The sequence below is a fragment of the Lygodium microphyllum genome, chromosome 1 (assembly GCF_053477565.2).
Source record: "Lygodium microphyllum isolate KBCC chromosome 1, Lygodium_microphyllum_v1.1.10, whole genome shotgun sequence".
Classification (NCBI taxonomy): Eukaryota; Viridiplantae; Streptophyta; class Polypodiopsida; order Schizaeales; family Lygodiaceae; genus Lygodium; species Lygodium microphyllum.
The window spans coordinates 129,918,444-129,990,532 of record NC_141135.1 but is presented as its reverse complement, the minus strand read 5'-3'; the positions used below and the strand labels follow the sequence as shown (position 1 = coordinate 129,990,532).

At 39.6% G+C, this 72,089-nt stretch overlaps 1 long non-coding RNA gene across 1 annotated transcript; it reads left to right on the top strand.

The window, feature by feature from the left end:
- The first annotated feature begins 49,649 nt into the window (after positions 1-49,649).
- Positions 49,650-50,131, top strand: LOC148041680 (uncharacterized). The gene is made up of 3 exons (XR_015692464.1): positions 49,650-49,722; positions 49,819-49,920; positions 50,013-50,131. It is a non-coding gene; the product is annotated as an uncharacterized LOC148041680 (long non-coding RNA).
- Positions 50,132-72,089: the final 21,958 nt, after the last annotated feature.

The window sequence follows — 72,089 nt, the reverse complement described above, 5'->3', positions numbered from 1 at the left end:
TACGCCCCTTAAAGATCAATCTACCAATTTTGAGGTGGTAACACTTAAAAGAACCAGTGAAACTTTCAACATTTTGCCACTCACAACAATCCGAAGGGTATAATTTTGTAAATACAAGACAAGTTGTTACATAGGTATCATGAATTTCTCATTCTCAATGAGTTGTAAATACTTACTGTTTGCAATGTTTCGTTGAAAGGGTACAGTGGGCACAATATGTATTTGTTTTTTCATGAATACATGTTGTACAAACTCCTCTGTTACAAGGTGAGAATCAAAATTCCCTTGTCTGAGTGCTAAAATTTTGCCCTTCCAGTGCTTTGATACATCTGCAATTGCAGATGCTTTCACCCTTGAAAGCTCCCTTCATACTTGGATGCATATGTACCCAAGGCAAGCAATGATACGTATCAGTGATCCAATTCCCTTCTTCATCTTTTTTGTTACATACTTCTATCGAGAGAATGTTTTTTCTTCTCTCAGGCATTATAACCTATGCATTAGATGTAAAGAAGTATGTATTAACCCCTAAATAATAAGCATTTTAAGTCTATCCAGTAATCACCAATATGCCATACAAATCAACATGGCATTAAGAGATGTTTACACTTTTGTAAACATACATAAACATCAATATCAAAACACATGTGGATATATACATCAACACAAAGTATAGATTTAATTTCAAGGCATCACTTTAATCATACCATTTACATGAAATATAATGAAAATAATAGCACAAGAATACTCAGAGAATTTCACAAAAATAAATTTTATTAAAATGAAGAGGAGTTTGATTTGACTCAATACATTGTATGAAATGTTGGTATTATAGAGTAGTTATTACAAGCATAGCAGCCGCATGGCATGCAAATCTTAATAAGCACATTGGATTGACACCTGAGATATTCTAAGACTCAACACATTGTGTGTTATATGGATGATATGATACAAGAGTTTCATGGATCATTGCCAATTGGCATGGAGATCCAAATGGACACATAGGACCAATAAAGCAAAGGATTTTTGAACCATCGACTTCTAGCAGATCCATATCATCCAATACAAAGGAATCACTCACCATATCAAAATAGTTGATCAAGATTTATATGCTTCACCTAAACTTTGTACAATACCTACATGTAAAAAAAACACCTCCATGAATCCCTTTTAACAAAAATACTTGAATGAATCTCTTTTAGCAAAAAATATCTAGATAACTGCATGAATAGAAGCAATATAAAACAATGCCAATTTACCTATAAGTTAATCTGCTGAAGATAAGATTGAATCATTGCTAATCAAAACCCATTGCAAATGATGGACATAAGAAAACATCAATCACATCAAACATAAAAGTCACTAATTAAATGAATAAATTTTGGCACCACTAAATATGATAGATTTACTTGTAAATTGAGCTACAGAATCTCTGCGCTCTACCTTGTGTTAAGTACTGCAACAACAATTGATTCTTAAGTTAGAACTAACATTACACCCTATTGTAAAGATAGTAGAAAAGGGATAATATAGAGAGGAAGAAAGAGAGTGTGTGTAAGTACGCGAGAGAGAGAAAGAAATGAACACCTATCCAATCTTGCCAAAATTGATCTCTGCAAAAGACAATTTTGCAAGAGTTAGTATTTACAACAAGGTGTACTGAAAAAATAGTAGAAAAGAGGAAACATAGAGAGAGAAAGAGAGAGGGAGAGAGAGATAAGCACTTATGCAATGTCACCCAAAATTATCTTTGCAATAAAACAACAAGGGTTAGAACTAGCATTGTGTTGTATTGAAAATATATCAAAAAAAAAAAAACAGAGAGAGATATTAACACCTTTGCCTCTTGCTCCAAATAAACTCTACAAGAAAATAAAAATTAGAACCAACATCAAATTCTATTGAAAATACAACATAAAAGAGAAACAACACATAGAGAGAGGGGGGAAAGAAAGGAGAGAGAGATGAGCACCTTTGCCTCTTGCCCCAAACAACCCTTGCAATAAAACAACAACAGTAAGAAACGACATCAAATCCTATTAAAAAAATAGCAAACAAAAGAAAATGCAAAGAGGGATGGGCACTTGTGTTTTTGCCCAAAATCTGGAGCTGCATGGAGAAGAAAGTGGAGAGGTAAGCAAAATGCTCAAAACCCTAATTACTCTCAGCAGGGAGCTTCAATGGAGATGAAAATTCACGAGTATAGATAAGAGAGGGAAAGTGGTATGTTGCTCAACTTTTTGGTCAAACTGATTTTGTGAGAGGAAAAAAAACTGAAATTGAAAATTTTCCAAAAAAAGGGAGAAATACACGGTGGGATAAACTCAAATTTTGTGTACTATTCATTCTCCCTTTTTTTAATCCCCCACTACCCCTTTTTTTAATAGAAAACCCAAGATTTGGAGAGAGAAGGTTCACCCTCCATGGATGTCAACATCTAGCCTTCCTATTGGACAATCCAAAAGGCCCACATCTTAAACTATATTATTTTTAAGGGCCCATTTGTGAGTTCATTTTTTTCCTAATGTAATCGATTTTAATTAAGCTAATAACCTTTGATAATCTTTTTCGACTTTTGCAGATCCACAAATATACTTAGGAGGATGGAAATTCACATGCTCACTGAAAGATGTCCATGCACATATCAACCATTTGCACACATTTTTCTATTAAGATAGTTAGGAGAATGAATATGTTACATTCTCTTACCCTTAGAGGATAGGGGTTGCAATCCATCTCTATGCTTTACCATGGAATACATCTGACAGTCACTACGTGATTCCACATAATGCTCGACATCTTTATACATGTTTTGCCACCAATACTTCTCTTTGATCTTGGCAAATGTGCCCCAAACTCTTTTCATGAAACTCTTATATCACATGTTGTTGAGAAGTCTTATCTCCCAATACATGTACTAGAGCTCCTCTCTTTTTCTTTGATGGCTATAACTTGAGCCAAAAGACTTTTATTTCCAAAATTTTTAATTTGAAATGGAGCCAATACTACCCTCTTTATAAGATGAGCTATAGCACATCATAACAAGTTTAGGAGAGAAAATTTTGCAACTTAATCTTTGAGGCTGAACTGTCTAGGCTTACATCCTGTTTTAGCTTGTAAGTACCTTGTTTCCAACTATGAGAGCAAACGATAATACTTAAGGGCTTCCAAACCCTATGAGGAGATGGATATGACATGTGGGCAACCTAGAGTACCTACATCTATATGTTGAGCCAAACACACCAACAATCAGGACTTTGGATGGACTTCTATTGTTTCAGAAGCTGCAACTCACTTCCACAACAATATCTTACCTTGTCTCTAAACACTCCACTCTAACTAACCAAGCATCCTCCTCTCCAATCCAAGAAAGAAAGAACACAAGACTAGCTCAAGTTGTAGTGAGCTCACCTAACTTACCTTCTTGCATTTGATGACTTGAAGACTCGAAGATGGTTCCACAACCATGATAAGCACAATCCGATGCCGTCACTCCTTCGCATCCACAACTAAGCATAGAAACAAGTCGAAGAGCTAATAGAGAAGACAAGAAAAGAAATACGATGGTGAAGCGCTTCACCTTTCCTCAGTTACTCACTCAACACACATCTCATTCTCTCCCTGTTTTAAGTTACTCTCAACATAATGGAAGCAAGATGATTGAATTGAAAGATAGAATATAAAGCTTGAGTAATCATAGTGATAGAGCTTCTGTAGCATGGATGTGCCAAAAAGGGTTCATACAACTAAGACCTCCAACCCTTATATAGACTAAGAGTTAGGGTTAGGGTTAGGGTTTGTGCCCTTTTAACATTTTGCATTTAGGGTTTGCGTCCCTTTTGCATTTATGGTTTGCATTCTCTCTTGGGCATCCTACCCACTTTGTGGACTCTAGGATGGTCAACCATCATTGCATGCTTCAACATTAGCCTAATTAGATCAAGCCTAAGATATTCTAATCACAAATACATGTATATACCCCATGTAGTACTTGGGAGTGCAATAAACACAATTACGAGTATAGATATAATCTGCACGAGAGTGATCCCGGCTCTCACAAAGTAATACATCCATGATAATGTAGTGATGTCTATGAAGTACAAATATAATCCAAGTGCCCAAAAAATAAGGCATTGAAGCTCCACAAAAATAACATCCACAAAAAAATAGTAGCAAACACTTTCACTTTTGCAATCTTCTCAAAACACCATCAACATTAGTGCCAGTCCCATGGCACTCATGTTATAGGTAGCATGCTAGAACTGGCACCGAAGACGTGAAATGTTGGGAATAGTCTTGATGAAGAAGTAGGAGTCTTGCACTAATGTTGGATATGATTTCCAAAAGATTTAGCTCAATTGAGGAAAAGGATGGTAGCATTAACAATCAAGGGTGGCTCTGTTGAAGAAGAAATCATGGAACGATGATGATGTTGAGGCCATCGATGTGGATGATTGTTGAGTTCTTCAAGTAGTCCTTCACAAAAAGCCTACAAGCCAACTTGTGCTCTCCCTAAGGGGTGTGTCAAACTTACATGTGCAATGATTTGTGCATGTGCAAGTGCAACTGGGAGATGGGTCAAACTCCAAGAAAGCCTGAAGTGGTGTCCCACACTTGAGGACCTAATTGGTGAATTGTTATGGTGCGGAGCAAAACTCAGGGTGATAGGTCATCTGAGGAAGCCCAAGATGTCTTGCCCTTGAGGTGCCCTGAGATTATAAATTGAGGAAAGGGCTAGGGGGTTAGAGAGAGAGCCAATCAATCAAAGTCACTAGACTCATCAAACTTGAGGACCCCTAGGTGTAGTGAAAGGTGAGTGTACCTAACTAATCATGGAGCTTTTGTTCTCTTTTCTTTTCCCTCTCTCTCTCTCTTATTCTTTTTGTGTTTTTGTGTTTTTTTCTTTTTAAAAAAAACTTAAAATTCCATTTTTCATGTGAATATACAAGTGATTCACTCCAAAGGGAGGGGCAACAAGATAAGGGAAAGACACCCTTTGCTCAAAAGATATGGCTTAAGAATGGTGCGGTTATCAATGGGTGATTCCGGGTAGAAAGGGTGTGTACACTAGGAAAATTTGCTATCCACCATATCCACGAGTAAGGCTATATAGTAAGATGGGAAGAGTACAACTCAAAGAAGAAGACTTGGCATAGCAATGTGGTCAATCCCTATGTTGATGTCAAAGAATAAGGGCGGCAAGCCATCCTCATAGGGAGTCAGAGGGTATTGTAAAAGCTTGACTATGAGAAAGAGATAATTGCAAGTAACTATGAATGCTAGATCTGGGCAATTTGTGTACATTTTAAGGAAATTGTTGAAAGAGGGTAGCAGATCACGCAATTAGAAGTGATAGATTTTACTCTCATTTATAGCATTGATATTTGGGATTTTGGGAAAGTTATGTCTACCATGCTTCTCAGCATCATAGTTTCTTCCATACCTTCTTGGGTAAGGGCAATGGGGCACATCTGTCTTTTGATTTGAGTAGCAAAAGGTAGAATGGGCCATTTTATATGCTTTGATGATAGGATAACTCCATTGTGGTTGAAGCTTGCACACCTCTTATGGCTTCTTTGAGAGATACTCCCTCATGGAATCTTACAAGTTGCTTTCAAAGCTTCTTCAACCACTTTGTGGAAATTTTCTCTCCCACTTGGATGAGCCTTTGCACTGTACTAATTAGCAAGGGTGTTTTGAATTTGGTATCTTCATAGATGTTGAAATAAAAGATGATGGGCTCCCCCTTTTTCTTCTCATGATATAGAACTTAATGGGTGCATCTAGATCCTCTTTGTGTGCCTTGATACCTTGCATGGAAATGGGATACCTAAGGGGTGGCCCAAAGGACCTAAAACATCCTATCAAAGTGCTCATGGACCTTAGATGCCATGGCAAGTAGTACCGGTGGTGGCTCTTGAGTTTTCTCTGTGACTTCCTTTTCCTATCCAACAAAATCCTGGGGGTTGATGTAATCAAAAGGAGGAACCATGTCTTCAAGAGGCTCTTTAGCAATGGGGTCTTCAATGAAAAGTGACTCATGCTGTGTGTCAAATGGCTCAGTGGAGGTTAATTACACCTTTTCCACATCTCTCAACTGTTGATCATTATACCCCATATCATGCACTTGATCAATCATCAGGCTTCTAGTTGGTTTTGAGGCTAATAATACATGGAGTGAAACATTAGAATGATATGTAGGATCAGCCTGAAGGGTGACATGTCATTGCTCAATAGTTGTCATAAGGAGACTCCCAACATGAGCAATCTCTAGCCAATGGTCATACTAGTGGCATAAGAGAGGACTAGAAGTGGTTTGTTTGGCCATAAGGTCTACAATCTCAACATCATCATCACATTTGGTCATGGGGGCATAAGTCTAGATGAAGTAGGAAGGCTGGAGACACATCTGAGAAAGAATCTTGGCATAGTCAGCTTGCACTAACAGACTTTTGTGGAAGAGATGTTCATTCTCCTTCCAGATGGTATTCCAACGAGTAGCAAGTTCAAGTGCCTCATCATTGCTAAGGCTGAGATCAATCATCACAAATAATTTTGCAAAAGTGGTAAACATGGAGTCTAATTGGAGTAACCAACTAGCTTCAGAGGAGTTGTCCTTTGTAGCCAAGTCTACTGCCATGCTGTTGAGAGAGCAACATATATGAACAAAGGTTTGAAACCAGAAGGTGGAGTAGGAGCGGTGGAACTAATTTCAAGATGAAGTGAAATCGAGTCCTCACGTTTATGTTGGATTTTATCTTGGGCTACCTGATCCAACTAGTGGCAGTGAGAGAGTGCTCAAGAAAAATGCCTTAGATGAGTCAAATATGGTCGCGGGGGCATGGTGAAATAGGATCAGGAGGGGATCCGAAGCAAAAGGTGGAGATTGAGAGTTAGAGGGAGGCAGGATAAGTGACTCCTTAGGAAGTGGCTGGATAAGGGGGGCGGAAGGGGATGTAGAATCTAACTATACATGAGATGGCGCGAATGGGGGTGAAGATGAGCTAGAAGCTCATAGAGAGGAAGGTTGGCACTTAGATCACTATGAAGTCAATACCCTACAATGACAGTTGGCCAATGTTAGCATGAAACTCACTCAAGTGCTAAGAAACACTGGTACCTTTCTTCATACAAAGGTCTGTAAGTTGTTTTAGCCAATATATCTGAGAAGCAAGGCTCTACTTATCATTGAGATTACAAATTTTCTCCCAAAGATCCTATGAAAACTCCCCATCTATGATAACATTGTAATAAACATGCTTGTTGAGGGATAGGATAATTGTGGACCTACAAAGCTTATCTAAGTCATCCCATACATCTTGATCTTGACCTTCAGGATTTGATCAGCCAAGATCTTGACATTTCTACACCAAAAATTGAAAAATTTGAATATTTCAATAGCGACAATTGTTGCCATTCAACTTTCCAATGTTGAAGATGGCAATGTCATTTGAATGACTAGCTATACTACACGAAAAAGAAGAACAATATATACCAAACAAGCTATTGTAATGCCTACGAATAGCCCCAAAACCACTACCAAAACAAGTTCACCACAAGAGGTACATACTAAAAAATGAGTTTTCCACAAGCAAGCGAAAGAAAGAGAGGTGTGAGCTATGCTGCCAGATGGAGTAAGAGAGCAAGAGAGAGAGAGAGTCTCAAGATGTAGGAACTCCAATGGTCACAATGTGACCAGCCTTCCCTTTATTCAAATGTCAAGCAGAGCATATGACACCTCCTCATCCCATCCCTTTGCGATCTAGTAGATCCTTGATTCATCAATTTCTCCAAGCCTTCCATCACCATGGTCCTCCTGTTAGTCTCGCCTGCAAGCCCGCACCACCTCTGAAGTTTCCTACCTTCTAGTGGTGGCGACCTCACCTCCCATCACCCGTTCCATCTCCACCTTCACAATCCTCACATCCATTGCATAGGAAGCCATTTCAATGTTGCTAGACTCCTCCAAGGCCACCAATTTATTGGTGTTGGGTGGCATGTTTTATCTTGGAGGCACAGGACTATTACAAGGGCAACACCTCCATTTGGATTCCCAAATGATCTAAATTTTTCTATGTCACTTTTCCTCGGGCTTCGTCCACGAATGTTCACCTTTGTTCTTGTTGGCCACACTACCTAAGTCTTACGACACATTTCGTATTGTTACGTATGAAATTATGCCCAAGAATGGGCTGAAATTATCTAATGTAGAGGGTGCACTCCTGATAGAAGAGATAAATAAGAAGAATGTGGATGCTTTGACTATTTGGGGTCACCTCAATGGTAAGAGCGGGAATGATCACTGTGGTAGAGACTCGAAGTAGTCTCATTGTAAGTCCCATGGATAGTCTCATAGTTAGTCTCGTGGACATAAGTCCCATTTGACATGCCATTAGTGTGGGAAAGTAGGACATATAATCAAGCTACACTGCCATATAATATGTGATGACAAGCACAAGGAAAAGTGCATGATAATTCTGATGATTGCAGTATTGTCCTTGTTAAGTGTAGCATTAATATCAAAGAGATCAATGTATTGTAGAAACTCGACTTTGATGATGATTACATACTTGTAGGTTATTCATTAGACAAGTCACATCTGACGATACCTTGCCTGGTTTTACTCAGTGTTGGGTTGATAGATTTAGAGGCTTCCTTTCATGTGACCTCTCATAGAGAGCGGTTCCACTCCTATCGCAATATGATTAGATTTGTCTATTTGGGCAATAACTTGGAATTACAAATAGTTGGTATTGCTGATATTCGACTTGGTTCATGTATTTTGTTTACTTTGCATGATATGTATCGGCTCTCACAATGACTCTTGTATCTACTAGCACACTAGATGATGAGGGTTACTTTTTTTCCTTTGGGAATTCTTCTTGAAAGATCACTCATGGTAACCTTGTTCTAGCACATGGTGCCAAGTCTGCCACTTTATATCCCTTAGTTGTATCTAGATTTGTAGATCATGTTTTATCTATGGCTGCAATTCCACATATACCTCTTTGGCATCATCACCTTGGGCACATATCCTTAAAGGGAATGAAAATTTTTACTCATTTGTAGTATCTTTTTCCCCTTGAATATAAGTGTTTTGGGTCATGTTATAATTGTTTGTACGGTAGGCAGATACATAATATACATAAGAAGTCTACCACTTTGTGTATCATTGAGCCTTTGGCTCTTTTTTATTCTAGTGTCTATGGATCTATGCCTTGTCAGGAAAAGTACTTTATCACATTCATTAAAGATTACTCACATGAGGTTTGGGCATATCCCATAAAGCTTAAATATGATGTTTTGGCTATGTTTCAACATTGGTTGAGAACCAATCTAGGTACAGGCTAAAATGCCTATGGTGAGATAATGGGAATGAGTATGTCTCTAAAGCCTTTGAGCAATTTTTTGATGAGAGGGGTATTAAGTGTCAGTTGACCACCCCATACATGCCACCTTAGAATGGTATGGTTGAGCACATATATAGGACAAATACAAGAAAGGGTTTGTAGTATGCTTAGCTAGACATGCTTGCTCAAGGATAGAGTCAAGCTTCTGCCAAAAGAAGAGATAGTGTGACTACTACTATATACTTGATCAAGCGATCTCCTTGTAGTACTATTAGCTTTTAGGTCGTAGAGGAGGTGTGGTTTGGAAAACCTTCCTTGTATGCTCATTTACATGTCTTTGGTTGTGAAGCTCTCTACCAATTACCCAAGGATAAGTGCATAAAGCTAGATTCTAAGTTTGTGATTTGCATCTTTCTTAGTTATGGGGATGCAGGTGAGATGGGATATTTCCTATGGGATCCACATGCACATAAAGTTATCTAGAATCATGATGTAGTTTTCCATGAGAAAAGATGTATAAGTAGCCTAAGTGAATAGTCGAGATACATAGGGTTATATTTCAAAAGGAGCCTCCTGCGCCCATATAGCTAGCTAGACAACGTGTAGTAGCAGCTAATGCTTTAGTGGCCCATGAGCAAGATGTTAGCCAAAATGTGCAAGCTCATCAGCTTGGCCTTGACACACTCTCCTACATCCATCATGTGATGGTGACAAATGCAAATGAGTCTCTCACTTATTGATGAGGCCATGTGCTATGGTGATAGTCACTCTTGGGAGAGGGCCATACAATCATAGTTTAACTCTTTATAGAAAAATCATACATGGGAGTTGGATCCTTTGCCTAGTGGAAAGCATGTATTTCCATGCAAGTGGGCATACAAGTCGAAGAGCATCCATGGACACCCCAAGCCTTCTTATAAGGACATATTGGTTGATAAGGGTTTTAAATATGAGCATGGTGTTGATTTCAAGGAATTGTTTTCTCACGTAATTAAGATGACTATGCTACGCCTCTGGTACTAGCATTTATTGCTCACTTAGATCTGGACCTTTATCAGATGGATGTTAAGATGGCTTTCTTACATGGGGACTTGCATGAGAAGATTTATATGTAGTATCCTAAGGGCTTTCAGGGAAAAGGCAGGGAACACCTAGTGCACAGATTGAGAAAGAGTCTTTATGGCCTTAAGCAAGCACCTAGGTAATGGTACCACAAGTTTGATGCTTTTATGTATTCACATAGCTATACATGCAATGATATGGATCTATGTTTATACATGATGAAAGATCATAATGGTAGCCTTTAGATTTTGGCACTCTATGTGGATGACATGTTAATTGTTGGGAGAGCTCTTAATGAGCTGGATGCTCTGAAAATTCAACTCAAGAAGAGACTTGAGATGAAAAACATGGATAGGCCTCACATATTCTTGGGATGCACATTATGTGTGACCGCTCTCAATGGCTCCTTTACTTGTCACAGAAGGAATATATCCAGAAGGTCCTTGAACAATTTCATATGTAGGATCTTAAGCCTCTTTGGTTATCCTTTGCCTTCTCATGTGAAGGTGAGCTAGGCCAATTGTTCATAGTTTGATAAGCAGAAGGCCAAGATCCCTTATACATTCACAATGGGCAGTTTGATATATGCTATGATAGCCACTCATCATGACATAGATTTTGCAGTGGCAGTGTAATAAACCAATTCTCATAGCAAATCGATTAATTGGAAATTCATGAAATATACCATTCTTTCAAGAAATACAAGAAATACACCATGTTTGCAAAATAGCCATAGCCAAGGTAGCTAAGCTTGAAGTAATATTGCCAAGGAAGGCTAGAATCAGAGATGTAAGTTACAACATGAATATTCACCTCATGTCAAGGTGGGACATGGTATGCACCCCAAATCTTGGTGGCTAAGAGCATGCACCCTCTTCATTGATGGTGGGAGGAAGGAGCCTCAAAACATGTATTGTTGAAAATGGAAAAAAAGATACCTCACAAGTTTCATCTCCCCCTTTTATACTTAACCCTAGCCTCTGCTAGACTAAAGTGACTTATGCTTTATTACAAGCCATCCCGGCCTAGAAGAGCTTTGTTCTCAAAGCTGAATTGGGAACAAATCACAAGGATGATTACAAAGATAGCTTGAAACATTTGGAATTCATGCTGAAATAAAGCTCCATGTTGATGAAGATCATAGAAGATGATGAAGATGGACCACATAAATGGAACAAGCTGTTGTAAACTATCCAAAACAGGATGTAGTACAAAAATGGATCATATCTTGAGCCAGAAGTGGCCAATTTTCATGTTTGAGATATAGAAATGTAGAGGATGACATGTAGTACCCAGCCATGCCTTCAAAATTGGAGTTTGAAGCCAAGAAGACAATTTATTTTGTCACAGAAATTTAATACATCAAGCTATTTACTACTCTGTTTATGGATTGTACTCTTGCTAAAGCCATGGAAATTGTTCCAAATATGATGTTTGTCACCATGAAGACTCTTCGATAGGCAAACCCTTCCATTTGATAAGGTATTCAACAATAATATGGTTCCTTAAAACCTTCTCCCACTTGCCAATAATCTTCTCGGGCTCATAGATGATTAAACCATCATCATCCAAGGGAGGTGATTCCTCAAGAATTTGAATTTGAGGTCCCACATACTTTTTAAGTTGAGACACATGAAAGACATTATGGATTCTTGTGTTGGAAGGTAAGTCTAGTTGATAAGAAAGATCCCCAACTCGCTTGATAGTACGATAAGGGCCATAAAACCAATGAGCAAGTTTGTTGTGTCCTCCTTTAAGAGAAGTATAACGTGACTTGGGAACCTTCAAAAATACCCATTCATCTTCCTCAAACTCCACATTTCTTCTTTTCTCATCCGCATAGGCCTTCACTGTCTCTTGAGCTCTACGAATGTTGTCCTTGCATTGCTTCATAAGGGCCTCCATCTTTTCCAACTCCTCACGGGCTTGTGGACTTACATCTTCATGGAACAATGCAGAAGGTACCTATACTTTTTATCCTTATAAATATTCAAAAGGAGACATGCCAATGCTCATACAGTAAGTATTGTTGTAACAAAACTTTGCAAGATGGAGCCATTGGTCCCATGCATTTTGTGTCTCATGGCAAAAGTGCCTCAAATAAACTTCTAACCGTTTATTAACTCTTTCAGTTTGCCCATCCATTTGCGGGTGATATACAGTACTAGAAGTCAAAAGAGTCTCCATTGAAGAGAACAAACTTTTCCAAAAGCTACCCATAAACCTAGTGTCGGAATCAGACATAATATTCATTGGCAAACCATGAAGCTTGAAAATACATTCCATAAATTGTTGAGCCACTTGCTTTATTGTAAATTGAGCCTTGTAGGGATGAAATGGGATTATTTAGTCAACCGATCAACTACTACATAAATGCTATTCCACCCATGTTTAGTTGTAGGCAATCCCACAATGAAATCCATAGAGATATCAGTCCACTTGCATTGAGGAATAAGAAGTGACTGAAGTAAGCTGCTAGGTAGAAGAGATGAGTCTTTATTTTGTTGACATGGAAGACATTGCATCACATAATCCTTTACATCTTGCCAAATGCCCTTTCAATAGAAGCTCTTATGGATGTTGTCAAACGTTTTGAACAGCTCATGATGACCCGCTAAAGGTGAAGAATGCATCTCATGTAAAATACGGTCTTTGAAAGAGGATTGTGGTGTCAAGTAGACTCTACCATGATACCATAAAAGACTGTTGTGCCAATTAAAATTGGGATAATGTTCTCATTTTCCATGCTGAAATTTATTCATCATCTTTGATACTTGCTCATCAAGAAAATATTATTCTTGGATGTCATGAATCCAATCCTTATGTATGGTTGAAATTGAGGATAAAGAACATGTCCACATACGTGATAAAGCATCCACCACAACATTATCTTTTCCAACCATGTAAGATATTTCAACATTATAGCTTTGAAGAGTAGCTAACCACCTTTTTTGTTTAGGGGATAAATTTGGTTGGGAAAGGAAGTATTTTAGCACACGATGATTGCTTTTCACCTTGAAATGGCTACCATATATATAGTGATGCCACTTTTTGATAGCATGCATAATTGCTTACATTTATTGTTCATAGACATGTAGTTGACATTCCTTGTCATCAAGCTTGTGACTTTCATAGGCTATAACTCCATGGTATTGATACAAAACAGTCCCAACTCCCTGTCCACTAGCATCTACATATATAATGAATTCCCTAGAGAAATCCAAGCATACAAGAATAGGTGTTGAAACTAATAGAGATTTTAGCTCATTGAAACTCTTATCGGCTATGGAGTCCCAAAAGAAAGCTTCTTTCTTCAGTCTATCGGTCAAAGGAGCTACCACATGAGCATAGTTTTTTATAAACCTTCTATAGAAGGAAGATAATCCAAGAAAACCCCTTAAGAAAGTAGAAATCATAGGAGTAGGCCACTCTTTTACAGACTTCACCTTGTTAGGATCCACATAAATGCATTGCTCTCCAACAATGTGACCCAAGTATTCCACTTCATCTTCCATGAAAGAACACTTTGAAATTTTGGCAAAGAGTGTATGTCTTCTTAATGTGTCAAAGAGCTCTCAAACATGCATAAAATGCTCAACCTTGGATTTACTATAGATGAGTATATCATCAAAGAATACAATGACTATTTTAAACAAGAAAGACTATAATATCGTATTCATGAGTGCTTGAAAAGTAGCGGGTGCATTTGAAAGCCCAAATAGCATAACCAGGAAGTGATATAACCATCTTTTAGTCCGAAATGCTATTTTATGTTCATCCCCTTTCTTCATTCAAATTTTATGATAACCCAAACAAAGATCAACGTTGGTGAAGACCTTTGCATCTTTGAGCTCATCCAAAAGGTCATCAATGCAAGAAATCGGGTATCTATTCTTCATAAGCTCCCTATAATCAATGCACATATGAAAAGATCCATCTTTTTTCTTTACCAAAAGCATAAGAGAGGCAAACAGAGATTGACTTGGCTGAATTGAACCCATTTGTAGCAATTCTTTAACTTGTTTTTCCACTTCTTACCTTTCAAACTTCGATAGGTGATAGGGAGGTTTATTGATGGGTTTTGTGTTGGGTAGCAAGTCAATAGGGTGGTCTACCTCTCTATTTGGAGACAAAGATGATGGTTGCTGAAATAAATCTTTGTATTCTTCCAATAGCTTTTCCATTCTTGGATCCTTTTGTTTTAAAGAAGATGATGGATTATTTGGTGATTGCTCTTCATCCACTTTCGCAAGAAAAAGAGTGAATATGCATGACCATGCATTGATTTCTTTACGCATCTTCTTCCTAGAGATGAGTTCCATTTTCTTTTGACCCATGCCCTTCAATATCATAGGCTGTCCATTCCATTGGAATTCCATCAACATGTTTTATAAATCCAAAGAAAACTTTCCAATGGCTTTCAACCAATCACAGCCAATGAAAATATCTATAGGACCCATTTCCAAGGTAATCAAGTCCACTTCCATAACACATGAAGGAGATAGGGTAATAGGAGTGTGTAGGCACACTTCATTATGTAATGTGTCCACTAGTATCATCCAGGACACGTCTTAGCAGTCCATCAGAAAGGATGTCTAGAAAGCTCCGCCCGACACTCCCATGGAATGTTATGGGATTTGCGATCTAGGTCTTCCCGCATCTGCCATGTAGCGGAAGTATCCTGGCCGTTCCCACTTAGGATTGACCGGAATTAGGGTTTTCCTGATTGGTCATTAACTAACAGCAACTAGCGTTAGACCCGAGCGAACTACTTTCCGTAGAAACGCCAGGTCCGAAGCGGGTTCATGCTGCACTTGGTTCAAGGAGAATGGGAAACGAGAGGGATGCAAAGCTCAACCTCTTTGCCATAAGGCATAGTCCCATTCCGTTCCCCTAAAATAGCTTAAATCGGTTAAGACATAACTCTAGGTCATCGCTTTCATTATTCGTTTTCTTTGATGATCATCCCGCTGTTCCTTGAGAAAAGTTCCCGGCTAACCGGGACCACCCAACTGTAGGACGGACCTATGGCCCATCCTCCGCACTTTCCTCGGTTTGTTTTAGTTATGTAATTATCTAACACATTAGTTTGACATGTAACAACCAGCTTCTTTAATTAATCCGTTAAACACTGGTTCCTTCACATAATCTTATCACATGACATAGAAAAAAAACAATATCAAACAAGTTCTTTATTAACATATCATCATTTTTATATTTGAAATACAAGGAGTTCCGCCCATAGGCTTGTCCATAATCTGCCCGAAGGCTATCCAGTAATCCATAGTGATCACTATTCCAAGCTTCTACCCGTAGACTAGTATGCGGGCCTCGAGATCCAATCCCGAGTCACGTTAGCCTCTTGTGCATGACCCGGAAGGCGAGGGATTTAGGGCCAGAGCCCCCCCTGGCACCCAAGCATCCTCCTACTCCAAGTAGAGCTCAATGGAGAGACCTCTCGTGGCGGGTTCAGTCCACGTTCCCGGCGCGGTGAACAACCCCCTTGGTTAGGGTTAGGCAGGTAGTCAGGGGTAACTGGAACTACCTCTTCTTTCAGGCCTTTAACCTGAAGTATAAGTACTTATTTAATTTGTAATTCATAATTCAAACAGAGCCCTAAAATCTCTAGCAAGCACAAACATTTCCATTAATCAACTGTGTTGTTTGGCAAACTGCTAAGGAAGTGTTCTTTCCTTTTGAGTATATCAGCACTCGTTCCCAAGGTATCTTGTAAATTGGCAAGATCCTTTACATTCCGGTGTAGGGCATACCTTATTAACCCAACTTGGTCAACCCTAAAGTTCCTTAGATAAGCTAGTTTCTGGTTTACAACTTTCCTTATTTAGAAGGATATCCAAAAATACGTCCTTTTTCAAGATAACTTGCATAGGGATCTGCCATCCTTGTTGACAGTTTTTACCCCTTCTCCTTGTGAATCAATCACAAAACTAAATGATTTCGTACTTGCTGCGCAAGTCCTGCGATGGAATAATCCATTTTAGATCCTTTAAGCTGACGGCCTAGGGTTTCTTTTTAAGAATCTCGGGGACAACCCTAGTTCTTTATCTTTACGATTTTTTTTTTGACCCTACAATAAAGAAAGTAGTCAAGTGCTTAGGGTATGAATATTTCTATGTTTAGATTGGTTTGGTTATCTTTTTGGAAGGTAATATTAATCGCCTTGTCACGGTTTTGCTATCCTTGTGACAATTTACTTTTTAGTCAATACAGTTCAATTTAAACTTCCTTTTTCCTTACAGATGAACTCATGCCAAATAACAAACATTTCCCTTGCTAAGATGTGAAATTAGCAATGATAACTTCCCAGCAATTTGAGCAACGAAAGAAACCTTTCATGAATTTAATCATTTACAATGATTCGTTGCGGAAAGGAATAAGACTAATGGTGCAAGATATAATTTCTATACCTTTATGATTTAACTGAAATATACTACTATAGTAAATAGATAATCTTGCTCGTAATTTATAATGCTTGATGCTATTCGAAGGAAACTAAGTTCTATACATTATCATTCATTCAAATCCTTCTTTACAAATAATTCAGACAAATATATCCTATCCCTAACAATTTCCCTTTTTCATGATTGACTTAAAACTTAATTAAAGCCAAGAAGAAAAACCTGGTTTTGGGGTGAGATATCCGCATGGATACCAGGAGATGCACCTCTAGTAGCTACTCCTTGGACTTTCTTAAGAGGCATCACAGTTGTAGTCCTTCGAACGTGGAAGCAGCTTTACACTCTTTTTTCAAAATTCCACCGTCGCTTCCTTGCACCGTCCGTCGAAAGTAGTTTTTGGAAGGCTCCCTCCTTGAAGTCGGGAATTCGAAAGGGTGTTCAGAATCTTTTACGACTAAGACCTATTGAAGCCATGGGGGAGGCTTAATGTCCTTTTAATGACTCGTTCAAACGAGGAATGAAAAGGGATAGAAAAGACACAAGGTGCGGGAGAGAACTCTAAGGGAATATAGTAACCATAAAAGTTATAAGTAAGATCAAAGGACTCTTAGGTCAACTTGGAGAAAAGGGTTCTCAATACGCCACAAGGGAAGGGTTAGAGAAGGTTTAATCAAAGGGGGGGGGGGGGAAGGGTGATTCCAATATCCACGCAAAAAGGGGGTCTAAGGGTTTATAGAACACGAAGGGGGATGGGGTTCCAAGGCTCAAGAGGAAGGGGGCTTATAGGGGTTACCACCAGGGAGAAAAAATAAGGTTTTTTAAGGCCTACGGGAAAGGCTTCATGGGTAAAACATAGGGGTTCTAATACCCATCAAAAAGGGGGATTTAGACACACGGGGGGAAAAGGTTTCAAAGCCCATAACAAAGGGCTTAAAGGTTAAATCATGGGGGGGTATGGAAGGGTTTTTGGAAAGGCATGAGAAGGGGGATGAAAGGGCCTTAGGAGGATTAAAAACGGGGGGGGGGGGGGGGGGGGGGGGGGCGTAATGAAGCTAGGGGAAAAGGGGGCTTAAAAAGCTCCTTTATAGAATCTTCTAGGATCTTCCACGTGGGGGGGGGGGGGGCGATTAACAGATGGCTGCGGCAGCTCCGTCCTCACGATAGTAGCGCAGGGTAGCACTCCCTCCCATCGACTGCACCCACCATAGTCTCTCCCAGCTCACAGCGTCCTCCCCTTGCACTCACGGACGATTTGGGCAACGTCACCATTTGTTATCGCCGTCCTCCTTCTTCCCTAGCGGCAGCAACACATGGTTTAAATAGGGGAGGGGAGGGGGGATCCTCCCTCTCCTTCGTGTCAGCATGCATGGCACTACTCCCTGCGAGCTCCCACCGAGGAGCTTCTGGCTTCTTTCTATTCCCCTCCCCTTCCAGCACAACAGTCGGCTGGGGAGGGGAATAAATTAAAAAAAATTGCATTTATCCATTTGATATTTTACACATTACTTGATTCATAAGCTCCATTAGCAACTTGAATCTTCAATGGCGCTTGCATTCGTTGAGGAAGCAATCTCAACCCATGCAAATATTTGGTATTAATGAAGCTATGGGTGCTACCCGTATCAATCAAAAGATGAACTTTTCTGTTATTGATCATCCCTTCAAGTCTAAGGGTATTTTCTTCTTTACAACTGGTCCAAGCATCATAAAAATTTACACATAAAGAACCACCTGGATCAAAAGGAAAATTATCCACAATATCATAAAATTCATCATTATTTCCTTCCACTTCATCATGTATTTCTTCAACCATAGGTTTTGCTTCTACCTGAAATGCATTCCCCTCTTCACTTTCATCCTCATCCGTCTCATCAATGATGACAAAGTTGAGCTTGCTGTTTTTAGATTTGCATTTCAGCCTATGGTCTTGTGAACACTTTTCTCCACATTTGAAGTATAACCCTTTTTCCCTCATGTCTCTAATTTATTCATTTGAAATAACTTTGCTGTAAGTGCTATTTTGAAATCCCTTTTATTCATTTTCAGCCCTTGCAAAGCTATGTTTTGCTTTAGCCATTGGTCTATAACCATTTCCTCCACTTGGTTTTGATCCATAGACCGTTGGATCTATAGGCAACTTGCTGTAATTATTGTTGTAGTTACTATTTCCCTTGGTTTCTTGCCTATAAACATCCCTTTGCTGGCTGAAATGCATTTCAATCTTTGACGGCTGATTAGATAGTGAATACCCTACACGTTTTGGCTGAACTCCCATTGAATCTCTTCTATATTTTTGCCCATATCTTTCAACATATAACATGACTTCATAAATTGTCTTGGGCTGCATTGTGCCTACTTCCAAAGAGAGGGCTGAATCTAAACCAAAGATATAATTGTTTAATTTTGCCAAATCATCAATCCCTTCAATGTACATAGAAAGGTTAAGGAACATGTTAGAGTAATCACGAACGGACATGCCCCTTTGTTGAAGACCATACCATCTTCTTTGCAATCTTTCTTTTTCCATTGGAGAGACAAAAAATTCCAACATTGCCTTCTTAAAATCCTCCTAGGAAGCAAAATTGTGACCAACTCTTTGCATATATCTCCATCATGTATGCACGTAGCCTTCAAGATGGAGTGCTATAAAATAGACCTTGGCTTTATCATGGTGAAGAAAAAGTATGAATTACATCTCCAATTTGTTTACCCATTCTTCCCACTCTGTTGGAGATGCATTATCCCTCTTAAAGTTTGAAATGGTAATCTTCTCTTTATACTCCCTTTCATTATAAGTTGACTAGAAGTTGTTGGAATGCTGTCCAAAAGATGATTGTCTAAAAAAATCTCTATTCATTGAATCTCTTCCAAAGGAATTTGGTCTAGGATTATTACCACCATGATTTGGTTGTCCCAATCCAAAAGAATTATGATGTCCATTAGTGAGCTGACCGTAAAATGACTTATCTTTTGTTGGTGATATCATGAAATGACCTCTTTCATCACATCTTCCACTCTTATCATAAAACTCCAATTCTTTTTGCTTGATGGCAAATTGAGAGGGAAAAGATTTGTAGAAGGGGTCACATACATGAAACTCCTCATTCTCCTCTCTTCTTATATCCTCCTCTTCTTCATAAGTAGCTTCATTTCTTGGATTGAATTGAGGACGAGCATGGTGCTTTGATGATATTGGTGGGGGGCTGGTAATGAGTAATCCTCATTATAGATGGCTCTCCTTTCTCAAAGGTTGATATAATAGGTTGATCAATTCCATTTTCTTTCATATTGGATGGCTAAAATGAAGTATTTTCAATATGAATAGTGGGTTCATCTGGTGTAGAAGGTGTGGGTTGAGCCTTCAAATCCTTGATAGCTACTACTACATCCTCAAATCCACTCTTCATGAACTTGACCAGTTGCTAAAGTCCTTCATCCACTTTGTTGGATGTATTATCAATCTTCCCCAAGGATTTTGAAAGTTGCTCATATTGATCATGCATTCCAATGTTCAACATACGTATCTCTCTTGAAAGCATGTGCTCTTCAAAAAGTTCGTGAGACAAGGGATTTCCATCATTACCCAACCGTGCACTATGGGCATTACCAATGCTTACATCATCATCTTGTTGGTCATGATTGAGGGCTTCATTAGTATTGTTTTGATCATTCATATATTCTCTTATATCTTCTTGAATGGTTCCCATGACGATCTTTTCTCTTGTGTTTGGCCATTGAGGATAGTTGCTATCAAAATGACTATGGAGGAGAAAATTGTCAATAACCTACTTAGTATTGCACCAACTCCAATGCTTTATTGACCCAAATGAATCTTATATATCAGAGATATTTCAGATTTAGTAATAGCTCAGCTTGCCATAGGGTGTATGGGTAGAATGAACTCAAACAGTGTATCCAAGTCATCCTGTTTAGGTGCAGTCCACTAGACTCCCTATCAATAAATTGACCATAACTTTTGCTCCCGATGTCCGATTGATGGGACCTAAAATGGGCAAGTACTGGCTATGGCACTAGCTGGACCTCATGCATATGACAAACAACCCCACCACATGGCCTCGCCTGCCAGGAGCGTCTAAAACTCACTTTGCACTAAATCCTATGACGATTTTGCTTTTGTATCCAATATGTAGTCCAATGTTCACATTCCCTTCTCCTTAAAGGGAGATCCCATAACATATAGGCATAATGTCTCATAATACACACATAGGAAAGCACCTCTCGGGGTTGATTGCCACAGCTCCACTACGACTCTCCTACACCTCGGGGATTAGCCCCAAGATGCGTTGCTAATACATATAATATTCGCACAAACTCCACTCTTTCATAATTAGCGTTCCAAGAGATCTTGATTTTCCTCACAATACTTTCCCCAACGGAAGCACCCGTCTAACCCTACAGCTTGGGTTTCTTGTCCTCTCAGCGTTGGTCAAAGTTTATCAATCAATTGCAATGCATTCTAGGATATACACATGACATGCTTGATGCAAGGTGTATGAAAATTGTGCACAACCATTTTATGATTTAAAAAAAACCAATAATGTGAAGTGCAGAAAGCAGTGCTTTCATGAATTTTAACTAAACATTACATCATGCGCTGCTTTAAGGACTAACATCGGAACTTCCGTGCTACTAGTTGCCTATATTTAATTATGGAATGATCCCTAAATGCTATGTAGAAAAAGGAAAATTGTAATTTTTATATTTTCAGCAATTAGATCATCGCACAAACTTCATCCCTCCTCACCGTTTAGGTGTTGCTGCGTTGCATAGGTGTAAATGGTTGTTGTGTCATTTTTGTATGTAAAAAGTGATAAACACAGACTATAACATAAAGGACAAGGCCAAACTGAGGCTTAACCTCATACTTTAACCTTGCCAAACATTCACACACATAAATCTTATTTTTCCATATTTTTTTAGCGTGAAAAATCCAATTTTCTCTATTTTCACTATTTTTTCCTATTTATTATTCATGAAAAATAGGTATTTTCTGATTTATTTGTATTTTCTTATCATTTTGACTAATACTTAACATTTTCTCTGAATTTATCCCATTTCCATCCCTTTTTTCCAACTCAAAATCGAAAAAAACTACTAATTTCCATTAAAAATGATATTTTACGGGTTTTAAAGAATTAATAACTGCTCTAAATCATTACGGGTTCTGTATTTCTATAGTTACAGCCCTCAAACATGATGCAAACAAGGTTCAAATAAAAATTCATCCCATATGAACACCATTTGGACCATGAAACAACAAAAACAATCAAATTTCTTTGTAAAATTGGAGCATACCGCGTCTTCTGTGTTGCGGGTTTTTAAATAATTATTCTGGGCAGCCTAGAGACCGAACAACACCATTCTTCAGTGCTGAACCTCTTTCCTCAGCCTCCACTTCATCTTGGAGCAATCCGATCACAACCACACAAGCATTCTTCAGCCCCTCTTCTTCTTGATTTTTTGCACATGAACCTTTATGCAGGAGAGAAAGAGAGGAGAGAGAAATACTAAAAATCAAAATTTCATTCCCTTCATCATATTGCACGTGGTTACCATCAAAATCTTGCCCTCTCTGCATGGATCAGGGATCTTTCCTTCTCTCTCTACATGATTGAGTATCCAAGAGGCACATATATCCCCAAAAATGGGGTGTCAATAAAAAAACGCCCCTCCTTGTATCACGACATGTTTTTGCATATTTTCTTCATTTAGAGTTTCATTTCATTTTATTTATAAAATGTCAATGAACGGTTGGCTTCGTGGCATCGAAATCTACAAAGCTAGGCCCTGTCACACTCTTCCCGGCTTCCAGATCCAGTAGCTGCTTCACAATCTCGAACCTTACGGGGATTAAATGACCTCGGAATTGAGATCCAAGACTTGTGTTGGATTCCTGATATTGTTTTGCATCTAGGAAAACTCCAGCTTGGCCATCTACCATCATTTGATTTTCCATGAAAATTAGCACTAGCACTTTAGGGACTTGCCACTTAAAATCGTCCTAATTGCCACCACTGCCTTCGAGGAAGTCTATTTTTTCCTTGATATTCGTAATTTTTGGTTATTTTTAAGCACTTCTTGGCATTAAAAAATCATCTATCATTGGTGACCATGGGATAGGGTGACTTAGCTCATCGAATCCCACGAATAGATCTGCACAAAAATAACAAAAAGGAGCATCAAGCTGATACAAAAAAATACACAACACAACACATCACAGCTCATACCCTACCCCTTGACAAAACCAAGGCATGAAATCCACGAGGAGTAGACCCAACATAATCTGATAGAAAGTCTAAAGCCAGTCGCTAACCAACTATTGCAACACAGCCAAGCTAAAAAGAACTATCAAAGGGGTCGCCCTAAGTGGTAGTCTGAACTACCTACCTAACTAAGAAAAACTCAACCAGGAGCTCCTATTAAGTGAGAACTCCTATAGCCTAATTAAGAAATATTTTCTTTTAGCACAATTCCTCTTTTAATCTCTCATTTTCTATACTTAAGGTGTAAAAAGGAGGGAGCTGAGCGTAGTGACCCAAGGAGAATATGGCATTGGCCTTAGGTCTTGTCTTGGTACCCAAGAACCTATCAAGACCTCGCTAGGCGACACTTAATCCTTTTCTAATGCTCACTTTTATTTTCGCTCCAACCTTCTTTTATTTTCCTTTTCCAACTAGATGCCACCCCAAGGAAAGGCAAGGCATCGGCCAGGCCTTCACAAGGCGATAAAAAACTGCTCAAGGATTTTTCTTTCTTTCCTTTTCTATTTTTATAGGGGTTAGAACCCCTTTTTACACACCTCCATATATTCATATATTGTCTTTCAGATCTTTAGGATTTTGTCTCTTTCCATCATTATTTTAGTAGGCTTCTCTAACTTCCTCCCAACTAACAGGAACTCCTAGAACGGCCGCCTAGCAGGTCAGTAGAACAGGGTCACTAGAACTCCCATCTAAAATAGGTCTTTCAATGCCTGACAATGCCTTGCAGGAGGCAATGACTACTCAGACCTCCCCCAGACATACAGAGCCTAAACCTCTGACTTTATTGCCGTGATTCCTGGTCCCCAACAAGAAATAAAACCCTGACCCGCACATATATCATTAATTGCTTAAGGGAAAAACTAGAAAAGGGGACGAATTCTCCTGGAATGGCCACAAGAAGCTCCTTCGCAGAAAAGGCTCCCTCCAGTGACTTCGTCAACCTCTTTGGTGCAATCACTAAAACAACAAAGCATTAAACGTACCTACACCAAATAGAGATAGGGCCCTCTTGGCCTAAAGAAATAACACTTTTCACTGCAAACTAACTATCCCTCTTGGCCTAAAGAGATAGATTATTAAAACCTGAAAACAACTGGCCCTCTTGGCCTAAAGAAAATTGACATTAACTACTTAAAGCAACTGGCCCTCTTGGCCTGAAATGGATAGTTCATTCTAATCTATACAATATATGATCTCCTTGGCATATAGAGCACATCCTATCAAACTAATCAGAATACCATAAGATAGAAGGACTAGCATTATGCTACTCATGGGAGTCAGCTAAAAGCTTGATCTATGCTCTTTGTAGATCCACTAGTCCAAGAATTTCTACTAATATGTTAGTAATAATCGCCATATCTTCTTGGGTACTATGAGCTAAATGAATGACATCATTAGGTTGATATATCTCATCCCCTTGGTCATCATTCAAACAGATTGCTTGTCCCAACTTTCTAGTAACCCCTCCTACAGGGAGAATCATTGATTTGTGATCATTCAACTCTTCTCTAATTGGACCATTCCATATGTCAATGATGCGATCCAAACTAGACAGAGCTTTAAGCCTAGACCCATCACATAGATGCATCTCAGGGCGGCAGTCCCTATTGTCAGATGTCGCATTATGGCCTTTAATCGCATCCTCTTGGGAATCCATCAAAGCATGTCCACATGCAATTCCTGGCCCTTCATCTGTCACACGAATAGTATTTTTAGGGATTTTGGGCCTCCAAACCCATCTCATATTCCTTTTCATATTCTTAGATTGCCTCATAAGCTTTGTAAACTCCTCATGTAACTTGGCACTACAGTCCCTGTACACTTTGTGAGACCCCTTTTACAGCCTCTGGATGCCCATCATGTTTTGGTGCCCACACTTAGCCTTTTCTACGACAGCCTCTGGTGTCTACCATGTTTGTGGTGTGCCCACACTTTGTAGGTGGTTCTCATTATAGCCTCTACACACTTTGTGCCTTTCTAGTTGTGATTGAGGAGGAGTTGTGATTGAGGAGGGCCAAGGACATGCAGGGTTACCTATCCCATATGCACAGTGGTGCCTACTGCAGTTTCCTACTTTCCTATAAAGCATTGTACTTGCTTCCTTTTCTTAATGCAATGATAGTACTCTTTTCTTTTCAATGAAGTGTCAATGTCATTGTCCACATACACAAGATTGTGTTTATGAGTCCAAGTCTCAATCTTGGAACCTAATTCACTTGTGTAACAAATAGTGTCTTTGTCTTCTCCATCATGAGTCCACACTTCTCCTTCCATCCACCATAACTCATTGCCATGCTCTAGATCCCGCATGTTTCTCAACAGGTGTAACTTCCAACTTGCAATGCAAACTTAGACAACACAATGGGGAGATCTCAGGTGGTGCAAAAGCAACCAGAGCTGGAAGGCCATGGAAGATCTTGTGCTATGTCCAAGGGTTCAAAACTTATTCTGAGGCCTGTCAATTTGAATGGAGGTGAAAAAATGTTTCAAAGAAAACCTCTTCTACTAAGAAAGAGACAGATGGTGATTGTTCACTGGAAAATGCTTCACTTTTGTGCTCCCACATTGTGAGGAAAAGACAGAAAGCTTTGAAGCAACTGCAGAATGTTAATGGATGACATTATTTAGATATCAAGTGGCATCTCAATGTCACTACTATCTAGATGTGGTGTTGTGCTTTGTTGGTTCTTCAACAGTGAGAACTCAGAAGTATTGATTCAAGACGGACTCTTACAGCTCTTCTGATGTAAAAGAGGGAGTTGCTAAGCTAGAAAGCTAAGATCATGTTGTCACAGCAGAGTTCAGCTCTTCTGATGTAAAAGAGGGAGTTGCTAAGCTAGAAAGCTGTTTGTTTCATCAGTCTTCTGAAGAGTTGTTGGAATGTAAGCATGAACCAATTTGCAACAAGAAAGAGAAATCAGTTCTAAGTAAGAACATCTCCCCTTCAAAGAAGTCAAGGCTTCGCAATTCTTTTGGGGAAAATTCTGATGCAGGATCACAATCCAAATTAGCAAAAATCATGAGACTGATAGTGGAGAACATGTTGTGGAGGTTGCCACTGCAAGCTAATTTGGCTTTCTATTCGTCTTCAGTTACTGGCAGAAATAAAAATATAGACTTGACATCATTTTCTCATCTTGCTTATTCGCTTGATTAATCTTTTATCTTGAAATTCGTCAAGGTTCTCTATGGACGCGACTTTGCTTTCGAAAACCCTTCGACACCACACCTCACATGGCTGGTTTTTTTAAAATCATAAAATGGTTGTGCACAATTGTCATACACCTTGCATCAAGCATGCCATGTGGTATTTTCTGGAATGCATTGCAATTGATTGATAAACTTTGACCAACGCTAAGAGGACAAGAAACCCAAGATGTAGGGTTAGACAGGTGCTTCTGTTGGGGAAAGTTTTGTGAGGAAAATTAAGATCTCCTGGAACACTGAATTATGAAAGAGTGGAGTTTGTGCGAATGTTATATGTGTTAGCGATGCATCTTGGGGTTAATCCTTGAGGTGTAGGAGAGTTGCAATGGAGCCGCGGCAATCAGTCGAGAGGTGCTTCCCTATGTGTGTATTACGAGGCATTATGTCTATATGCCTATACAAATGCAAAATCATCATAAGCATTTAGTGCAAAGTGAGTTTTAGATGCTCCTGCTGGCAAGGCCGTGTGGTGGGGTTGTTTGTCATATGCATGAGGTTCGGGTAATGCCATAGCCAGTGCCGGCCCATTTTAGGTCCCATCAGTGGTGCATCTGCCGGGAGCTGCCTATAAGTGACAGTCTCCGAATATAGGTTGTAAAGGGACTCAAGTTTATAATTTCCATTAGGATTATGCTAAGCTAACCATAAAATGGGGTTTGTTCAATGATGGAAAACCTTGGCTTTCCCTATACAAAACTTATTGATGGACTTCACTAGTTATGTAGAGGACGAGTCCTCTATAGAATATAATTTAGGTGATGAGAAGAGTAACAAGTTAGTGGTTACCCCATCCTCTAATGCGATGGCATGGGCCGAGGTTTGCCTTGGTGTGGTCTCTACCCAGGAGAAATCATGTATAACCATCCATCAACCTGGAGGGTATGGAACAAGTATGTGTGGTCATGGCATCAACAAGTGATTATGCTAAAGCCATAGTGCCATGGGAAAATCTCGACACATAGTGGCGTGCAGTTATGGCTGAAACATCCCATGTGGTGGGGCATCGTGCCAAAATTTTAAGTATCACAAGGATGGTAGAAGCCCTAGATGTAAAGGGAAAACCGTTGCTTAAAAGACACGGCCCCTAGGTCCTAAGTGCTAATAAGGATAAGTTTTCTTTTGATGAGGGGCAGAAGCTCCTAGATAAAGCCATCATGGAACTGCCTAGGAAGGGGCAAGATATGGAAGATCCTCTAAGAAAGGATCAGAATGACATGCTAAGAGCTATAGGTCTCCCTAGACCAATTTATGAGTTGGCAAAAAGGGACATTAAGGATGATATTAACCTCTCTACACCAGTAAAGGTGGAAGTGGAAGAGGTTGGAGATCCTAAGACACTAGGGTTATGTCATGAATATGAGGATTTTAATGGCCCAGTGCTAATCCCGAAGGAAAGGACTAAATGTCCTCCTCCTTATAAGGATCTCCCAGTGTTTCATGGGTTGGTTAATGAGGATCCGATGGTGCATTTACAAGAATATGACCTAATTTGTCTTGCAAGTGGGTTCAATGATATTCATCGGATGCTCATATTCTCAAGTACCCTAAAGGGAGAGGCTAGAAAATGGTACTGGGGCCTCCCAAGGGGGTGTATTAAATCCTTTGAGGAGTTGATTGATCGATTTTTAAATCAATATGAGAAGAAGGTGTCTATGGCTGGAATATGCTAGGAGGCATATTCCACGGTGGATTCCGTGAGGTTTTGCGGTGGATTCCATAAAAGTTTATTATCGAGGCTCATACACAAGGTGGATTCCTTGTGCGAAAATTTGATGGGAACGCCTATTCTTTTCGAGTGTCTTGTTAATTTAATGTGTAAGTGGGTGATTCCATAGTAGGTGATTCCGCAAAATACATATTTAAATTAATAGACATTTATGAGTTTAGAGTGCACACTCGTAATAAATTAAGGTTAGGATTGAGTTCTAACCAATTTATTTATTTTGTAGCTGAAGAATGCTAGGTATTCACTTTTTTAAGTTTAATTTTATTATTTTCTAACAATTGTGAATGCTTTAGTTGATGTGTAGAGCAGGCATCGGTGGCATTGGGAAGCACTGGAGGATAGCGTGTATTCAAATCATTATCATTTTTTATGGGCGCACATCTTAGACATGGGGCCAATATTTTGACGCGCTTATTTATTGAAGCGCTTGATATTTATTTATTACTTTTGTATGCACATAGGCGCACGATTTAAATATTTGTATTGGACATTGTATTTGGGTACCACCCGAGTCCTTGGGTGTGCAATAGCTTTAATTCTTTAGTGGGACAAAAGCAAACACAAAAGCTAAAGCGTGCTAATTGTAAATTGGGCTATTTTTTGAGCTTGGAGATGAATAATATATCAAATACATGCTTTGTGGAGCACTCACACAAGGCATGGGGGGAAATTGTATCCAATTAGTCTCTTGCTTCATGTCGTGTAAGCTTTCTTCCTTGTTCTTTGTGCAAAAGTAGTGTTCTTTTGTTCTTGGGGACTTTCCGGCGCTCTCTACGCGCGCATACAACGTCCGATTTGTGTAGTAGTGGTATCAGAGCGAAGCTGAGATCGAGAGCTTCCAATCACTTTACCATCTCGTCGAAGGTGGAGCTCCTGGAATGATCAAGCTCTACACTTAGTCTCATGGCAAACGGTCAATACTAGCATGTTCCTGGTAGTCAATAACCCCTCAGATCGCGAAGGACCGGCCTTTGCAGGCGGAGGACCACGCGGGAAGCTTCTACAACAAGTCGTTTTTTTTCTTTGCTTAGATAAGAAATTTCCATGAAAGCTTGGATTATAAGCTTAATAATCTTTAGAGGAAGCTTTTAAAAAGCTTAGAGCCTCTAAATTTTTTCGTCGATGGCAGCAATATGTACTACATGTCGTCGAAACGGATCAGAACGTCCTCTTGTTCTCACGAAAAGATTACGAAATTATTAAAAAAACTTAAGCTTTAGAAATTCCAAAGCTTCTAAAGCTTCCAAGTTTCAACTTCAATTCTTTATCATAGTGGCAATTCCTATCCGGTTATACACAAAGCTGTCTTCCACTCTCTGGAAGCCTTTGTTCACACTTGTGGACTGACAAAACTAGATTCTAGAGAACAGTTTGCAACACAGAGTCTATATGCAAGATTATCTTCTTGGAAGATGACCGTGATATCCAATTCTGCAACTGCAAAGGAGAGATATTACAAAAATCAAAAAAAAAAAGAGAGAAATAAGCCTCGTAAACCCGACTTTGAGCTATGCTCATCCTGCTAACAAGATTTCGAGTGTGTGAGGTCTTTTGGAATTTTGCAGGATGTCCGATCAAACCATGGAAGATTTTATGGCTGAAGGTGGCCTACCCGAACCAATGATGGAGCAAAAACTAGATTTGATTATGATGCAGCTTCAAGAGGAATGAAGAGCACATCAAACCTTAAAGCTCAATTGGCCAATTTGCAACGACGATCTACTGTCGATCAAGATGGACCGCAACCTGAAGATCTTATATGATGTACGATCGATGCAACACTTGAAGCGCAATCTATTTGGAAAGAAACAAAGATAAGTAAAAGAAACTTCAAATTTCGTACTTTCAATGGGTCACGCGATGGAAAGACTGTACTTGCTTTTATCAATCAATTTGATGATTATTTCCATGAAGAACAATATGCTAAGAAAGACAAAATTAAGGGTGTCACTAATCATCTAGTTGACCGAGCATCCCTATGGTGGACCATTGTCCGCAAAAGCATTGATTGTTCCACTACTTGGGAGACTTTCCAAAAGAAATTTTTGCAGAATTTCCTTCCACCCCAATTCCACAAAAAAGCAATCAAACAATGGGATCTTCTGTAAAGGGATCGTGAACCTATTTCACAATATATCGAGCGTTTTTGGAATGCTTTATTGCAACTACGAATGCTTGAAGATGTACCTGAGGTAACCCATAAATGCAAGTTTATGTCTGGCTTACTTGGACGTTTTTATGTGGAGGTCAACATGTTTAAGCCAACAACTCTCAAAGATGCAATTTCCTTGGCCCATGACATTGAAGACAAAATTCAAGGACAAGAGAAGCGACCACAATAATTTCAAACTAATGGTAACTTTGGTTCAAAACAATTCAATTCAAATTTTCAAAGATTCAATCAAAGTTGTTTCCTTCCATCTTCATTCTGTAAATCTTGGACATGACTACTTGCTTTGCCATCAAAAACAAATTCAAACCCTAAGCCATCTCTCCAGTCAAATCCCAACATTCCTAAACTTTGTGCTATTACCAATAATGTATCCAAAGCAAAACCCATAGTCTTACAAATGTCATCAACCTGGACATCTAGCGGCCAATTGTCAATTCAAAAAGCCAACTGTTCATATCAATTATTTGGGAGTGACAGAAGATGAAGAACATGAAGAGATGCCGGATTTCACGGAAGACGATGACGACATTGGTACTACTTCAGATACTTTACTAGGTATGCCAAATCCCCATTCCTTATTAACAATGAAATGTTTTGTGCATGGTAAAGAAAAGACTGTTTTACATGATGATGGGAGCACACATGACTTTATTTCTGAAAAATTGGTCAAAGAATTGAATTTACATACTGTTTTTACATATTATCTCATCAAGGCTGCATTCCTAGGCACTAGATACAATGGAACACAAGAGATGCAAGACTTAGAAATTAAAATTGGTAATTATATTGAACGTAGAAATTTCTTAGTTGTGCCTTTGTAGTCTAGTAACATTATCTTAGGAATGCCTTGGCGACATTAGTACAATCTTGATATAGATTATTCTACGCATTCAATGAAAATTCATTCCCAAGGAAAACAAATCACATTGCATGGTATGCACACTTTCAATAAATTTCCATTGCTTACTCATACTCAAGCTAAACATGCATTACGAAAAAGTAGCAAATCCTATTTAATATGGGTGAATGAAATCGAAGCTAAAGAAAATCAGATGCATCCTAGGCACTCACAATTTCTTTCTCAATTTCAATATTGTTTTGCTGCTGAATTACCACCTGGATTACCACTTGTACATCCTGAAGATCACAAGATAGACCTAATTCCTGGATCATAACCACCATGTAAAGCACCATATAGACATAACCAAATTGAATAGAAAGAAATTAAAGCCAAAATTGAAGAATTGTTAACTTGAGGACTTATTAGACCTAGTAGTTCTCCATTTGGTGCATCTGTCTTATTAGTGAAGAAGAAAAAAAATACCTATCGCATGTGCATTGATTATCGTGCCCTAAGTAAAATTACTGTTAAGAATAGATATCCGATTCCTAGGATAGATGATCTTATGGACAAGCTACAAGGATCTACCATATTCAACAAGATAGATCTTAAATTTGCATATCATCAAGTAAGATTGAACACATCTGATATTTTCAAAACTGCATTTAGAACACAATTTGGACATTGAACTCTTAGTTATGCCTTTTGGTTTAACTAATGCACCAGCCACATTCAGTCATATGATGAATCGCATATTTTTGAAGCATCAACATTGTGTCATTGTTTTCTTTGATGATATATTGGTTTTTAGTAAAAATGAGAACAAGTATTATGATTATTTGTCTTTGGTTTTTAAATTATTAAAAGAGAATCAATTATATGTCAATCCAGAAAAGAGTGAAATTTTCCAAAAAAAATTGAATATCTAGGACATATTGTTTCATTTGAAGGTATTAAAGTTGACCCTAAAAATATAGAAGCAATTTTGAATTGGCCAATACCCCAAAATCTGCATGAATTACGTTCTTTCTTAGGTCTTGCTAGCTTTTACAGAAAATTTGTGAGAAATTTCTCATTGCTTACATTACCTTTGACAAAACTATTAAAGAAAGGCAGTGTGTATCATTGGTCTAACAATCAACAAAAGTCCTTTGATTTACTGAAACATGCTTTAACTCATGCTCCTGTATTGCAATTACCTGACTTCAATAGACCATTTTTCTTAGTAGTTACTGATGCTAGTGGATCTTGAATAGGAGCAGTCCTTATGCAAGATTCTCATCCCATAGCCTACTCTAGCTACAAACTTAAACCCTTTGAACTGAAGTATTCTACCTATAATGAGGAATTGCTAGCTGTAGATAAAGCTTTACATCAATGGAAACATTATTTAATGGGATCTGAATTCATGATCAAAATTGACCAACAAAGCATTAGACATCTCCTTAGTCAACCACAAATATCTGACTAACACATTAAATGTGCTGTTTTTATTCAAAGTTTTCATCCACTCATACAATATTAGCCCGGAAAAGAGAATGTTGTTGCCGATGATTTAAGTAGAAGACCGACTATTCATAATATTTCTGTGATATCATTTGACTCTCTTCTCCCTATGAAAGACACTTATGACCAAGACCCTACTTTTCAAGCTGATTGGACTAAACTAGTTGCAAATAACTAGATTCCCATTGATTCATTATCTTACACTAATGGATTTATGTTTTATGAAAAAAGATTATATGTAACTATTCCATCTACCCACATTGGTCCAATGACTCACTGTGGATTTATCACCATTACCAGATGGCCTCACAACCTTATGGATTCTATTTAGTATAGGTGGACCTTAGGCATGCCGCATCTTCTCTACATGAGATGTCTTTACTTGCCTTTGTCCACTCTACAACAAATGTGAAAGGTGAGAAGGATCGAAGCTTGCATGCGAGCTATGGCGGGAGAGCAAGAGTAAGAAAGAGAGAGACAAGAAATGGGAACTCCAACAGTCACAATGTGTGATCGGGCCTTCCTTTATTTACTAGTCACTAAAATGAATGTAAATAATAAAGTGACATGACAGGCACCCGCCACCTGCAGTGTGCAGTGGCGAGTACTATCAGTGTAGTAATACATGGGGCGGCACAGTGGAGGTGCCTTTACCCCAACAACCTCCCACTTAAAGGCGAATCTGCCCCAGTGAGAGAGAAAAGGAAAGAAAAAAGACAGTACAACTGTACATAGGTACAAGGGATGAGAAAAGGCAACATCTCATCCAATGCCCATCAATCTCCTAAGGAAGGCAAAGCGCTCAGTAGTGAGGCTTTTCATGAGCAGATCTGCAGGATTCTCGTCAGTGGAGATCTTGACAAGGTCAATAGACTTGTCCTCCATGACACCACATATGAAGTGATACCTCACCTCAATGTGTTTTGTCTTCGCATGGAAGACCGGATTCTTAGCCAACTAAATGACACTCATAGAATCCGAATGCAGTGTAGGTATAGCATCAATCCAAAGACAGCCTAGCCATATGGCCTCCTTGCAAGCCTTAATGGCTGCAACATACTCAGCCTTAGTGGTAGACAAAGCCGTACACTTTTGAACCCGGGACATCCAAGAGACAGCACCTCCAGCATAGCTGAATACATAGCCAGAAGTGGACTTCCTACTATCTGCATGTCCTGCATAATCGGAGTCAGTGTACCCCACAACCCCTGTATCCTAGCTGCCATAGCAAATACACATATCTATTGTGCCCTTCAGGTATCTCATGATACCCTTCATGGCATCCCAATGTTTCCTGCCAGGTGTAGCCATATAGCGTGCCACAACACCAACTGCAAAGGCAATATCTGGACGAGTGGCTATCATGGCATATATCAAACTACCCATGGCTGAAGCATAAAGGATCTGGGTCATCTCGGCCCTGTGCTCATCTGCATGCAGACAATTGGCCTGTGATATCTTCACATAAGAAGGCAATGGACAGCCAATAGGCCTTACGTCCTGCATGCGGAAGCGCTCAAGCACTTTATGAATATACTCCCTCTGTGACAAGTAGAGGAGTCCCTGATGCGTGTTGCGTCTAATGCGCATACCAAGGATGTGAGAGGCTTGTCCCAAATCCTTCATCTCAAAGCTCTTCTTCAGCTGAGATTTAAGAGCATCTAGCTCATCATGAGCTTTCCTTGCTATCAGCATATCATCCACATAGAGTACCAAAATAAGAAATGAACCATCACGGGCTTTCTTCGTATAAAGACACTGATCCATAGCACTCCTGCTGTAGCCTTGTGACTACATAAAGGCATCATACTTATGATACCATTCCCTAGGTGCCTGCTTCAAGCTATAAAGACTTTTCTTCAACTTGCACACTAGGTGCTCCCTGCCAGATTCTACAAAGCCCTTAGGCTGCTCTATATAGATCTCATCATGCACATCTCCATGTAAGAAATCTGTCTTGACATCCATCTGATATAGATCTAAGTCAAGCTGAGCAACCAAAGATAAGACCAAACGCAGGGTGGCCATCTTAACCACAGGAGAAAAGACCTCATCAAAGTCTACACCATGCTCCTGCTTAAAACCCTTTGCTAGTAGTCTAGCCTTGTATGCCGGCTTGGGGTGTCTAGGGGTACTTTTTAGCTTGTACACCCACTTGCATAGCAAATCCTTCTTGCCCTTAGGCAAGGCAACCAGATCCCAAGTCTCATTCTTATGCAAGGAGTCGATCTCAGACTACATAGCCCTCTCCCAGGAGTGACTGTCACCCCTGCGCATAGCCTCATCATAAGTGAAAGGCTCTCCTCCATCTCTAACCAAAACATAATGCATAGAGGGCTAAAATCTATCAGGTGGACGTTTGTCTCTAGCAGATTGTCTCACTGTAGGCTCTACTGCCTACCCAGTTGCTTGGCCAACACCCTGACCATGAGTATCTGCTGCAGTTGTAGGTTGTCCAACTAGCTGTGCAGGAGCTCTAGGCTCCTCCTGAAAGATCACTCTGCGGATCTCAACCACCTTCTCAGGATGCGTGTGCATCTTGTCTTCATGGAAGACTACATCATGGCTACGTACTATTTTCCGCGCCTACGGATCCCATAGGCGATAGCCCATCTCTCCTGAATCACCATAACTAAGAAAGATGCATTTAATGCTCTTTGGATCCAACTTACTTCTCTTGTCCTTGGGCACATGGAAGAATGCCTCACATCCAAAGACACAAAGATGTGCATAAGAGGGTGGCTTACTAGCCCAAACTTCCTTTGCAACCTGGAAATTTAATCCACTTGAAGGCGATCGGTTTATGACATGCACTATCGTACTAATTGCCTCAGTCCAAAAGCTCTGTGGTAGGTCTACATGGCTAAGCATAGAGCGGATACACTCCTGAATAGTCATGTTCATGCGTTCAGCCAAACCATTCTGGGGTGGGGTGTAAGGGGCGGTCAACTGACGTTTTATACCCCTGTCATCACAAAACTGCTCAAAAGCACATGAGACATATTCTCCCCCATTGTCAGTCCTAAGGCATTTCAGCCTATACCTAGTCTGGTTCTCAACAAGAGCCAACGCTGAAAGATTGCCAAGACATCAAACTTTTGCTTTATGGGATAAGCCCACACTTTCCTAGAAAAATCATCAATGAAAGTAACAAAGTACTTCGCGCCACCCATAGACATACACGGCATGGGCCCACAAACATCTGAATTCACCAAAGCCAAGGGCTCACTCATGCATGGCCTACCCAATTTCTTATGCGTAGACCTATTCTGCTTACCATAAAAACAATGATCACACGAGTCAAAACGTGCATAGTCCAAAGGTAGAAGATACTGCAAACTAGATAACATTTTCATTCCCTTCAAAGACATATGCCCCAAACGGGCATGCCAAAGTGATACATGTGGGATAGAGCCCACTGCCAAAATATGGTCTACAGAAGACTTAGATACAACAAGAGGATAGAGGCTGCCAGCCTTGGCGCCTCTAGCAAGCACAAGTCTGCCTCTGGTAATCTTCAAGGTAGAATTCCCAAAACAGACATGAAACCCTGCATCATCCAACTATCTTGCAGACATAAGACTATGCGTAAGCGTAGGTACATGACGTACATCCCTGAGCAAAAAGGAATTGCCAGTGGAAAACTGCAACTGAATATCTCCACAGCCCACAATATCAAAAGACCTATCATCTCCAAGTCTGACTGATCCAGATACAGTACGGTAAGAGAGAAACCACTCACGGTAAGGCGTCACATGGAAGGGCGCACCTGAATCCAATAACCAGCACTGTGCATACATACTAGGTGTCTCAGTCAAGTGTGAGGCATCAGAAGAACTAGTTGCAAGTATGAACTCATCACCACCATTGGAATTCTCGGTCTGCGTAACATTAATTTTCTCAATCTTGACGCTTGACTTCGCAGGTACTATGCTGCGATCAGAGGACTTCTCCTGTACTTTCTCTTTCCCCTTATCTTGGCGATTCTCATTGCGCAACTCATGACACTGTGGTCTGATATGGCCCTTTTTCCCACAATGATGACAAGTGACATTAGTGTTGCACCCACGCGACTTACTACGCGACTTTCCACAAGATTTAGACCGCGAGATTTAGACCGACCCTTCTGCGAGTCACGGCCACGGCCATGACCACGATCATTCCTGTCATTCCTGCCTCTAACTATCAAAGCATGTGAAACACGAGGGGCATCGAAGTTTTTGCAATTAACCTCTTCTTGCAGAAGAGCACTCTTAACATCATTCAATTTCAGAGTAGCACTAGAGGCACATAGGGCAGTGCGGAATACATCCCATGACTCATTCAGAGTCCCAAGCAAGAAAAGAGGAGTTACTTCCTCTCCAAAGTTGATATCCTGCGAAGTCACATTTTTTAGTATAGCATGAAACTGGCTCAAGTGAGCAGACATAGTCACATTATCTTTCATGCGCGTAGATCCATAAGCTGCTTCAACCAGTACATTTGACTCGTCGGACTTTTCTTATCATAAAGATTATTGATCTTATTCCATAGATCCCATGCACTCTGTGCTTCCTCAAATACATTATAATGTACCTATTTAGTGAGAGACAATACAATCGTGGACTTGCATAGCTCATCAAGTTCAAGCCACTCGTCATTGTCCATAGTTTCAGGCTGCTCCCCACTCAACCGAAGTGGCTTAATCTGAGGTTTTTGCACCAAGACGTGCCAAATTTGACTCTTCCAATAAGAGTAGTTGGTATCATCCAACTTTGTGATGTTAAATATGGCATTATCAGTTGAAGAGGACGCTATAATGGAGGTTGGAAATGCATAGACAATGTAAAACTGCTGGCTGTTTTACTGCAGAAAATGCCCAGAATCCACTAAAATGAGCTCCAAATGGCGAGAAAAGTGTGCCAAAAGATACTGCCCGCTTAGTACTAGGTGCGGTACACCAAATCAGGATATTTTAGCATTAAAAATACTGCTCAATCCACCAATAAATGCTTGCTGTAATAAATTTCAGAATTCCAATAATGAGAGCAAACTGTCCAAAAACTTGATCTAATGTCAACTAAAAAATGCTAGGTCCAAAGCTGGCATAGAGAGGACAAAGCAAAGCCAAATGACAGTGAAAATACATGAGCATAACACCGAGAGATGTCAAATAGCATCTGCCAGTAAGAGGCACACCCCAAACAATCTAGGCAAAATGTACTTGCAACTGCCAAAACCTGACACAAATAGGTGTCTGGTCAAAAGAAAGCGGATCCAAAACTGAGACTCAGCTCATAAGCATCCTGTGAACCAAGACATATACTCAATGCAACATCCAATTTTCGGAGTATAATCCCAAAGTTTCAATACATCTGTAAGCTCAATGACATAGACTGCTCCAATACATGTAACTGCTCCAATAGCATGTAATCCCTACTCAAGGTCAAGTAAGCATGCAAGATGCTCCCACTGGCACAAAAAGTGTACAAATGAACTCAAGGGCTGAAGCAACCCAAGACAAAGTACCAGTGACAAGTGACCAAGTCAATGCATCATACGCATCCCAAGAGCATGACATACATGAAGCAACTGATGGAAGCAACCAACAAGCAATACATAATTCCAAAATAAGATCTCTGTCAACTCAATGACATCCGATAGCAACCAAGTAAATGATCAAACTGAGTCCGAAATGCTCAAATGCATCCAAGGCAAAGCTCCTAATGTCGGTAAAGCATAGACGAACCAAGCGGCATATATCACGAACCAAAGCATGTAATGTATGAAGCCTAACTGTCAAGCATAGACATGAGGCATAAGCGGTCCAAGAGCATGCCAAGTCGGTCCCCAAGTCTCCAAATGCCAGTGAATACCAACCAAGACAAAGCTTATGCATAGCTCAAATACATTCCATAGATTCAAACATGAGCTCAAAGTCGTCCCCAAATGTCAGATACATGATGGCAAATCCCAAAGCATACATCCGGTACCAATAGGTAAGTGACAAAGCATCCAAAGTACCTTCAGCCCACTGTTATTACAGCCAAGTTTGATTGTCAAAACTGAGAAATTTCAGCCAATATTTCAAGCCAAAATCATGGCATAATCATGTGCATACATTCCCAAAGGCATTAGGCATCATGTAGGCCACATACGGGCATCAAACAAGGTAACCGGAGTAGAGTATAAGCATCAAATGCCAATGCCAAGTGTGGCTGCCCTATTTCCAGCACTGTATAATAGTACATGATAGTCCCAAATCAGCCAATATTTCAGGCCAAAATCATGGCATAATCATGTGCATACATTCCCAAGGCACTAGGCATCATGTAGGCCGCATACGGGCATCAAACAAGGTAACCAGAGTAGAGTATAAGCATCAAATGCCAATGCCAAGTATGGTTGCCCTATTTCCAGCACTGTATAACAGTAAATGACAGTCCCAAATCAGAGAATGTCAGCCCCAAAGATTCAATGTCAAGCACAAGGCCTAAAGAGGCTTTCAAAGTAGCTCAAATGCCTTCTAGAAACCATTATTTAAGTGCTCATTTAGGAGCCAAGGCATATAGGCTGAAAACTTGACAAGTAGGCAGGCAGAAATCTGGTGCAAATTCAACACAGGCTGTCCTGGGAAATGGCCGCTCCATGTGGCAATGTTGGTGTGGATGGGAGGCTCAAAGAGGCCCCAAAGAGGGCATACAACAAAGCCATGAATGCCCAAAGCAAAGGGCAAGGGAGATATGGAGCTTTGAAGCTTCAAATGATGGCTGCCCCTCTTCTTCCACCTGTTTAAAACTGAGAATTGAAGTAAAACCCTTCAAAATCTGATGCAATACCTCAAGGGGAAGGCCCTGAAGAAGCCCAACAATGCCGGGAGGGAGCTCGGGAAGCCATGGAGTGTCGGAAGCTCGGGAGATCCGCTATGGCTGCCGGGATGGAGACCCAATGCATGAAGGGAGTCGATGCGAAGGTAGAGAAGCACCGAGTCAAGCTCGAGCAAGAGAAAGCCAAGCTCTGATACCAGTTGAAAGGTGAGAAGGATCGAAGCTTGCACGCAAGCTATGGTGGGAGAGCAAGAGCAAGAAAGAGAAAGACAAGAAATGGAAACTCCAACAGTCACAATGTGTGACCGGGCCTTCCTTTATTTACTAGTCACTAAAATGAATGTAAAGAATAAAGTGATGTGACGGATGCCCGCCACCTACAATGTGCAGTGGCGAGTACTGTCAGTGTAGTAATACACGGGGCGGCACAGCGGAGGCGCCTTTACTCCAACAAAATTCTTAGCCATAGGAACCATGCTTTTACTAAAAGGAATAGTACCTACTCGAAAGCATGATGCATCTATAAATTGGAAAGGTCTCTCAAGAACCTTACTAAGAGCACAACTAGAACCACTCATAGAACGCTCATCTAAGCTTGTAGACCTAATGGTTCTATTAATTCCACCATCACAACTACCTCTCATGGAAGTGTTGCAAGCCTTGATGGGACTTACTGGGCTTGGAATATTCTTATCCCCAAGGGGTATATTATCCCTAATATTGCCATTTCCTGCGCTGAGATTTTGGCTACCAAGGTTCCTCTCATAGGCTGCCTTGGTATCAACAAGTGAGCTATCTCCTTGTAGAAATGGTTGGAAGCTAGGATGTACTTGTATTGAGTGGGGAAAACTCCAAAAGTTTTCCCAACATCTCTAAATATGTCCCTCAAAATCAATGGCATGCATCCTTGCTTCCGTTAATGACTTAGGATTCCGCAATCCCACTTGGATTTGCATGTTAATCTCTAAGCCACTAAAAAATAGCTCACATAGCACATCACCTGGCAATGCAGTAGCTCCTTTCACCTAAGCCTCAGAATATCATCAAAGGCTATAGCGTATTCTTTAACAAAAGGATAGGAATCTTGCCTAATCTGCATCAGCTTCCCTAAAACTTGGGTCATTGGTGCATAGATCAGATGTTGTATGCGCATGTAGTGAGCGTCAAAAGGTCCCCAAGAATAAGAACTCTACTTTTGCACAAAGAACAAGGAAGAAAGCTTGCACGACATGAAGAAAGAGACTAATTGGGTACAATTTCCCCCTATGCCTTGTGTGAGTGCTCCACAAAGCATGTATTTGATATATTATTCATCTCTAGTTTAAAAAATAGCCCAATTTACAATTAGCACGCTTTAGCTTTTGTGTTTGCTTTTGTCCCACTAAAGAATTAAAGCTATTGGACGCCTAAGAAGCCGGGCGGTACCCAAATACAATGTCCAATACAAATATTTAAATCGTGCACCCATGCACATACAAAAATAATAAATAAATGTCAAGCGCTTCAATAAATAAGCGCATCAAAATATTGGCGCCATGCCTAAGATGTGCGCCCGTAAAAAATGATAATGATTTGAATACACACTATCCTCCAGTGCTTCCCAACGCCATCGATGCTTCCTCTACACATCAACTAAAGCATTCATAATTGTTAGAAAATAATAAAATGAAACTGACAAAAGTGAATGTCTAGCAATCTTCAGCTACAAAATAAATAAATTGGTTAGAACTCAATCCTAACCTTAATTTATTACGAGTGCGCACTCTAAACTCATAAACATGTATTAATTTAAATATGTATTTTGCAGAATCACCCGCTATGGAATCACCCACTTACACATTAAATTAACAAGACGTCTGAAAAGGATAGGCGTCTCCATCGACTTTTCGCACAAGGAGTTCACCTTGTGTATGAGCCCCGGCAATAAACTTTTTTAGAATCCACTGCAAAACCTCACGGAATCCACTGTGGGATATGCCTCCTAGCATCATACCCCCGGGGTGGGATATCAATTGTCCTCAATTTCTATTAGCTCCAAGTGGGGCCAACAGTGTGGGGAAAGCACTTAGGTCTTGAGCATGCATCCATTGGACCTCTTCAACAGGATGATTTTTAAACTTAACCAAATATCTAAAATATCTATGGCCAGTTCTAGTGGTCATAAAATCAGTATCTAGAATAGTTTCAAGCTCGAGGATTTCAGTTTCTTCTTCTAGCAAAGGAGGGTTTTCATATACAGGGTGTATATGTAATTGTCCTCTAAAAGGTCGTAATAAACCGATATGAAAGGTATTGTGGATTTTCCAGTGTTGTGGTAATTCTAGTTTAAATGCATTGTCATTGATTTTGTGAATGATCTTGAAAGGTCCATAAAATCTAGGGGCTAATTTTACAACAGGGTATTTGTCAACACTTTGTAATCTTCACTTTTCAATTCGTAACCAAGCATAATCATCAACTTTGAAACTCATAGCTTTTCTTTTCTTGTTGGCTTGTTTTGCGTATGATTGCTGGGCTTTGGCAATCATATCTTTAACTTCATCAAAAATAGTAGCATGCATGTTAGCAATATCATCAACAGCTTGAACTTTGTTTGACAATGATGTAACGGGTGTAGGCAATCTATATCCATAAATAATTTCAAATGGTACTTTTTGTGTAGCTATATGTGGTGTGTTATTGTATGCAAACTAAAGTAAATGTAAATATGTATCCCATGCTTGTGGTTTTGAAATTGTGTATGTATGCAAAAGATCTAAAATGGTACTATTAGTAGCTTCTATTTGGCCATTTGTTTCAGGATGAAATGCAAATGAAAAATCAATCTTTGTTTCTAAGTTAGCAAAAAAAGTAATCCAAAAATTATTGCAAAATCTAGAATCATGATCAGAAATAATAACTTTTGGCAAACCATGTCTAGTGAAAACAGTTTTCAAGAACAATTGAGTAGCTTGAGATGCAGTTAATGTTTTATTGCATGGAATGAAATATGCTTGTTTGCTAAACCTATCAACAATAGTCCAAATCATGTCATGAATAGCTTTAGTATTAGGTAAACCAGTGATAAAATCCATTGAAATCTGTTCCCATGGTCGTTTTGGAATTAGTAAAGGCATTAATAAACCATATTTCTTACCATGGTGTCTTTTAACTCTTTGACAAATTAGGCATTCAGATACAAAGTTAGATACATCAGTTTCTATGTGTGGCTAATAAAAATCTTCAATCAGTGTACGCAAAGTAGATATAATTCCTCTATGTCCTTAGTATGGGGGACAATGAATTTTATGCAAAACAAATGATCAAACAGTCTATCAGAGTAATGAGAGTAGAAGGACTGATGAGTCTTGTCCTTATGATCCTGGTGGTCTTCATCCTCATCTTCTTCTTCATCTTTTGGTCCATGGTCTTCTTCTTCTTTCACAGCTGCAAGATAGGCCTTTTGGAACCTCTTTCTAGCATGACATAACTTCTTAGTGTGTCCGGTCCTTTTGCAGAAGTCACAGAAGAGTGGTTCCTTTTTACCTTTGTATCTGTAGTTTACATATAACATTTGTTCATCCTTTGAAGTGCTGGGCTCTTCTTTGCTTTTAAGTTTCTTTTCTTCTTCTAGAAGAGAGGCTTTAATATCACTACAAGGGAATGGGGCAATAGCGACGCCGATTAGCGACGGCGGATGTCGGCGTCGCTATAGGCGTCGCTATATGCGTCGCAATTGGCATCGCTATATGCGTCGCTATTTGCGTCGCAAATAGCGACGCATATAGCGACGCCGCAGGGAAAAAAAGCGCGGCCGAAACCAGAGCGCCGTTTTCATTTTGTTTTCTTCGCCTTTTGAGAGCGAGAGCGAGGGAGAGAGCCAAGGTTTTGTGGGAGAAGAGGAGGAAGAGACTTGCCGCCGCCGCTGCCGCCGCCACCGCCACCGTCGTTGTTCGTGAAGGAGAGGAGGAGCCCTCGTTGCAAAGAGAAACCGCCCACGCTCGCCATATCTCATTGGTGAGTCTTCCTCTCTCTTTCTTTTACTTGTTGAAGGTTTAAATCGTTCTCTTTTGTTTGTTTAGGAGAGGAAATGAAAGAGAAGGAGAGGGAGAGGGAGAGAGAGGGAGAGAAAGAGAGGGAGAGGGAGAGAAAGAGAAAGAGAGGGAGAGTGCATTCTCTCTCTCCCTTTTGCTTGTTTAATGTTTAAATTACTTTCTTCTTTGCTTGTTTAGGAGAGAAAACGAGAGAGTAAGAGAGAGGGAGAGGGAGAGGGAGAGGGAGAGGGAAAGAAAGAGAAAGAGAAATAGAGGGAGAGGGAGAGGGAGGGGGAGGAAATAGGAGAGGGAGAGAAAGAGAAAGAGAGGGAGAAGGAGGGAGAGTGCATTCTCTCTCTCCCTCCCTCTCCCTTTTGCTTGTTTAATGTTTGAATCACTTTATTTTTTACTTGTTTAGGAGAGGAAATGAGAGAGAAAGAGAGTGAGAGGGAGAGGAAGGGAAAGGAAATGAGAGAGGGATAGAAAGAGAAAGAGAGGGAGAGTGCATTGTATCTCTCCCTCTCCCTTTTGCTTGGAGGATGTTTAAATCACTTTATTTTTTGCTTGTTTAGGAAATGAGAGAGAAAGAGAGATAGAGAGGGAGAGGGAAAAAAAGAGAAAGAGAGGGAGAGGGAGAGGAAGAGGGAGAGGGAGGGGGAGGGGAAGGAAATGAGGGAGGGAGAGGGAGAGGGAGAGGGAGAAAGAGGGAGGGAGAGGGAGAGGGAGGGGGAGGGAGGAAATGAGAGAGGGAGAGAAAGAGAACGAGAGGGAGAGGGAGAGGGTGAGGGTGAGAGAAAGAGAGGAAGAGAGGGAGAGGGAGAGAAAGAGAGGGAGAGGGAAGGGAAGAAAATTTAAGATAATATACGTATTGAAAATGGTATGCAATGTGCTTTGCATACGGCCACGTACTTCATCAAAATGAACCCAAAATTATTGTTATAGAAAAAGAAACCCTTAAATTGAGTATAGGATAATTTCTCTCAGGTCTTATGACTATGAGTAGAATTGATTGAAATAAATTTTATTACTATAGTTATAAAATTTCATAGATGGCGCGCATTAATTTTAAAATGGATTACTTATACTCAAAGCCGAGATATAACAAAAAATTATCTACCGAGACAAACAAATCGTTGAGCATGATACAAGGCCGAGATATAACATCGGAAAATCTCTCGACTACTATATACAATGCAAGGTTTATGGTCAACTTGCAACTTGACGTACATCTCCATAAAGCTATCCATTTAAGCCTTGTTTGATGTAATGTAGATAAGATGGCAAACGAAGAAGGTCCTATTGTTCAAGACCGCGAGTCGTATCTTAATCAGCGTGTCCCATGTCCTTGCTCTCAATGCAAGTTGGCAATTAGACAAAAACGCCGATTGTCTATAGAACACGTACGACGATTTGGCGAGTTTCAATCTGAGATCATTGATCAGGCGATTGCAGACTTTCAGCAAACGGTACGGTAATTTGAAGTTAGCATTTTTCATGCATTGTACTCTCAAGCTAATTGAAAACCATACACAATAAGATTGGGTCTTGTTGGTAAATTTTGTATCCAGGGGGGTGATGTCTCGACCCAAGGGGGAGTGCACCCTTTGCGGCCAATTAGAAGAGTTCGTGGACGTGCGATGGATGGATTGCAGGAGCCAATCGACCACTCGCAAGGCCCATCTATACCGTCAATGCCAGAGGAGATAGACAACCTTCCCGACTTGCCTACAATCTTGGAGCCTGAGATGGAGGCAATGATCGATGCATTGATTCCCATGGATGTTGAGACATCTGACCCGCTCAGAGAGGAAGCATCCATACCATTATATGATGGGTGTCGAGTATCTCGGTTGAAGACATTGCTTGCACTCTTAAGTGTGCAAGCAAAATACGGTTGGAGCGATACGAGTGTGACTGAGTTATTCAGGTACCTTGCACACAGACTTCATTGTTTTTTTTTTAAAACAATATTATTGCAAACATGGATAGATTTTTCAAGGTGTTTTATGATTTTTTCAGGTTATTGAAATATCATATATTGCCACCTGCAAACACCATGCCTGAGTCTCGTGATGATGCGCGACATGTTTTACGGAAGCTTGGCATGGACTACAATAACATCCATGCATGTATCAACGACTGCATATTGTTTCGAGATGAATACGAGAGTATGGAGACATGCCCAAAGTGTGGTGCTCACAGGTATCGACAGGACTTGCAAGGGCAAACCATCCCTCAAAAAGTCCTCAGACACTTTCCGCTCATCCCCCGCATAAACCACATGTTTCGCACGTCTGCCATGGCAAGCTTGACAACGTGGCATGTGCAGAATAGGTCCACGGATGGAGTTCAACGAATATCAGCAGATTCGCGCGCATGGAGCCACATTGACTCTACCTTCCCAGGCTTTGCGCGAGAGCCAAGGAATCTTCGGCTCGGTCTCGCCATGGATGGTGTGAACCCATTCGGTCTGCGCTCGACTTCTTACAGTGTGTGGCCTATAGTGCTTGTCAACTACAACATTCCTCCATGGCTTTCTACGAAGAAAGGACATCTCATCCTTAGCTTGCTCGTCCCGGGCCGCTACAAAGTAAAAAATATGGACGTGTATCTTCGTCCATTAGTCGATGAGCTTAAGATTTTGTGGGAGGAGGGGGTCACGGTGCAAGATATGAGCAGGCGCGATGGTTGGTGGTCAGCCAACATTCGAGCCATTCTCATGTGGACGATGCATGACTTTCCGGGATTGGGAGAGTGCTCAGGTGAGCAGACCTTTGTTCTCGCCGGTAATATCTATATTTTATTTCATTCAATCAAGTATTCACTAGGTCGTGGATCGCCTTGCAGGTCTCGTTACCTCAGGTTATCATGCATGTCCATTGTGTGGGCCACAGTTAGACTCCCGAAGGTCACGAACCATGAAGAAGATGGTATACCAAGGACACGCCGCTTTCTTGCCGGAGGATCATGAACTCAGGGAAGGTTTTCTTGGACGACCTCCAGCACGTATGAACGCTGCAAGCTGGTACGAGCTGAAAATGGTAAACCCGGATTCAGATCCAAATGGAATGCGGCGGTTCTCAGTTTTCTACGAGTTGCCATATTGGACCCACTTACAGGTCAACCACTTGTTGGATCCCATGCATATTTTCAAAAATGTGGGCAGCTTGCTATGGGACCACATCATAGGAAAGAGAGACACTATAGGGGCACGAATGGATTTAAAGGAGGTAGGTAAGATGGAGGCGCTTTGGCCGCAGTCGAGTGCTGAAGGGGGAGTGCAGCTTCCTCGCGCTCCCTGGGTTTTGTCTACCAAAGAAGAGCGCATTGTGAAGCAAGTAATCAAGTCTATCCGCACTCCGACAGGTATGATGCGTTCTCTCAGGTCCGCATTTTCTAAAGATGACCAGATTTTTGGGCTAAAATCCCATGATTGGCATAAGATATGTCAGGTTTGTGAACAGAATGGATTTTAATTAGCGTGGACATTTTGAAATTTGAAAAGTGACCATTATTCTTAATGCTTTTTCATTTTTGGCAGTTTGTCCTACCGATCGCGATCGCGGGATGCCTAACTCCAGAAATTCGCGGGGCCATTTACAAGCTGTCGACTTTGGTGCAATGGATCTCACAGAAAGAGATTAAGACGTCCTCTATTGAATCCGCAAGGCGGGGAGGAGTTGAGACGGTCTGTCTCTTTGAGAAATACCTGCCCACTAGCATGCTCACGATACAAGTTCACCTTCTTGTGCATCTTGTGGATGAAGTGGAGATTGCTGGACCTGTCCATACGCGATGGATGTTCTTCCTGGAGCGCTTCATGAAAACCCTGAAAGGCTTTGTGCGACAACGAGCTCGTCCGGAAGGTAGCATGGCGGAAGGTTGGTTGGTGTCAGAGGCGTTAGTGCATATCTCGCAATGGCTACCAACGGTGGAACCAGACAATGAAATGCTATGGACGCTGAAGGACGATGACAGGCTGACTGGAGATGTGGTGGTTGGAAATGGGGTAGAAAAAAGAATGGATGCCTCAATGGAAGAGAAGGTGAATCGCTTTTGTATGTTGCACCATGCCTCCATGGAGACGTGGCTCGCCAAGTACCAGATTGCAAGGCAAGATCGAGAGGAAGCACGAGCCGAATTCCGACGCAGTACGCGTCACCGACCGATTCGATATCCCGAAGGCATGGAGGAGATGCCGAGGTTTATGTCAACACGATGGTTGCATGGAGCCTTGACCGCAGCATCCAGCGAAGGGACAGAGGTCTCAATGGAGGAGTGGGAGTTCTTGAGGGGATGTAGTCCAAAGGTAATGAGGGGTTTAGAATGTGTCGTATCTAAATTTTCTTGCTACATCTAATTTGAGTGTTTCAATGTGCAGTACAAAATATATAGTGCAGCGTGGTCGCGCGGACGGCATTTTCGGGTGGAGCGTATTGACAAAATGCGCTCCACAATGGACTGTAGTGTCATGGCAAGGTTTGAGCAAGAGAGCCGGCGACGAGCAACGGATCCGAACACGGTTGTGGATGAGATGGAGTATTTTGGGAATTTGCAAAGTATTATTACGGTGGATTACCGTAGCTTCTCCATGATAATATTCGACGTGCAGTGGTTCAAAGTGGTACTTGGAGGAGCTGGCACAACAGTTCGACGAGGTCCATCTGGATTTCTCGAAATAGATTCCGAAAAAAAATGGATGGATTTGCGCGACACCTTTGTGTTGCCGGCCCATTGTGAACAGGTGCAACTAGGCATTTGCTTGCTAATTGTAATACGACATGGTTTATGTCACAATGGTTTGAAGACAGTTTGTAAGTGTTTGTGAACAGGTAATCTTCTATCCAAATCCCCGACAACCTCGATGGTGGTATGTTATACCTTCAACTCCTCGAGGTGCGAGAGTATACGATCAAAGCGATGTTCCAGGCATAGATGAAGAAAATATGCAAATAGAGGGATCGAAATTACAAGGGGTGGAGGCCACCGCAAGCTTGGAGCCTGCATCGGCTAACAATGATGGAAATACAGAAGTCGTAGAATTTTTTGAGAACGAGACAGACTCGTTGTTTTGTGGTGACATGTCTATCGACCTTCCAATGTATGCAGAGTTGTGTCAGGAGATTAACATGGGACCATAGAATACTTCATTCTTGGAGAATTGTATTACTCAATTCGTTGTTTAGATCTTCCATAAAGGTAGATAAGATATGCATTTTAAGAGGGATTTTTCAAAAATGATTTTATTAATGTGCTTTGTATAGTTTAAATTGATTATTCTAACATTATTTTTTATCTGTGCAGGTATCGACATTTTCAGGATGAGTCGAGGGATGAGCGATGAGGAGTTTCAGGAGATGATGGCACGTATGTCTCCAGATCAGCTCGCGAGATTCAGAGAGATAGCAGATCAGGAGCTGTCTCGTTCTTCGTCAGGACGCTCTGCTAGATCAGCTTTGGCGCGATCAGATGCTTCAGCTTCGAGTAGACGATCTCGACGCTCGCGACTTGGGCCAGAGGGAGGGACTGCGACTGCAGGAGGATCAGGGGGGTGCTGCTGTGGAGACACGGACGCGGTGTCTTCGTCTCGTCGTTCAACTGGAGCTCGGTCACCGCCAGGATTTGTCACACCTGTGGGGACGTCCACTCCAGTTACTCCGGCTTTTGCGCAGCCGTCGGCAGATGTCACGCCTTTTGGTGGCACCCCCTCTGGTGGCACTCCTTTTGGTGGCACACCCTCTGGCGGCACCCCTTTATGTGGCACTCCGGGAGAGGGTACCCCCGTCGGTACACCGGATGTTCAGGGATCTCCTGGATATGCCCAGGAGCGTGGACGGAGATGGGAGAGGGCCCATACACGGCACACTCCTAGGGATTATGGATACCTAGTGGATGGCAGGTCAGGAGCCATCATCATGAATGATGAGGGGAGGAGGGTGATGGCTCGCATGAGGGAGTTGTGCCAACAAGTTTTTCGGCACAACGTCCTGGATCATTGGAGGAACATACCGGAGGGGAGCAAGGAGTACATAGTAGCATCCTTGCACGAGGAGTTCCCGGTGCCAGCCGCAGTGGATAGATTCTCTATGGGCTGGATGATGGATTGCATGCGTGCATACATGTCACATAGACGATCCGACGCACGCAAGGCAATCAAGAGTGGGGCTCCAAAGCCCGAGTGGTTAGATGCAGACGACTGGCACCGACTGAGGGAGGAGGCTACAAATTCGCCAAGACGTTGGAGTCAGCAACGGGAGGCGGCGAGGGCACGAATCGAGGCCGGATCGGTACATCATCTTGGGAGTGGCGGCCACAGGACATATTTGGAGGACTTTGTAAGATTCTCTTTTGTTTTGCTTATTTGTTTTTTTGAGATATTCTTTGTACTGACAATCATGTTTCTAACAGTTAGCATTTTGTTTTCTTTGCAGCACTCCATTACAAATCGCTATCCGCAAGGCCTTGAGACTCGATATGCGGAGAGGCACGGTCTCAGATCATTGATCGACCGATTGTATAGACGCGGCGGCCCAGTAAGTCACTCATCTTTCTTGTCCGTAGTTACCATGAGATATTTGAATGCATTATTGTATGGTGGATTGATATGTTGTTTCTTTTTCTGTAGAATCCGTTTGATGCTCCTTTACAGCGGGAAGAGCTTTCGAGGGACGACGATTTGTAGCTCGCCCTTGGATCCTTAGAGCTCACATACCTTTAGTTTTTAGTCGCCCGATCTATGTAGACATTTTCTATGTATTAGTGATATTGTTTTATGATTGTACCAATCGCATTTTATGCGATATCATGTATTTATTTCATCCATCAGTTTTATGATTTTAGTATACATTCTTTTTGTTTGCAAACGCTTTGTATGAAGCAGTGCAGAAACTATTTTGTATGGCTCTCATACAGCACACAGTGCTATATGTGGCAGGGCAGCTTGCTGCCCTGCCACAATTTTTTTTTTCTCTGTTACCGTCGCTATTTGCGTCGCAAATTTACTGCACGCGTCGCAATTGCCATCTCTATCAGCGTCGCAAATTCTCTGTAACCGTCGCTATTTGCGTCGCTATTGCCGTCGCAAATGCGACGCATATAGCGACGGTTATAGCGACGATTCTATGGCGTCGTCAATAACGACGCTTTTTGCGACGACGGGGGCAAATTTTGTTGTTTGTATTTTCGTCGCTTTAAACGTCGCTATAAGGTCTATATCTTGTAGTGTATCAACAAGTTGAGGATCAGGCATGTTGGTTAGAGTGGTTGATACATTATCATAGGCAGGAGGCAAACTTTTTAACAAGACACCAATACAGACATCTTCATCCATTTTTAGCTTTATTCCTGCAAGTTGAGTAAGCAGGCTTTCCATGTAGTTCAGATTGGATGCCAGGGATGTATGAGGCTTCATATCAAGTCGGAAAAATTCAATTAATAGACCATACTTAGACGATTTTGACTGTGCACCAAATAGGGTATCCAATTTATCCCAAGTGTCATGGGATGTGTCATAGGCATCCACATGATGGATGTAGTTGTCGTCCAATTCTAGTTTGATGATGGCTTGTGCCTTGTCATCATTCTTTTTGCCAAGTAACTGCAAGGTCCGCATCTCGAGGTTTCTTCTCTTTGCCATTTGTGATGGCCCAAAGACCCTTCTTCATCAGGATGAGCTTGATCTGAGTTTTTCAAGTGTGGAACCCGACTCCCTTGAACCGAGCATTTGGAGAGTCTTTTCCCATGTTGAGGTTGCAAGATCAACAGCAAATCAACAACACAATTCTAAGATTCTATCAGTAGAAGAGCAGATTGCAATGTGTCAAGAGACACAGTTAGTGACAGTGTGAAAACACACTATGTCAGTGTTAATGTTGAGCTTGATTCTTCTTGATCAGGATCGTTTGGTCGTTCTTCAATCTTCTCAAGTCCTTCCCCTCCTTGATTTGATGCTGGGTCAATGGATTAGAGTGGGCTTTAGCTTGGTTTACTGTCAGTGGTGAGAAAAAATGAGGAAAAAAAAGCTTGAGAGATTTTGGCTATGGTTGACAGTTTAGGGTTTCAAATAGGGGCCTTGTTTTTTGCAGATTGCAGGAGCTATGGTTGATCATTTCCAAAACTTTTTTTATGGAAATGAAGCTTACTTCAAGCTCTTCAAAAGCCCTATCCTCCTCATCAAGATCGCGGCCTATATGGCGCGCACAGAGTGGACGAACAGGCATGGTGCAGTTTTGGGCAGCGATGTCAAATGTCTGCAATGCCAGGGGATCTTCAAGATGCTCTCCTTTAAATAGCCAAATCTTTGATTGGCTCAAGTAGAAGCCAACATCGTAAATGTAACTATCTCGTAATGTGCTTCAATAAATACTCTGATGATCCAAAGAACCATGGGAAGAGGTGCCAAAGCGCGGAGGGTTAGGACATATCCTAACAATTTTCCCCAATCTCCAATGTTTCCATTGCAACGAGCTAGGGATTATCTAAGCTAGTTGCCATGAATTGGATCAAGAAAATGAGGAACCAACAAAGAAGCATAGTTGTGGGAGTTCAACATTTGGTATGCTACAAGAATCAAATAATGATGAAGACCTAGAGCACACTATAGCCTTTGAAGATGAGTAGAAGCCCTAGAAACAATGCACTAAGCCTTATTCTTGAAACGAGTATTTCTAATCATGAATCTAGCTACAATACATTGAAATAAATCTATCATTGAATTTATAGTATGACATTCAAGTTTGAATGCTTTCATGTAATCAAAATAGCATAGTGAAAGTATGCTGGATCTTAACTCACAGACTGTAACAACTCCGAAACACGCAATTCACATACGAAAGCCCTCATGGGGATAATAGCATTTGGTTTGCATAAATCGAATTGGGATAATGGCAAAATTTTTTAAGTTATTCCCCTTATCCCCCCGGTCGACTGTCGTGCTAGAGGTGGAGGGGAATAGGAGTGACTAAGCTCCTCGGTGGAGCTCGCAGGCGATAAGTAGCCATGGCTACTGCCACGCAGGGGAGGGAGGATCCCCCTTCCCTTACCTATATAAATTTTGGGGGGGGGGGGGGCAAGTGGAAGGAGGGCCACCAGAGATCGAGAAGAAGACGTTGCCGCCTATCATAAGAGAGAAAGGGAGGATTATTATACTAGGCCTGTGGACAGCAGCCATGAGGGAGGGAACGGCCGTCCTACTGGCCATCGGAGGGAGGGGATGAGGAGCCGGGTTGCCGTGGAGCTAGAGGGAGTCGCCATCTAACTACCGTGAGAAGGGAGAGTAGACCGTTTTGTTGAGAGGAGGAGAGGCCCATCGTCGACTGTGCCGCTGTCAAGGAGGAGCCCATCGTCGCACAGTACCAGTGTCAAGGAGGAGTCGCCCTGCATTCGCCATCTGCCACTAATGCTATCTAACCCCGCCCCCCCCTTAAGAAAGCCTTACTTTAAAAGGGCCTTCACACGACCCTTAAGCCCCCCCTCTCATATTTTCTCCTAAGGGCCCCCTTAGGCCCCTTTCCGCCCCCTCCTTAATTAATTCTTTCTTAGTCCCTTGTTTATACCTTTGTTTTCCCCCACACAAAAAGAAAAAAAAGCCCCTTTCATGTGGCCCTTAAGCCTTTTTTTCCCATACAAAAAGTCATTTTTAAAGCCCCTTTATACCCTTTGTCCCCCTCCACACGAAAATCAACTCTTAAGGATCTTACACACCCATTTTTTCCCTTTCCGAGGTTCTTTTGGAAATCCTAGCTACGAGGGTTGGTACTCCCTCCCCCCTCGGGATTTAAGAAAATACCTCCTTTCCGTGGCCTTAAAGAAGCCTTACCTTCGAAAGACCGTTTAAAGCCCTCCCGAAGTTTAAGCACCCCCTTTTTCGTGAAATCCCTACTTTAAGGAGGAAGCCTTCTAAAACCGCTTCCGACAGACGGTGCAAGTTATCACAAAGGGAGCTACGGTGGAATTTCAAAAAGGAGTTGCAAAGCTACATCCACGACGGAAAGGCTGCATTTGCAATGCCTCCTAAGAAAGCCCAAGGCACAACCATAGGAGGATCGTCTCCTAGCATCCACGTGGACATCTCAACCAAAGTCTAGATTTTCCTTCCTAAATTTTATTTGGTATTGTTATAATCATGAGAGGATAATTGTTGGAAATAGGATGCATTTTTCGTCTTAAATGCTTTAGAAAATTGAAATGCATTTAGTCCATATTTACAAAAACAGAATTAAGATAGTGCACTCCGTTTAGGCATGGAAGTATAAAATTGCATGTCACATTATTAGGCCATATCTTCTTCGCAATAAGTCATCATGGGAAGTAATAACCCATAGGGAATTGCAAGGCATGAAATGATTCTTACGTTGCATAACTCTAGTCATTTATCATTTTTCAACTGCATAAAAGGTTGCTTGTTTAGCGTGAATCTTGTTCGCAAGTTATAGGATGATTAGTTGGAATTAGGTTATAACCTAACCTATGCTTGATCTTAAATTGATAATTTAGGGTTGAAAATCAATTTACACATAGACAATGAGTCATGTGTTTATGGAAATGATAGCGTAATTATCGTCAATAATTAAACAAATTGGCATAAACCTAAACACCTAAACCCGCGGAGTACTTGTTTTAGAAAGAGTTAATTCAATTCCAAAGAACTCACTAAGATTTAATACGTGACCTAATTGCACGTATTGCTAAAACTGAAACTCCTATACCCTAAATACTTGCCCACATTCACCGAATGTAGGGACAGCGAAACATACTTGAGAAGTGATCTAGGGTTGTCCCTAAGAATCTTTCGCTAAAAATATGGAACTTGGAACCCTAGGACTGACAATTTCAGCCTAATGTAATCAGGAAAAGATTGTTTCGAGACTCCATTTGATGAGTAGAATAGTCTCATAGTTCCATGCGACACTTGTGCAACAAGTGCGGAGTCGTATGATCTTGTCATTGGATCATAAGGGAATGGCCAATTCTCGCAATGAGGTTAGTAGATCCTTACGCAAGTTATCTTGCAAGAGGATGAATAATCATCCTAATATAGTATCTTTCTTGAGTAAAGATAATTGCTTGGAAGCAAAAGACCAGTCAATAAATTGAAATAATCTATGAACTTAAGGTTTGACCAAGTCGAGTTAATAGGGTATGCACTAACCCAATATATAGGGGATCTTGCCAAGTCGCAAGTCATCCTGCATCAAGTGCTGTATGCATTTGAAATGAAGAATTCACTCCTTAGTAGTTGGCCATAAACAAACGACCAATGGAAATGTTTGTGCTTGTGACAGATTTAAGAGCACTATTTGGCTTTGTTTGATCAATGAATTAAAAGATAAATGGATATCTAATACTTTAGGTTGAAGGCCTAAAGGGAGAGGCGGCTTCAGTTACCCCCGATTGCCTCCCTGACACTAACCAAGGGGGTTGTTAACCATACCGGGAAGGTGGACCGAACCCGCCGCGAGAGGTCTCTCCGTTGAGCACTACTTGGAGCAGGAGGATGCTTGGGTGCCAAGGGGGGCTCTGGCAGTAAATCCCTCGCCTTCTGAGCCCTGCACAAGAGGCTAACGTGACTCTGGATTGGATCTCGAGGCCCGCATACTAGTCTACAGGCAGGAACTTGGATTGGTAATCCATATGGATTGCTGGATAGCCTTCGGGTGGATTGTGGATAAGCCTATGGGCTGGACTTTATGTATTTCCAATATAAATATGATAACTTGTTAACAAGGAACTTGTTTGACATTACTTTTCTATGTCAAGTGATATGATTACGTGAAGGAACTAGTACCTAATGGGATAATTAAGGAAGCTGATTGATACATGTCCAACTAAATGTGTTAGGTAATTAAATAAACTAAAACAACCCGAGGAAAGTGCGGTGGATGTGGCCATAGGTCTGTCCTACGGATGGGTGGTCCCGGTTGGCCGGGAACTTTTCTCAAATCATGATGGACAGAGCAGGAAGGTCGTCAAAGAACATGAACAACAAAAGAATTGACCTAGAGTTATGATTGATCCCGATTTACGTTGTTTTAGGGAAACGGAATGGGACTATGCCTTATGGCAGAGAGGTTGAGCTTCGCATCCCTCTCGTTTCCCATTCTCCTTGAACCAAGTGCAACATGAACCCACTTTGGACCTGGCGTTTCTGTGTAAAGTAGTTCTCTTGGGTTCGACGTTTGTTGCCATTAGGAAATGACCAATAGGAAAACCCTAATTCAGGTCAGTCCTAAGTGGGAACGGCCAGAATACTTCCGCTACGCAGTAGACGCGGAGAGTCCCAGATTGCAAACCCCGTAACATTCCATGGGAGTGCTGGGCAGAGCCTTCTAGATATACTTTTCGATGGATTGCTAAGACTTTTCCTGAAGATAACATGTGGACATGTTACACAGACTCTATGATGTAACTTACCATAGGAAAATGATATCCCAAGCTTCTTTCCATATGAGGACACCTTAATTCCTCTAAGGGGGAGAGACAATGTAATGATTTTTAAAAAAATAATTAAAGGAGGAATCGAAAGTGGCATCATCAATGTCATCAAGATTAGCATCATCACAGTCATCACCTCATGTCCATCATCTCAAGCCATCACATGATTGCAAAGGGAGCAATTATTATACCAAAAATCCATCACTAAGTTAGCATAAAGGAAGATCAAGAATGACCCCAATTAGAATTGACACATGACCTGTACATGTCATCGAGGGGATAAAGATAGTTGGAAGGCTATATAAGGTGAAGGGTAATGGTCTTCTTCGATGGAGGCAGAGAGGGTTCTAGACACACTAAGGTAATTACACACACACACACACACACACACACACACACACACACACACACACAGAGTCTAGGTACTTCATTGTATTTTGCCAATCTTTACATATAGGTTTGAAGGTGATACAAGGGTCCAAGAAGGGATTAAGCAAAAAATTTGCTACAAGAAGTTTGCTTGCTATGATGGCCCCAAAGCAACAAACTATTGGAGTGGGACAAAAGGTTGCATGTGCAAACAAATTCCCATCCATAGCAACTTCTATTAAGGTGCCATTGGATAGATTTTAAGTAATTTTGATTAAATAAAATGATTGATTGATCAGTTGATATCTAGTTGGCTAATGTTAATACTTCCATCAATGAAGGAAAGAGGGTAGTTTCTGTCCATGTAGTCAAGAACCTTGAATATCCTTAAATTATTATACAATTGGGAAAAAAATGCAACTTAAAATTTCCCTACTCATTCATGTTAAAGTGTGGCATACTAACATGCTATATCACCAAGGAGAAAAGCTTACAGCCTTTGAAAAATATGAAGAGGGTTGGAAAGTATTATATCCTAAAGCACTAGGTAGATTATCATTTTATATGCTTGCACTAAGGAAAAATAAGTTGTGGATTGTACCTTCTCTTATGGAATATTCAAAAGAAAATGCTTTGGTTTTAATGAAATGTTTTAAGATAAGCTTGTTTCTTAGAAAAGAGATGGTTTTGTAGTTGGAAATAGGTGATTGTCTTGTTTGTGGATTTCAAAAAAAGAAGTATTGCGCCCTCATGGATAGATTCTTGGACACATCCAAGGTCTCCCTTAATACTAGTGGTAGGGTCCTTCAACAATAGGGCTAGATTTGTATGTAATAGGTGCTAGGACAGGCCTTGGGTGTGAGATGTCTCTTCATAGGGATGATGTTAAGCTAAGAGGCACCAAGGGTGCCAAGGGGTTCTAGCTATAAATTCCTTATCCGTCATCAAGGACTGGTCTAACTCCCTACAAGTTTAAAATGGTCTTCTTGGAAGACCTTAATGCTAGATAAGGATAGTTTGGTAGATTGTACCTATGCACATGTATCTAGGTACTTTGGATATGGGTCTCGGTGTAAGGGACAACATTGCACCTTGGAGAAGGTGCATATAAATATACTACTTACAACTATTTTTCAATGGATTGTTTAAAGTTATATGTGTGTTCATATCTAATTTCCACAAATGAACATTATTTTAAAGGGCTTATTAATCAAGATGATTTCTATATGTTAAATTAAAGTGTACTACAAATGATTAGTAAACTAAAGGAAGCCCTTGAGAAAAGTAGATGGCCAAATTCTCAACACGGGACTTGCCAAAGGGAGGGTAGTCTCGGTTTACAGAGAGGATTCCATCACAATTCAAGCATTAGATGAGGCAAGTTTAGGAATGGCCAAACATTGACTACCCTACCAAGTCATCATTAGAACCCAACTGGTGCCATTTTAGGGTGCCAAAATTGAGACTTTACCGTATGGGTAGAGGGGTTGATGAATATCAATCGCACTCATTTCTCGCTCTCTTTGAAAGAGTGTGGCAATGACTCACAGCAAGCCTAAGGGATGATAGAAATGAACTCATCTTAGAAGTAGACACTAGATGGTTGATAGTAGACTTTAGCATTTAAATTAGATTCCTATTTTAAGGTCAATCCTTTTGGGACTGAGATGGAGCTTCCCCTATAGGGTAGACTCAAATAACTCAAGATTAAAAATGTCTAGTTATCCTTGCAAGTTCCTAATATTAGTAGTCTTGATTAATTCTTGATGGGCTGCTAAAATATGTGCTATCAATATTCGTTAAGTAGACATGTTTCACTTTATCTATTGTACTTATAGTACTTATGGTAAATAGATTGCATAAAAGGATATATAAATTGATTGTATAAAAGGATATTTGCTTGAATTGGATATAAAAATGGTTGAAAGTGAATTAAAAGTGAAGCTATGATACCACTTATCAAGGAGATAACTAGAGCAAAAGAAGTAGGAGAGAGAAGACTAAAAAAGAGATAAATAGGAGAGATAAAAGCAAGAAGATGAGAGAGAAAGACAAGAAGAAGAGAGAGAAAGAGAAGGAAACTGTGAAAGCTAAGCAAGGAGGTGAAAATGAAAGAGAGAGTTTGTTTATTACTAAAAGATGAAAAAAAATTCTCTTACACCATTTATACTAGGTTAGTGTAGTTGGTATTTTTCTTATTATTTCCCAAACAAAAATACTAATGTCTTGTCTTTCTAGTCTTAACACATAGTGGAGTTTGTAGAGGAAGAGATCAACTTTTTTAAATTATTGCTGATGCAAGCTACTCATAATCTATTGAAGTAGCTATAGAGAATATTTTACAAATATTACTTTATTTTATTCAACGAAGCATGTTAATATGTGGGTTTTGGATTCTCTCTTCCTCTATTTGCTCATGATTTTTCCTCTCTCTCTCTCTCTCTCTCTCTCTCTCTCTCTCTCTCTCTCATTCCTTGATTTCCAACCCTCCCCTCAAGGGTAGCTTATGGTGTCTCACAATATATTTATTGGAAGATAAGCTCCTCCTTTTCCAAAGCTATTAGCTTTTGGCATGACCCATTAGATGTTGGTGTCTTTAGGTTCATGGATTGGAACATTTATAAAGCATAATTGATCCTATATTCACAAATCTTGAAGAGGTGATCAGTAGATTATGGTTCTTAAGTATTTTAAAGTTCTCCTTTATTCATGTTATTTGATTGGCTATTCAAACAATTTGTTGCATAATGGATGATTATTATTTTTTGTACTTCAAACACTTTGGCTTGTTCTAATTAGATTCTTTCTTTCACCAATTATTATGCAATGGCTACAACTAATGCTTGGTTCCTTGCTCTTCATTTGTGATACTTTGTATTTTTTGTAGAGTAGTATACATTGTCTTTGGTTGTGCTAATTTATCATTTTCTTTACAATGCTATAATATTAATGAAGGCATGTTCCTTACATTGTCCTTAGAATTCTTTCTATTCCTTGGAAACCTTACAATGATTCAAACATTTCTCAATGTCCATTTTACCAAATTCATGTTTTACCTTGAAATTCTAGAAGTGTTCTCATAAAATAAATAAATTTCTTCTCATTAGTCAACAAATTCAATTTGACATATGAACTATTTTGATCAAGTCACTGGATATAGTTTTGCTTGCTTGAAGTCTTTAAGCTATGTAGGTAGATTTATAAGTCTTATCGGAGGAATGCATATTAACTTAGCAATACTTGTGTTTGCATGGTTCATTTGCAGAATGCTTATGTGCACTTAAATTTGTTTTGGATCTAATTCCCAAGTTATTGGATATAGTTTTACTTGCTTGAAGTCTTTAAGCTATGTAGGTAGATTTCTAAATCTTATGGGATGAATGCATATTAACCTAGCAATACTTGTGTTTGCATGCTTCATTTGCAGAATGCTTATGTGCGCTTAAATTTGTTTTGGATCTAATTCCCAAGTTTTTTTTACAGGAGATGATTGTTTTGAGTTAACTCATGCTTGTTTTGAGTTAACTCTTGGACAAGCAAATGATTTGATTTTTCAACAAGTGTAGGATACCTCCTCTCTTAGTTTCCTCATCAATATCTTACATAATTCTAACTCCCCCATGAGCTCTCCATCCACATGAGTATTATTGCATCATGTGAGATTTTTTAGGTTATGTTTTTTGGAAAAAATCCTTGATTCATTAGAATTATTTTCCAAAAATGGCATGGATGACATGCACTCTATATCCTTTCAACCTCATCTCAACATATGTGAGTGAAATTATTGCTTCCATTTGTTCTTTCATTAGTATAACTCATAAAGAAGAAAGTCATATTTTATTCCATTTAATACAACTCATAAAGAAGAATATCATAATAAAAAATACAGTGATGGATTTTGATCATCAAGTTTCCTCGCATCTTTTACTTCTTTTCTAATAGGTGACTCTATCTAGGCTAGGAAAGCTTAATCTAAAAAGAGCATTAAGGAGAGTGTTTTATATTTAATATTTATTTGGCACATACATATATAATTTGATTTGAATGTTAAAATTTTTGCACTCACAAAGCTTTCAATTGCAATTGTGGTGTTTAGAAAGGATGTCAGAATTGTCCAGCAAATGCTTGTGCTAACAATAATGATTGTGTAGCATTTATAATGATAGAATAATAATGTCATTTTGAAAAAACTATCAAGAAGCAAGCAATGATTTGACGCAAACTCAAAGATAATGTGACAATGACTAATAAATGTGCTTTCAAAAGTTCTACTATGATTTTTAAAAATGTCTAAATTGATGAGTATTCCTACCTTGAAATAGTCCATCATATTTATCTTGTGAGTAGAAAGCAATCACTTAGGTTCTTAGAAAAGTAAAAAATAAAACGCTATGTGTAAGTTTGACTAATCCATCTCACTCTCCTAAGAAAACCACTTCACAATACTTCCTTTTGCGCAAGGTTCCATGCCTTGTGGGAGCAATAGATGGAGACCTTGAATTTTCTAGCACTTATGCCCAAAAGGCATTCATAAATTCAAATCTCTTCTCTAATACTTTAACTACAAAATCACCCTTTATGCATTAGATTTTTCAAGCTTTTTAATTAAAAACACTTATGTAGGCTTTCTATAAATCTACATTATAAAAAACCTAATGGGCTCACATTACTTTTGATGGCCCCCTTTCCCTCAAAGAGTGTGACGGTGTAGCAAAAAGTTATATTTATGTAATGCACTTAGTGTATTTATACTAGGGTGATGATGTTCCAAAAAGTTACACAGTGTGTATTTACAAGGGTAGATAGTCACTTCAAAATAAAGGGAGGATGTCCCTCCGTTTTGTGGAGTTTCAACAAATACAATCCTCACACTAATTAAGCTTATAAAAATTTATCAAACCACCATTGCCTTGAAAAGCTCTCAAAACATGCTAAGATGTCCTAGAAAGTTATTCACCTTTCCTCTTAGATATTATCATTGTAAATTTTCTATGTTTTGTCAATATGCAATTTACGTTCATATTCAAGATATTCCTTACATTAGTCTACATATTTTCTTCATGAACTTAATGTCCCTTTCAAATAATCTTGGCTATGAAAAGTTAGTTCCTAAATAGACCTTCCAAGACACATGTACAAATTTCAAACACCTTAGAAACGATTTCCTATTGAATGAATGTGTGTTACGTGTCAAGAGGGGATGTGAAGGCATCACTTATGTCAATTTTTAGGTTGAGAAGAGCACATCAAGAAATGATTATGGAAACAATATACCTAGCTATCTCATTGACAATACTATCGAGACATTTTGATGGTGAAATTCAACATAGTTAATATATATATTTGGCTTAATTATGTATGTACTCCATTAAACACAGAATTCTAATTAATCTATGGATGAAAGATTCTTATCACTTTCATAATTACCAAATGTAAATTACATCTAGATGGTAATCTTCTAACATATGAAGTAAGGATTATAACCATCTTACTTGCAAACATCTAAGGGTGCAAAAGCTTTACCCTATCTTCAACGCTACAAATTATTTGAGTAGATGTGAGTTATTTTACTCTATTTATGATTCATGCTTGCTCCATGCATGTACACACATAATAAGACATATTTCATTTTAGTAATTTCCTAATGAAGATTTTCATGAGAATCGAAACAAAGGTAGTAGATGTAGATCTATATTGAGCCACCCTCAAAATACATAGATTAAGGTCATCATAAAAAACAAACATAATCCCAAAGACTCCGAGCTCCCAAAGCACACAATGGTGACCTGAAGGGTTCATGTCACATAATTTTAACTAGTTAATAAATGAGCACACCAAATTTGTTGGCCCATGAAGTGATGAACACATAAGAACAAGCATGTAAACATACAAGGCATAGATTTAGTGCAATTTAAAAGTCAAGACTAATACTTTGTTTTTTATGCTTCTTTCAAATAGTTTATCCCTTTCAAGTAGATCCTTAGACCTTGACTCAAAGATTGCATGTGCTCAAGAACAACCAAAATTGTGCATGCTAATTACTCCATAGTATTCCAATTATTTATTTATCCTCCCCAAAGTCATGACATTTTTTCTATTTAGAAGATTATTAATAAACTTATCTCCATGAGTTGAAAGAACAAAAGTTATGTTGACAATATTTGAGTAAATATTAGGAAAACCTACTTTTAGTATATATTCATCATAGCTTCATATTTATTAACTATGAAGGAAACTAAACCTTCCAAAGCAATTTTACTTAGATTTGGTATTCTTGAAGTGATGCATACTAACATTGTTCTACTTTTACATAATTGACTTTCTACTTAATATTGGAGGAAAAAAATCATGTTATTGGATTAAAAGAATCTTACTTAGAGAGGGTTATGGTCAATGCTTAAAGTTGCATGAGACCATCTTTCTTTGTTTTATAGTCTTGGTGTTTCCTTAAAAACTAGATAGTTAATTGTCCCATAATCCAGTCCATGTTTTTAATTTCATCTTCTATAACCCATTTACTTTTGTCACTTAAAATTTAATTTTGGAGCTTACACGCACTTTGTGGGTCTATCCTCTCTCTCCCTCTCTCTCTCTCCCATGCTTGTTGTAAAAACATGGCCCTTCTAATAGGGGAACATGAACTAACCTTTAGATAGAGATGATGAATTTGACATAACTGCTAATGTAAGCAAATAATGCACTCATCAATGATGTCACCATCCCACTTGCTACCCAACTTGTACCTGCCTATATAAGAGGCACTATAAGCTCACTTGTAACATTTGAGAGATCAGATGAGATGAGACTCGTCGACTAGTCCAAAACTTTCCTAGCTTGAGAAATAGATCAACATCTTTTGTATCTGTTTCTATTTTAATATGATTCAAATTTAATATATTTTATCTTCTATCGAGTTGCATAAGATTCAATCATGAGTGTACTTAACTTTCATCCATCATGAATCATTTAGTGTACATGATGTGACAAAGAGTCATGAGCTCTCATGATTCCAACATGGTATCAGAGTGGGAGACATACTAGGTTCATGAATTAGCATCCACATTAAGTGCATCCAACTCAATTTTTTATGCAAAGGTCAAAGACAAACATATTCACTACATTAATAGCATTTTACAACCAATCTATCTTTAGGCTATCTACTTTCCTATGTTGGAGGAGCTAAATCTTAGGATACATTGTACCATTGCCCTTAAGATTTTAGAGGGATTTTTCCCATTTTAAGGTGCCCCATATATATGCAAAAATATGTGGGATTAGCACAAATAGAGGGAAATAGTGCATTTATCCCCAATTAATCACATTTTTCACATCTATCCCCAATCAAGCACATTTATCATGGAGTTGGATTTAGGCTATTGTCTCTCACCACATAAACATTTATTACTTGAGCTACCTTAGGGATTTCCTTGGTCCTATAGTTGACTTACTTTAGCTATAAGGGCTTCCAAAAAATTTTCTTCCAGAGGTGGCACTGATTAAAATATATGGAAAATCTCTTCAAGCAACCATAACAACTTCCCTTCTAAGCTACATGTTCTTAACTTTGGTCATTTCCTAATGTTACTAAGCCTCTGAGAAGCATTTCTAAAGTTTTTTGTGATCTTTTCACAATCTCATTGCCCCTTTCAAATCCTTGTGATGGATTCCAAGGATGGGAAGTTTGATGGAATGCCCTTCCATACTTGGCAAGCAAAGATGAAAGGCTATATTATGAATAAGAAGCTTTAGTATGCTCTTTCTTGAACTCAAAGTTAACAATCGGCTACATCAAGTCCTTTCAAGCTACATAAGGTCTAAATCTTAAGTTTGAGTAACTCAATAAACTCCTCAATAGAAAGAGATAGATGAATAAGCACTAGGAACAATTATGATTAGTCTTGTAGATGAGCTTGTCCATCATATGGATGGAGCCAATACTAAATTTGGAGCTTGGTATACATTGGAGACTACATTTGGAACCAAAGGCAAACATTCCACTACAAGTCTTAAAATTGATATTTATAGTTTAAAAATGGAAGATGAAGAATATATAGCAATAATAATCAACAAAATGAAGAGCTTGAAAACCCAACTATCCAATGTTGGCTTCGAGAAGCATTCAAAGATTTAGATGTAGTTTCTCTGATACTAAAACTTATGCCATTTGACTTTAATCAATAAGTCAAAAGTTAAAAGGATAAGAAACCAATATTGAGTCTAGAGAGCGTGATAAACTCTCTCTTAGAAGAAGAAAAGAGCATGGTACTTACATCCTATGGTGAAGAGTTGACCTATGCAATTGAATGAAGAAGATGGGCCCATGTATTGCAAAAGGACCTCTCACAAGTCAAAGTTATATTGCCTAAAGAATCCTTTTTAGAATTGTAGAAGACTAGGCCATGGAACAAATTTTCCATATTTCAAAAGAGTCTACTATAGCTAATTTGGTGGACAAAAAACAAGAAGAAGAAAAAGAAACAACATTATATATTGGAAATTTTTATGACTATGTTTTTTGTATCTACTTTGTAATGTTAGGATGAATTTATGGGTAACTCCTCAATTTATTTGTATTCCTAGACTTTAAAAGAACCATTGATCCTTTCAGTTTTATATGTATCTCTTTTTTATTTATGTCTATGCTACCTTGTCCTAGAATTTGAATAGGAGTTCCCAAAAATTTTAATCTTTGTATTCTTGGATCTCAAGAGAACCATTGAAACTTCGAGGTGGTAGATGATTTGTTTTTCTTAGCTATCTTTGGAGTGAGTGCCACCTAGTCAACTTTTTTTATTTTTAACTTATTATTTGAGCCAAGGAGGGTGTGAAAATATGGCCCTTCATAGGCTTTCATGAGAACTGGCATTAAGATAGACACAACAATTATGATATAATTGTTTATGTAAACATAAGAATGCATGGTGCGTAGATCGGATGATGTATGCATGCATACCGAATGCTGGAAGGTCCCCAATAACAATGAACTCTACAAACCTTCATAAAAGCAAAAGGGAATTTGCACAGCATGAGACCAAAAAGACAAATTGGGTGCAATCTCCCCCATGCCTTGTGTGAGCACTTCACAAGACATGTATTTTTTTAATTTATCTTTGAGCTAAAAAATAGCCCGCTTTACAAATAGCATGCTTTTGCTTTTGCATTTTCTTTTTTCCAAATATAAAGTAAGGCGTTTGGGCATCGAAAAACCAGGCTGTTTCCAAATACAAATGTCAAATAACGAAATATTTAACCGTGCCTATGCGCATACAAGATAATAAATATTTTATCAAGTTCTTTAATAAATAAGCACGCTTAAATAAATATTGGCACCACGCCTTTACTGATAAGGTGCTCGACCATCAAAAATGCTAATTCTTCTAGGCATTTGGATTCATGTCATCACCCGGTGCTACCCAACGCCATTGCCGCCTACTCTAGACATCAACTGAAGAATTCACAATTGTTTAAAAATAATTAGAAAAAACCTAAAAAAAGTGAATACCTAGCAGTCTTCAACTACAAAATAATTAAATAGGTTGGAACTCTGTCCTAACCTTAATTTAATTCGAGTGCACACTCTAAACTCATAAACATCCATCAATCTAATATGTATTTTGCGGAATCACCCGCTGTGTAATCACCCACGTGCACATTAAATTAATTTGACATCCAAAAAGGACAGGCATCCCCGTCAACTTCTCGCACAAGGAATCCACCTTGTGTATGAGTCATGGCAAATAAATATAATCATGGAATCCATCGTGGAATATGCCTTCTAGTATCATACCCCCAGGGTGGGATAGCAATTGTCATCAATTGCTATTAGCTCAATGTGGAGCAAGTAGTAAGGGTTAAGCACTTAGGTCACGAGCATGAATCCATTAGGTCTCTTCAACATGATGATTTTTAAAATTAAACAAATATCTAGAATATCAACGACCTATTCTATTGGTCATAAAGGCAATGTCTAGAATAGTTTTAGGTTCAAGGATTTCAGTTTCTTCTTCTAACAAAGGAGAATTTTCATAGACAGGGTGGGTAGGTAATTGGCCTCTAAAAGGTCGTAGAAAATTGATATGAAAGGTATTATGGATCTTCCAATGTCTGGGTAGTTCTAATTTAAACTCATTATCATTGATCATCTTGTGAATTATTTTGAAAGGTCCATAAAACCTAGGTGCTAATTTAACAATAGGGTATTTCTCAACACTTTGCAATCTTCTCTTTTCAATGCGTAACCATACATAATCACCAATATTAAAATTCATGGCTTTTCTTTTCTTATTAGCTTGTTTATTGTATGATTGCCAGGCTTTCACAATCATTTCTTTAACTTGAGCTAAAATAATAGCATGCATATTGGTAATATCATCAGTAGCTTTAACTTTGTTCAACAATGATGTGATAGGTGTAGGCAATCTATGTCCATAAATGATTTCAAAAGGTGCTTTATGTGTAGCTGTAAGTGGTGTATTATTGTATGCAAATTGAAGTAAATGCAAATGTGTGTCCCATGTTTGTGGTTTTGAAATTGTGTATGCACATAGAATATCTAGAATTGTACTATTAGCAGCTTCTGTTTGGCCATTGGTTTTAGGATGGAATGCAAATGAGAAATCAATCTTAGTACCCAAATTAGCAAACAAAGTAATCCAAAAATTATTACAAAATCTAGAATCACGATAAGAAATAATAACTTTGGGCAAACCATGATTAGTGAAAACAATCTTAAAAAATAATTGTGCAGCTTGAGATGCAGTTAATGTTTCTTGCATGGTAGAAAATATGCTTGTTTACTAAATCCATTTACTATAGTCCAAATCATATCATGATTGGCTTGTGTATTAAGCAAACCAATTTTAAAATCCATTGAAATATGTTCCCATGGATAGTCAAGAATTGGTAAAGGCATTAACAAACCATATTGCTTACAATGGTGTCGCTTGACTCTTTGGCAAATTAAACACTCAGAAATAAAGTTAGAAACATCGTATTCCATTTGCAACCAATAAAAATCTTCAATCAAGGTTGTTAAAGTGGAAATAATGCCTCTATGACCTTGATATGGAGGATTATGAATTTCATGCAAGACAATTCATCTAAATTGAGCAGTGACACACAATATTTTCTCATAAAACATAAATCCATTAGAACAAGAGAAAGAATCAATTGGAATCCAATTATTAGCAACTAATTTGTTCCAATCAACTTGAAAACTAGGGTCATGGTCAGAGGTATCCTTCATAGGTGTAAGGGGAACGAAAATATTATGGATACTTAGTCTTCTACTCAATGCATCGACAACAACATTTTCTCTTCCTGACTGATATTGGATGAGTGGATGAAAACTTTGAATGAAAGTGGCCCATTTAATGTGATGGTCAGGAATTTGTGGCTGACTAAGGAGATATTTGATACTTTGCTAGTTAGTTTTAATCATAAATTCAAATCCCACAAGATAGTGTTTCCATTGACGTAAGGTTTGAACTACATCAAAAAATTCTTTATCATAGGTGGAATAATTCAACTCAGAAGGTTTAAGTTTGCAACTAGAATAGATTATGGGATGTGAATCTTGCATGAGAATAGCTCCTATTCTTGATCCGCTAACATCAGTGACTACTAGGAAGAATGGTCGACTAAAATCAGGTAATTGCAAAATATATGCATGTGTTAAAGAATGTTTCAACAAATCAAAAGACTTTTGTTGGTTGTCAGACCAACGATACGCAACACCTTTCTTTAACAATTTCGTCAAAGGCAATGCAAGCAATGAAAAATTTCTCACAAATTTTCTATAAAAGCTAGCAAGGACTAAGAAAGAACATAACTCATGCACATTTTTAGGGATTGGCCATTCAACAATTTGAAAACTAAGGATAGATGTTCACAATGCTCATTCTCATCCTTTTACTGAAAACCAATATATCATCAAAGAAAACAATCACACAATTCTGATACTTCAAAAAATATACGATTCATCATACGACTCAATGTAGCTAGTGCATTGGTCAAACCGAATGCCATAAAAAGAAATTCATAATGACCAAACATAGTTCTAAATGTAGTCTTGAAAATGTCATGTGTATCCAAGCGTACTTGATGATATCCAAATTTGAGATCTATCTTGCTAAAAACAGTGGCCACTTGTAGTTTATCCATGAGGTTGTCTACCTTAGGGATCATATATCTATTCTTAACAATGATTTTGTTTAGGGAATGATAGTCAATGCACGTCCTATAGATATTATTTTTCTTCTTAACTAATAGGATATGTGCACCAAAAGGAGAACTATTGGGCCTAATGAGTCCTCGGTTCCTCAACTTGTGTTTGGATTTCTTTTTGTTCAATTTGATTGTGTCTATAAGGTACTTTACATGGTGGTTGAGAACTTGGAATTAAATCTATTTTATGATCTTCAAGATGTATAGGTGGTAAACCAAGTGGTAAATTAGTAGCAAAACAATCATTAAATTGTGAAAGAAATTGTGCATGCCTAGGATGCATCTTATTTTCCTTAGCTTCAATTTCATTCACCCATACTAAATATGATTTACTACCTTTTCTCAATGCACATTTAACTTGTGCACGACTAAGCAGTGGAAAATTATCAAAGGTGTGCAATCCATGTAATGTGATTTCGTCTTCGTTAAAATTATTTTTCATAGAATGTGTGGAATAATCTATGTCAGGGTTATATTTGTGATGCCAAGGCATTCCTAAAATAATATCACTAGCTTGCAAATGCACTACCAAAAATTCATTCTCTCAACATAATCACCGATTTTAATCTCTAAATCATACAGTGTAATATCTTCCCCCCCGTGACCCCCATGCTTTCCCCCATGCAACCCCCCCTCCCTTAGAGTTTTTTTTTTTAATTACACAAATTTTTTATCCCTCTCTCTCTCCCCGCTGACAACACGTCGGGGAGAGAGAGAGAGGGAGTGAAGTGTGTGATGGGGGGCATGCAGCCCCCTAGATGGTGGGAGGCGCCATCCTTCCCCCCCATAAGCCCCCCCCCCCCCCCCCCCCCCTCCCCCCCACCTTATAACAATGCACCCCCCTAGTAGTCCAAACAGTGGCTCCTTCTTCTCGTCTTTAGCAAAACGGATAGTGCCCCCCTGCGCATTGGCAAGCAACGGCCCCTGTCATCCTAGTCAGCACACCACCCCCTCCCTCATAAACAGTGCCCCCCTAGCCGTGAAGAAGAAGGGGAAGAAGAGGGAGAGAGAGGAGAAGAAGAAGAGGGAGAGGAAGGATAAGGAGAAGGAGAAGAAGAAGAGGGAGAGGAAGGATAAGGAGAAGGATAAGAAGAAGAAGAAGAAGAAGAAGAAGAAGAAGAAGAAGAAGAAGAAGAAGAAGAAGAGAGGGAGAGAAAGGAGAAGAAGAGGGAGAGAGAGGAGAAGAAGAAGAAGAGAAAGGGAGAGAGAGAGAGGAGAAGAAGAAGAAGAGAAAGGGAGAGAGAGAGGAGAAGAAGAGAAGAAGAGGAAGAGGGAGAGAAAGAGAAGGAGAAGAAGAAGAAGAAGAAGAAGAAGAAGAAGAAGAAGAAGAAGAAGAAGAGGAAGGCAGAAAGAGAAGGAGAAGAAGAAGGAGAAGAAGAGGGAGAGAGAGGAGGAGAAGAAGAAGAAGGTGAGAAAGAAGAGAACTTGAGAAGAGAAATCAGAAGGCCAAGCACGAAGACTCGTTTGTGGCCATCAAGAAATCAAGGACACTCAGGGTTACGCGGATGCATGAGACCGGAAGTCCGTGGATGGCTCTTGACACCTAGCAATATGACATTGACCACCCACTCGAAAAGGGTGCCCTCTAACCCTCCCACTATTCTTATTTCTTATTGTTCATGGTTTTTCTTTCATACTTAAAGTGCATGATTATGAAAAGTCAAGTGCATGAGTTGCATGAAATATTGACTAGCCTAGTATATGAAATATTGCAAATACGGGATGATTGCATGGGAGTCAAGTGGACAAATAGAATGGATTTTGCATGGATTGAATAAAAATCACGATTTGCATTTGCATAAAAATTAAACACACAAAATGTTAGTTTCCATTCATAGGATGCAATTGCACCGATGTATAGAAACCTAGACTTTCATATAGGCAAGTCACATGAGATCAGGTGCATTAGGAATAAGTATTCGTTGCCAGGTATAAAGAGAGTTAAAGGTCAATTAGGATGTACTAATATATTAAACGCACCATGTGCATGATGGGTAAGTTTGATTGGAGAATTTTGCATAGTACCGCACTAAGAGAGATGTAAGGGACGCATGCATCTAAACTGTATCCTGAAGGCCTAGGTGAAAAGTCTTGTGTTGCCAAGTGTGTTAAATTTACTTGGTTAGAGAGAGATAAGTAAATAAATGGAAGAATAAAAGGCTCTTGGATGGGTTGCGAATAAGGCTTGTCTGTTGCCTTGGTTTACCAGTCAATGCTTTGAGTTAGGAAAAAGTTACCACAAGGAAACGCCCAAGGGAAAAAGAAGCAGACCGAATCAAGTGGAACTGTTAATGTCTCAACACCTGCGAATCAAAATCAAGAAGGGGATACTTACATACTAGGGTAAGGATGTCCTAGTGGACGCAATGCCCAACAACATTTAGGAGTTAGATAGGTAAACTGTCTAGGGAAAAATTCCTATGAAGACCTAGTCGATGCTAAGGTCATTGGAAAGGGCGGATCACCAGTCCATAACTCAAAAAGCACGAGTTGAATTGGCATTCGACTATGTAGATTCTTGTTTCTTACAAGCAAAGGCGTACTTAGGGAAAACCCCAATTCCCAAGGTATAAGATCTTGCGGGTTGCAATCGACCTAAGGAAGAATGCTGAGCATATTCAGGAAAGGAACTTCACCTTAACAGGAATGTTGTACAAACCACCAAACTTGTCTATGTTTGAAACAATAGGGCAATGTTAGACTTGATCAAATCAGGATCAACGGGAAGACCACTTAGATCATTTAAAGGATCTAGAAGGATTTCTACCTTAGAAAAGGTTGTAAATTCCTTGAGCAAGTATTTTGATACATCCAAGTTAAATTTTAGTTGTGCATGCAATTTGATTGCGATGCCTTGAAGCAAGTGGTTGTGCATTCAACTGTTTGTTAGTGTGGTTTTGGATGTTAATCCAAGTGGGGTGTGATTGATGATTTCATGGCCGAGTCTGTGATGATTGATTGACATGGGAACAAAAATGATGTTTTCCTAGTTAAAGGATGTTAGGCTGGTTGTTTTAGCTTGATTGTTCCCGAAAGGATAATTAAGGATTGGCTGTGGTTTTGGATGAATATCCAAGTGATTATATTTTCATGGCGGGAATTCTAAGGATAAATTGCCATGGGAACAAAATGGATGTTTTCCCTAGTAAATGTTATTAGGCTGGTTGCTTCAGTTGTGGATGATTTCCTAAAGGGATGATTAAGGAAGGATGGCGTTAGTTACCCCCGCAAACCGCCACCCCTAACCAAGACTGGTTTCTTCAGTTGTGGATGATTTCCTCAAGGGATGATTAAGGAAGGATGGCATTAGCTACCCCTGCGAACCGCCAAACCCTAACCAAGGGGGTTATGAGTCCGCACGAGGAATGTAGACTGAACCCACCGTGAGAGGTCTCTCCGTAGAAATTACTTGGCGTAGGAGGATGCTTGGGTGCCACGGTGTTGTCATGTTGGGGGTTGAAGGTCTTTCACTGGGGTTTAGAGTAGAAGAGGAGTGTGGGATTCAAGTTTAGGAGAAGGAGAATAGATTGGGGTTTGATAAGATTTGGGTTTTTGAGATGACTTAGTTGAAGAAGAAGATCTCAAGCTTTTTCTTTTATTTAGCATACATGAATGGAATGAAAGACTTTGTCTTAATCACATCAAATGCATATGTGGATGATAAGCCAATACATTT